Source organism: Rhizophagus irregularis, chromosome 17, assembly GCF_026210795.1.
Source record: "Rhizophagus irregularis chromosome 17, complete sequence".
In the NCBI taxonomy this organism is placed as follows: domain Eukaryota; kingdom Fungi; phylum Glomeromycota; class Glomeromycetes; order Glomerales; family Glomeraceae; genus Rhizophagus; species Rhizophagus irregularis.
The window spans coordinates 2,752,970-2,825,058 of NC_089445.1; the positions used below are offsets into that span (position 1 = coordinate 2,752,970).

General features: G+C 26.1%; 13 protein-coding genes across 13 annotated transcripts in view; 8 read left to right on the plus strand and 5 right to left on the minus strand.

The window, feature by feature from the left end:
• Window positions 1-11,903: 11,903 nt before the first annotated feature.
• OCT59_009325 (uncharacterized protein) lies at window positions 11,904-12,634 on the minus strand (the record flags this gene model as incomplete). Its single annotated transcript, XM_066133464.1, has 2 exons — window positions 11,904-12,490; window positions 12,580-12,634. The coding sequence occupies 2 exons, from the start codon at window positions 12,632-12,634 to the stop codon at window positions 11,904-11,906; spliced, it is 642 nt and encodes a 213-aa protein (XP_065999901.1).
• An 18,308-nt stretch (window positions 12,635-30,942) lies between these two features.
• On the minus strand, window positions 30,943-31,322 carry OCT59_009326 (uncharacterized protein; the record flags this gene model as incomplete). Its single annotated transcript, XM_025326940.1, has 2 exons — window positions 30,943-31,038; window positions 31,110-31,322. The coding sequence occupies 2 exons, from the start codon at window positions 31,320-31,322 to the stop codon at window positions 30,943-30,945; spliced, it is 309 nt and encodes a 102-aa protein (XP_025173674.1).
• Window positions 31,323-31,588: 266 nt separating this feature from the next.
• OCT59_009327 (uncharacterized protein) lies at window positions 31,589-31,922 on the minus strand (the record flags this gene model as incomplete). The annotated part of the gene is made up of 2 exons (XM_025326939.2): window positions 31,589-31,771; window positions 31,848-31,922. The coding sequence occupies 2 exons, from the start codon at window positions 31,920-31,922 to the stop codon at window positions 31,589-31,591; spliced, it is 258 nt and encodes an 85-aa protein (XP_025173673.2).
• Window positions 31,923-32,945: 1,023 nt separating this feature from the next.
• Window positions 32,946-33,922, plus strand: OCT59_009328 (uncharacterized protein; the record flags this gene model as incomplete). The annotated part of the gene is made up of 5 exons (XM_066133465.1): window positions 32,946-32,948; window positions 33,358-33,394; window positions 33,481-33,546; window positions 33,722-33,766; window positions 33,852-33,922. 5 exons carry the CDS (start codon window positions 32,946-32,948, stop codon window positions 33,920-33,922), a joined length of 222 nt encoding a protein of 73 aa, XP_065999902.1.
• Window positions 33,923-37,708: 3,786 nt separating this feature from the next.
• Window positions 37,709-38,242, minus strand: OCT59_009329 (uncharacterized protein; the record flags this gene model as incomplete). Its single annotated transcript, XM_025326938.1, has 2 exons — window positions 37,709-38,032; window positions 38,111-38,242. The coding sequence occupies 2 exons, from the start codon at window positions 38,240-38,242 to the stop codon at window positions 37,709-37,711; spliced, it is 456 nt and encodes a 151-aa protein (XP_025173672.1).
• Window positions 38,243-39,731: 1,489 nt separating this feature from the next.
• On the plus strand, window positions 39,732-40,019 carry OCT59_009330 (uncharacterized protein; the record flags this gene model as incomplete). The annotated part of the gene is made up of 1 exon (XM_066133466.1): window positions 39,732-40,019. One exon carries the CDS (start codon window positions 39,732-39,734, stop codon window positions 40,017-40,019), a length of 288 nt encoding a protein of 95 aa, XP_065999903.1.
• Window positions 40,020-41,570: 1,551 nt separating this feature from the next.
• Window positions 41,571-42,576, plus strand: OCT59_009331 (uncharacterized protein; the record flags this gene model as incomplete). Its single annotated transcript, XM_066133467.1, has 4 exons — window positions 41,571-41,627; window positions 41,694-41,822; window positions 42,006-42,425; window positions 42,502-42,576. The coding sequence occupies 4 exons, from the start codon at window positions 41,571-41,573 to the stop codon at window positions 42,574-42,576; spliced, it is 681 nt and encodes a 226-aa protein (XP_065999904.1).
• Window positions 42,577-44,949: 2,373 nt separating this feature from the next.
• On the plus strand, window positions 44,950-45,315 carry OCT59_009332 (uncharacterized protein; the record flags this gene model as incomplete). Its single annotated transcript, XM_066133468.1, has 1 exon — window positions 44,950-45,315. One exon carries the CDS (start codon window positions 44,950-44,952, stop codon window positions 45,313-45,315), a length of 366 nt encoding a protein of 121 aa, XP_065999905.1.
• Window positions 45,316-45,532: 217 nt separating this feature from the next.
• OCT59_009333 (uncharacterized protein) lies at window positions 45,533-45,934 on the plus strand (the record flags this gene model as incomplete). The annotated part of the gene is made up of 1 exon (XM_066133469.1): window positions 45,533-45,934. One exon carries the CDS (start codon window positions 45,533-45,535, stop codon window positions 45,932-45,934), a length of 402 nt encoding a protein of 133 aa, XP_065999906.1.
• A 1,331-nt stretch (window positions 45,935-47,265) lies between these two features.
• On the minus strand, window positions 47,266-48,763 carry OCT59_009334 (uncharacterized protein; the record flags this gene model as incomplete). Its single annotated transcript, XM_066133470.1, has 7 exons — window positions 47,266-47,475; window positions 47,546-47,725; window positions 47,800-47,970; window positions 48,034-48,218; window positions 48,288-48,440; window positions 48,551-48,606; window positions 48,744-48,763. The coding sequence occupies 7 exons, from the start codon at window positions 48,761-48,763 to the stop codon at window positions 47,266-47,268; spliced, it is 975 nt and encodes a 324-aa protein (XP_065999907.1).
• A 653-nt stretch (window positions 48,764-49,416) lies between these two features.
• On the plus strand, window positions 49,417-50,112 carry OCT59_009335 (uncharacterized protein; the record flags this gene model as incomplete). The annotated part of the gene is made up of 2 exons (XM_066133471.1): window positions 49,417-49,426; window positions 49,571-50,112. The coding sequence occupies 2 exons, from the start codon at window positions 49,417-49,419 to the stop codon at window positions 50,110-50,112; spliced, it is 552 nt and encodes a 183-aa protein (XP_065999908.1).
• An 18,000-nt stretch (window positions 50,113-68,112) lies between these two features.
• On the plus strand, window positions 68,113-70,851 carry OCT59_009336 (uncharacterized protein; the record flags this gene model as incomplete). The annotated part of the gene is made up of 10 exons (XM_066133472.1): window positions 68,113-68,189; window positions 68,267-68,301; window positions 68,478-68,612; window positions 68,896-68,993; window positions 69,072-69,308; window positions 69,386-69,446; window positions 69,579-69,775; window positions 69,880-70,086; window positions 70,369-70,515; window positions 70,615-70,851. 10 exons carry the CDS (start codon window positions 68,113-68,115, stop codon window positions 70,849-70,851), a joined length of 1,431 nt encoding a protein of 476 aa, XP_065999909.1.
• A 799-nt stretch (window positions 70,852-71,650) lies between these two features.
• The window catches only part of OCT59_009337 (uncharacterized protein), a gene marked incomplete at both ends in the record, with an annotated part of 1,674 nt that continues 1,235 nt past the window's right edge, over window positions 71,651-72,089 (plus strand). The window contains 2 exons of the mRNA XM_066133473.1: window positions 71,651-71,772; window positions 71,970-72,072. Of these exons, the coding sequence (XP_065999910.1) occupies window positions 71,651-71,772; window positions 71,970-72,072 (225 nt within the window). The remainder of the gene's footprint in view (window positions 71,773-71,969; window positions 72,073-72,089) is intronic.

The window sequence follows — 72,089 nt, forward strand, 5'->3', positions numbered from 1 at the left end:
AAGACCATGATGATGTTACATACTTTCTATTTTTAGACACTTGTAGTTAATATAATTCTAGCTAGAATTATTTTTTAATTTTACATTTCCTAAAATGAATAATGACATAGGGAGGGGAGGGGGATCAAAAATCCTAAAATTTAAATTACGTTATTTCTGGCCATCCCCTAACTAATACTTAAAAAAAAAAATTAGTTTTTTTTTAAAAAAATAAAGTTTTAAAAGAATAAAAATAAATTTTCAAAACTTACTAATTTAGAATAAAGAATCAAAACTATTATCTAAAAAAAAAAAAAAAAATAAAGTTTTGAAAAAGTGAAAATAAAACTTTTAAAACTTATTGATCCAAAGTAAAAAAAATAAAGCTGATATCTAAAAAAAAATAAGAAATATTAAAAAGATTATTTTTTAAAAAAAAGTTTTGGAAGAATAAAACTTTCAAAATTTACCAATCTAATGTAAAAGGTTAAAGCCAATATTTTAAAAAAAAAAATATTAGAAAAAATTAGTTTTTTAAAAAAAATAGGTTTGAAAGTTTAAGTTCAAAACTTAAAATTAACTAATTCAATAAAAAAAAAAATAAATAAGAAAAAGGAATGTACTATTTATCACCAGTGGTGATTATTACTTAGTATCATATGATTTTTAAATTTTGGTTAAAATTAAGTAATTTATATAAAAATTGTCTTTTTTAAAATGTTGTGTAATATTTTTTATGAGAAACAAAATTGCCTTTTTTGATTATATAATACTATTCAAGTTCTCAATAAGAAAAATTTGGCAAAAATTATAAAATTGACTAGAATTATAGGAAATAACAAATAAGGATGATAAATAGGATTTCTTATATTAAAAAAATTCTGTCTTTAGAATATATAGTAAAATGAAATAAGAAGAATATAACATAAAATAACAAAATATATAATTAAAAATTATGTAATATTAGCAATGATTATTTTTGACAATATGTAGCAATTTTATAAAAAAATATTAAAAAGATAAAAAAAAGTTTTAAAAAAATAAAACTTTTAAAACTTACCAATTCAAAGTAAAAAAAATAATCAAAAAATTAAAATAAAGTTTTAAAATAAAATTTTCAAACTTATCAATTCAAAAAACTGATATTTTTTTTTAAAAAAAAAAGAATAAATTTTTTTAAAGCTTCTGTTAAAAGTTAAAAAAAATTATTAAATTATAATTAACTAGCCTGATAAACTAATTCTTTATTTTAACTAATGATTAATAATTTTACCAATTTTTGGTAATATTTAATATTTTTTAATTAGTATTATAAAAAATTGATAAAATTTAAATATACAAATCAGAAATATATATATTAACTATAAATAATAATCTTATGAGCTGATTTGGCTTACATCACTAATAAATAAAAGTGATAAATGTGAATTTGATCGACATGTCAATATACAAAAATAGTGAAAATAGTGATAATATCAAATAATACATGATGACGTATATTTTGATTTCACTTTTAAGCCAATTGTCAAAGACTTTGCACATTTGCAAAACTTGATTTCTCAATGTCAAAACCTGTCAGAAATTGGTTTAGAATTGGTTTTTTTTAGAAGGAATTTATTTTTTTTTGAAATGGTAAGTGGTATTATCCCTTAAACTATATTGCGGGCAAATTTGTCCGTTTAATTTTGACCAGATCATCACATAATTTTGCAGCCAAATTGATCTACATTCTGGCCATAAATTATATGAGTTAGATATGCGGTTGATCATTAAAATTGGATAAGAAATTAACCTACAAAAATAGTATCAGAATTTTTATATAGTAAAATCTTAACTTTTCTTATTATATTTTTTTCTCTATTTGAATATTTATTATAACTTTTTATTTTATATATATGTTGTGCCTCAGATCGATTCTTGCCTCAGATCGAAGCTCACACACTTCAGATTGAAATTGTCACCGTACGCACATCATTTGAATCATGCAATAAAGTCTGTTATAAGTAAACTTTTTTTCTCATTAATTAAACCACTTTTTGTAACATATTCAAACTTGTGTGCCATAATGAGTTACACGTTTCCTGAAATTTCTATGTAAATCTGATTTATATTGAAGTTTATACTTGTGTTTTATCTGAAAAATCATTAAATTTTAAGTCATTTTCAAATGAAAAGATTTTTATGAGTATGATTCCAACTATTCTGAAATTTTAGGATTGTATACTTAAAATTATGATGAATAAGTTTACTTAGTACTTAAAAATACATTAAAGTTAGAAAATTTGATGTTTAATTATAGCTCATTTTATTAGCAATCGAGGTGTGTCAGGTGACAATCTCAATCTGAGATGCGTGACCTTTGATCTGAGGCAAGAATCGATCTAAGGCACAATATATATATATATATATATATATATATAGTAGAGCAGACTTTGAAGAAAAACTTGTTGGCATTATTTTTGTTATTAAAAATATACCATTTGCTTTTTTGATTTCTTGTGTCGTTATAGATGAAATCAAAGAGATAATTAAAGGATTAGAAATAACCTTTTTATCTCTTCATCTATAGTACGCTTATCATTATCATTGATTTCCTTCTTTTCTGATATTTGCCTGAAAGAACATTATTATAAATAAACTATTTACATCTTATATAAGATATCTTTACTTCTTATCCTCTTCTGCTAATCATTATAAAAATTTTGCATTATAATAAACAAAGTAGAGAAAAAAAAAATTAATTTTATGAGTATATAATTAAAATATATAATAAAATTTTCACTAAGTCCTATAAAAAAAAATTTTACTTAAAATATATTTAAAATATATTTAATTTTCTTTAAAATATACTTAATTTTCTTATTTTATACTTAAAATATACTGAAAATTGGATTTTTGTAAAATTTGAATTAAATTGTATTTAATATATACTTAAAATATATTTAATTTACATTTAAAATTTGCCTATTTCAGTATATTTTAAGGATATTTAAAATAAGAATATTTTAAGTATATTATTATATACTTAAATTATACTTAAATGATATTTAATTTTTGCCTATTTCAGTATATTTTAAGTATAATTAAGTATAAAATAAAATTTTAAGTTTATTTTAAGTATATTTTAGCAAAAATATTTTTTATAGGGAAGGTTCTATATAAAGTTAAAATCCTACTTTTAAACATCAAAAATCATATTAACAAAAGTTATTTCTCATACCAAATTCTACATATTCTATTAAGCTTTTATATAGCTACAATTAATTATCAATGAAATCGTTGAAGTTAAGTGCAAAGTTTTTTAAAATTTTGTGATTATCTTAAAATACAACTTTTAACCAATAGGTAATTTTTGATTTTCTAATATATAATTAATAAATGATAATAATTGCTACACAATATATAATTTAAACTATTTTGAAAAAAATTTTTATTAAAATTGCTTTATTTTTCATAAAATTAGATGAAAGCTGAAATTTTGGTAAAATTGCAGTCAAATTTACCCGCAATTGCTTATAGTTTAAGGGATAAAATTATTTAATATAAATATTAGAAAAGTTATTTGGTAAAATGGCAAAAAATAACTCTTATTATGTTAGGAAAAAAATGAAAATAATATATTTCCTATATATTTTTTAGATAGTATTGAAAAGTTCTAAAAAAAATCTTTTTATTATTGTAATTTTAATTCTTATTTATTTTATTACAGTGTAAGCAGCTGAATACCAAGCATGGATAAATAATATACCGAATAGATTAGATCACGTGATAAAAGTTACATGATAGAAGTCACATAATATCTAGGGGTTAGATAAATATACGGGGGGGATAACTCATAGGTTACACAGGCTGATCAATAAAAACCCGAACTGTCGTCACTATAAATTGGTTACACAAATGAATTTTCATATTAAATCGCGCAAAAATTTTACTTTTTTTTGATTTTTTCAACGCGTATAGATAGAGAAGCAGCCGATCTTAAAAGTTAAGGTTGTATATGTTAGCTCTATGTAAGTGTAGTTTTTTTATCAAAATTGAACCACTGGTTGCTTCGTTCTTAATTTTATATGTATTTGTTACTTTTATATTAGAAAGCTAGAATTATACATTTTTTTTTAGAGATTCCAATAAAAAGTTATAAAATATTTTTGCTTAAAACATTTAAAAATAGTGCTTTCTTCTTTTATTATGTATTATTTTCAAGTGTGTAATAATTTTTCATATAGTTTTGAGGTATTTCAAATAGCCGATCCTATTTTTTGAAAAATACAGAAAATAAACTAACGAAAAAAAATATGTAACGATAAACTTGAGCATTTCGTCATTTCTGAAAAATAGTTTTTATTTTGTGATGGGTTGATTATCGGCAGATCTTTCACTTTAAACATGGGGTATCATTACATTTTACTAGTAACACATAGTAATTTACATATGGTGACAGTTCTAGCGATCACTAATCAGCCTGTGTAACCTATGAGTTGTCCCCCCCATATATTTATCTAACCCCTAGGTAATATAGTGAAATGATAGTAAGTCACATGATAATAGGTCACGTGATATGATATTTATTGAAAGAAAAGAAAAGATAAAAGAAAAAATAAAAGAAAAAAATAAGAAATAAGAAAGATGAAAGAAAAGAATATTTTTAGGGTACCTTTATAATTTTAGGGTAGTAAAAATTAAATTTTAAAATGTATAAATATAGATGGAACTCAATAGAGATTCTGCAGTTCAGTGTAACTCAATAAAATATTAATTATTAAAAGTTATTTCAATATACTTATGGTTCACCTAAGTTTTAATTAATGTTCAATTCCTTAATAATAATCACGAAAAGAAATAAATATACACTTTCGTAATGAAAATTATTGAATTTATGAAGTTGAAATAAATATGTAGCGAGAGCTATCGAAGTTTGAAAATGTTAATAAAAAGGATGAAATATGGGAAAATTTAGAGAAGTTAAATTTTATTTTATATCTTTTGATGTTTTGTATTACTAACGTGATTTATTTTATGTGAATTAAGAATATTGTTGTTCGTTAATTAAATTTGTTTGTTTGTTCATTTATTTGTTTGTTCGTCCATGAAAATGCTGATTTGATATGGCAACTCTTTATATTGATGAAAGAGGAAATCAGGGAATCTCAACAGGTTTTATTGGATGTTTTGTATTATTTTATTTACTACCTTGATGAGATTATGTACCATATCTTTAAAGGGTTATACAGTCAACTCCCTCTATAGTCACTCCCGTTATAGTCACATTCTACTATATAGTCACACCAGTTGAATGTTCAAAACACTTTATTATTAAAAACTATCCTATATAGTCACAATCTATCTATAGTTACTATCACACCTATCCTCAAAAATCTTATATTAAAAAGAACCGTTTATAATCACAGTTATATAAAGAATATATTAAATAACTTGGCATCTAATAATCGTACATAGATGTATCATAGCTTGTTAGAATCGTCTCACTGAGATGAATTGAATGGTGGTAGTTTTATCCTTTTGCGATCACTGGCTGATGAGTTATTCAACAAAATGTTAAGCATCGGCATTATTATATTTCTTGATTTACATTTACTGCGCCATTTAACATTTTGCTAAATTTCTCGGTATCTAGTGATTGTAAAAAGACGATTAATAGCTCGTTGGAATCGCCTCATCAAGGTGAATCGAATGGTGGTAAGCTCATCTCTCTGTGATCAATATTGACGGAGTTACTACTTAAAAACCATTTAATATTTTTTAATTTCGGAAATTGATATAGTGATTGGATTTCAATGTATTTTATACCATTAGATTCGCCGCATTAAGACGAATCGAATGGTAGTAAGATTGTCTCTCTAGGATCAATATTGGCAGAGTTATTATACAAAAACCATTAATATTTTTTTAATTTCAGAAATTAATCTAGTGATTGGATTTCGACGTATTTTATACCATTAGAACCGTCTCATCAAGACGAATCGAATGACGGTAAGATCATCTCTCTACGATTAATATTGGTGGAGTTATGATACAATAAAGTTTTGATTATAATTTTGGCTAAAATTATGTTAATTTTTGGCCGGAATTATGATATACTAATATAAGAAATTTTTTATATAGTCACATCTCTTTATAATCACCAAATATGGACTGTCCCAAATGTGTGACTATAAAGTGAGTTGACTGTAGTTATAGATAAACATGCTGAGTTTAGATAATTTTAGTATTATAAGAAAGAGTCTTATGTATCCTCTTAAAATATTAAAAATTATTCAAATTAGATCATAAGAAGCTTAGATAATAATTTTTGAGTATATTATAACATTTATTTATAGTTTTTATAATTTCTCGATCTTCTATAATTAATTTTGAATAATTTTACTTTATAAAAATAGATATAATAGTTGTTTTCAAGTGGTTTATAAAATATTTCTATTTATTATGAAATTTGTGTGATTAAAATTATAAAATTTTTTCTCTTTGAATTCTTTTAACGAAATTTTTTTTTTTCGTATTTATTGATCACCACACACATGAAATTTGGGACTTTAGCTATGAAATGTGATAATGCCCACAGGTGACATAATTGAAATGAGACAAATCAGCTCATATTTCTAATTTGTAATAATTACTAGTAGCTTCTTATTTACATACAAATTGACAAATTTATTTTAACTGGAAAACGTTTAAATTAAAGCAAAGCCATATATATAATATGGCATATATTTCCATATATTTGTATTATTATACAATTATTTATTTGTTTATTTTTTTTAAAAAAATTTTTTATTAGGCTTTTTTTTTTATTTAAACCTTAAAATTTACAAATTATATAAACCTTTTTTCTTGCCCTTTTATTTATTTTATGAATAATATCATATTATTTTTTTTTGTATTAAATTTACATATTTCAAAAAGAATATTGTAAATATTTTTTTTTGTAAAAGTTTTTTTATTTAGTTTTTTTTCTTTTTATTAATATTAATAAATTAGTTATATTAAAACATTTTTCTATCTTTTTTGTTATTATATTTATTTTTTTGCTTATTGCTATATATACAGTCCCCTTTTGATATAACAAAACTTACGTCCCAGCCGATCAGAGCTTCATTATAAGCAAATTCGTTAATGCTATAACGAATTTTTTGGTATGAATATGTGGATCATGTGATTCACTTATCTGATCAATTTTTTTATACTGAAAAAATTTTTTTTATTTTTAATATACTATTTTATTTTTGTAGGAACGAACCTTTTGGCCACAGCTCCTAGGTGATTTCAAAGGTAGGTGGGATAGTGTAGTAGTAGTGTTTAGTAAATTAGTATAAAAACGTTTAGTTAACATTCTTCTTTTTTATTTTTTATAGGAACGAACTATTTGGCACGGCTTCTAGGCGATTTCAAAGGTGTTTTATTAATATTTAGTATAAAAACAATATGGGTAAAACATGTGGTAAATGTGTAGGGTAGATTTACTTAAGAAAATTTAATAAATAAAAATCTTCGTTTTACCAAAAAAAAAATTTGGTATAAAAAAAATTCGTTATAAAAAGGTTCATTTTGTATATGACAATTCATATACTTTACTTCATATTACATTATATAGTAAATAAATAGTAAACTTCGTTATATCAAGGTTTTTTTCATATTTAAAATTGGTACCACACAGATAATCTGTTATATTGTATTATTCGCTATATCAGGACCCCAGAAAATGCTTATATATGTGGTACCAAGGTGCTTAACCAACATAGAAAAGTTTTATGATGTAAGAATTTTATAATGCTTAATTTTAAGAAAATTTTATACTATGTAAGATAATTAAATTGCATATTTTTGGTATTATTTTAAAATACTAAGAGTTTTTAGTTGCTTATTTTTCATATTTATATAACTTTTTAAAATATTATATATTGAATTTAGAGTATTGCTAATCTTAACCGGGGGGATAATTCCTCCCCCCCTCAAAAATTTAAAAAAAATAAACTTTTTTTATGAAATATATAAAATAAATATAAGTGGATATTAATCGCATAAAAATTTGGCAATTTTTGGTTTTAAACAAAATTTTTATCATGAAAAATACAATTTAACTATAAAATCAAAATTATGTAATTTTCTCAAAAACCATCTGAACAACTACCCTTTTTAACTTAATAAAACCTTTTCTTTTCATAAATTTACATATAATCTTATTCTTAAATTACTATACAAGTCAATATTTTAATTAAAAATTGAAATAAAGGGAAAGGGAAGGAAAATTCCCCCAGGTTAAGTTTAGTAATTCTCTTGAATTTATAATTAATTTTTATTTTATTTTCACTAATGGTGAGTGTTAATTTTGTACTACATTTCACAATTTTATATAAATACATAAACAAAAATTTTTTTTAATGAAATTTCATTTTTTTTTCAATGTTTTATTAATTATCTGTCAATAGTATCTTTTTAATTTTTATTAAACTCAGTGTATTATTTTTAATATAAAATTACTATATTATACATGTTTATTTTGTTAAATAAAATTACTATAAATATGTTTTACTTTAAAATATAATTTCACTATTCACCACTTTGGTTATATCAAATTATTTTTTATGCTTAAGTAAGTTTGTTCAGCAAGTTAAATCTACTTGTATTTTAATTTTCATAAGGCTAAGTATGATATTTATATAGAAAAGCATATTTTTTTTAACGGTAATAACTTTTAAATTTTTCACTTTTTCGTTTATAACTTCAGAGCGTAATTACACCAATTCAGTCAAATGAAATCGACTTTCTAAATTAATTGAAAGTTGTTCAGCAAGGTCGAAACTACTTATATATTAATTTTCATGAGTGTGGGTATAATACTTATGGAGAAAAATGCATTTTCATAACGGAATTTTTCATTTCTCTGTTTACAACTTCAGAACGTAATTATACCTCTTTGATCAAATGAAATCGACTTTCTAAATTAATTGAAAATTGTTCAGCAAGGTCGAAACTACCTACATATTAATTTTTATGGGTGTAAGTATAATACTTATGGAGAAATTTACATTTTTTGTAATAGTATTAATTTTGAATTTTTCTTTTACTGTTTATTAACTTTATTAATTGAATATTGTTAATCTATTTGTATATTATGTTTTGTTTAGCTTCACAACATATTTAAAATTGGATTTAATAAAATATATTAATTAATAAATATATTTTATAAATTATATGTGTTATAATAAAAATTTAATTAGGTTAGAAGATTGATTTGCTTATTTTTATATAATTTTTAAGGTTAGATATCAACAATGCTTAGCGATCATAGTAAAAACCTATTCTTAGAACTACTAATAAAAAATATTTTTGGGACCTTACCTATATAAGTATTTTCTGGGATCCTGCTATATCGAGGTTCGCTATAGAGAGGGGTGACTGTAGTTGCGGACTAAACTAGTTTTTGAATTTGGCAAAACATCTAAACCTCAGTTTTAACAATTTTTTTATAAGAATTTATTATAGTTTCGCCATTACATATAATTTTTATAGTTAGGTTTTACTAATTTATTATTTATTTTTTAATATAGTTTTACCAAGTTTCGCATTTATTATGGAGTTTTGCCTGCAACTTTATTGCTATATATTTTTGATTTAACTGAAATTGGTCAAATTTATTTATAAAAATAATAAAATACTAAAAAACTTATATTATATGTTAATTAATAATGATCAGCCAATGAAATTTAAACACATAATAATTTACTATAAAATAAAATAATTATTTTTTGTATTCAAACTTCAAACATTTAAAAGTTCAAAAGAAAAATTTATTATTATGTCTTTTACAATTTTATAATAATTAGAAAATTTTACCAATCATTTAAAAATAGTAATAATTATTATTTAAATAAAAAATTATTCACAGATAAATATTACAAAGTTTATATACTGTAATTATGACAATTTTTTTTTTTTAAAAAAAAAGTCAAAATCTTAGTGTTTTGTAATTCAATAATTCTTCAATTTTGAAAGAAAAAATAAATCTTTTTCTAATTATACAGTCAGAACTCGATATAACGAACCCTCCGTTTAAGCTATCTTGGGTCGTTATATCGAATATTCGATAAATCAAATATTTCTATTATACCGATTGATATATTAAAAAGTATAAAACCGGTATATCTAAAAAAGTATATCAATATAAAGTCAAATTTTATCACCTTAAAATGTATTTATAATACCAATAGTTCAATACAATGTTATCATACAGAATCTTGTAAATAGATGCACCGAAATTGAGAATTGGTGGTCTGCTGCGTTGAATAATGCCGGCCGAGACTAAGTTAATTCCGGCTGGAATTAGTATGGTATCGGTTTATCGCGAATAAATAAGTATGACTGGTTTTATGATTAACTTCGTTATATGTAATATCGCGAAATTTATAATAAAGTCGGTATATAGTGATATAATTGATTATAGATGGTTTTGGTTTAAGAAAAAAGTTCGTTATGGGCCAAAATCGGTTTATCCCGAATCGTTATATCAAGTTATGACTGTAATTCAAAAATTACTCTAATACAAATACTTAACATATGGGCTGATTTGTCTACTCTGCATTTTTTTTTTTTTTTAACAAAGGAAAAATTTATTATAAAAGAAAAATATACAAAATTGAACTAATCTAGTTTAAATACAAGATTGAATAAAAACTAATAAAAAACTTGATGACTTAAGAATATGTGTTCAAAAGAACTATTTACCATTATGCCTGCTAAGGTTGCTTGCCGAAACTTAGGGGTTTAGGCAAGATGGCATTTCACCGAAAAGCAAAATTCTGCCAAAACTATATTAAAGTTATATTAAAAAACTGGCGAAACTTTGGAGAAAAGTGAAACTGCCGAAACTTATTATAAATGCTAAAACTGCCAAAACTCTGCTGAAACTATAATAAATCTATAGTAAAATTTTGACAAAACTAATCGTAGGATTTTGAAGAGGTTTAGACAAGCAACCTTAATGCCTGCCCAAATACTTTCACATGCATAAAACATCCTACCGGTATTCGTACATCCTTTGGTGACTAGCTTAAAGATATTTCTCTATAAAAAAAAATAAAAATAAAACATAAAACAATTCTAAAACCTAAAAAAATCTAGTATATCCTAAATTAATTTACGTAAAACATCTAAAATTTCTGCTAAGACCTTAAATCGTGATATTTTACGGGACTTATCTTTCTTCTGCATTTTATGCTTCTCAGATTTTGTCTCTTGTAGTTTCTTTTTAGAATTCTTAGAATTCTTTTGACTTTTATCAGTCTGTCGACTTCCTGAAGTTCTTTTCTGATCCTTGTTAGCATTATTGCCAAATGATCTTGTTCGTTGTATTGAAAGATCATGTCGATTTCAAAACAGGTGCTGTTACTCCCAATCATATTGATTATCTAATGCTGTACGCATATCAACCCACTTTTCAAAATAACCAATAAGCTTACGATCCCCTTTTGCTGTCTGTATAATTTTAAAGCTTTTTAAACCATTAATCGCAGTAAGGAATGAATGTGGGCGATGATCTTTCCATAAGGTTGCTACTGTCATTAAATCTGGAATTTTTTGAATTGTAGCTTGAAACTTCTCACGTTATTTTCTTTCTTTGAGTGTCCACCTTGCTGGAAACCACTGAACCAGTATCCCCTTAAATCTGTAGTCCAAACTGGATCATCATTACCTTCAAACTGGGTTAGACAAAAGGAAGTTAATTCTATCTTCAAACGAACTGTCTGGTATTTCTTTTATTGTTTCGTTTGTAACAAGATAGTCTTTTCCCACAGAGTTAACTGTTGCAGAATTTCTTCTGGTGTCAAGGATACTGGAATATCATAAACCAATATATTTCTAATCCGTGATGTACCATCATCATCTGGTTTATGACCTATAATAACTTGTTAAATAATATTTTTATTTGACTTCTTTTTTTTATTCAAAGATTTTGTCAAATTAGATGAATTGTCAACTGGTTGTTTTATAAGCTGCGGCTGAGGCATTACATCCAGTTCAGAAATAAGTTGTACTGTTGAGATTTCCATATCAATATGTTGATTAACATGTGATTGTGATCCAGAGGCATCCGCAATTGACCGATTTATAATTACATTTTGATCAACACCCAATTGATCATCATCATCATTAGTATTTCTCATTATTCCACTAGTACTTACATTTGTAAGCACATTAGAATCGGAATCTTCAGATTGGTATTTTTTCTTCTTATTTTTTTTAGCCTTCTTGCTCTTTTTAGTCTTTTCGTCATGCTTTCTCACTAAACGTAACATTTGCTTTCTTCCTTTGCTGCGCTCTTTTATTCCAGAGTATACTGCATTAAAACCCTGAGAAGCAGAATACATAGCAACATGTAAAAAAAAAGAAAAACTTTGAGGTGTTATTTTATAGTGAGCGGCTCTATTCTCCCAACTGAGTATTTCTTCATTTGATAGACCAAAATTTGCTTTTAAAATATTATTTTGAACTTCTACTTGAGGTCCAGAAAAAAAGAAGTAAAAAGACTTTCACAATATTGAAAATAATGTGTATATGTAAAATGTAAAAATCTATGTTCTTCACCAGTTCCATAAGGAAACCTATTTTCGGCTATTTGTATATTTCTACTATCTTCCATATTAATAAAAATGAGAGTAAAAAAAATTTTTATTTTTTACTGCGGAATTATTATGTTTTTAAAAAATTGAGGAAGAAGTTATGTTCCATTTTTATTTGTCTACTCTGCATTAAAAAGAGTTATTTCACAATTTTCGTTATTCAAAATTGTTTTGTAATACCAAAAAATCATCTGATTAATGATCACTTGACTAAATAATAAGTTGAACAAAAATTTACATTTGCGAAACTTAAATTATTAAATGTAAAAGAGGTGTGAAAAAACCCATTTCTCATATATATGGAATTTTTAACATATATTATTAAAAAGTAAGTATATTTTAATAAAATATAAAGTAAAATAAAAATTTATATAGTCTTAGTAGCTATAAATGTTTATAAAAGTATAATAAAAATATCATATAAAAGATGGTATCATAATCGATATTTTCAAACAATAAAAATAATTATTTTATGTCAGAATTTGTATTACCATCTTTAGACGCAAATATATCAAGATTTACTGATCCGTTTTCTATAATTTTAGGCTTGTTGGAAAGCCCTTGTTCTGGACTTTATAGGCGAAAAAAGAGCTTGCCGATCGAATCATTAGATCCAGAGATATTTACGTTTAAAGTTGAGGTACGAACTTTTTAACATGCTTAAATGCAAATATCTTGGGATCCACTGATCCGTTTTTTATAAATTTAGGCTCTTCAGAAAGCCCTTGATCTGGTCTATATGAGCGAAAAAAGAGCTTGTTGATTGGATCATTAGATCTGAAGATATTTACGTTTAAAGTTGAGATACAAATTTTTAATATATATAGTAAGTGCTAAGAATTATATTAATTTAAAAGAAATATTTACCAATTTAAAGTATAATAACATTAAATAAAAGTTTTTTAATACTCACCCCCAATTTACTGTATATTATATAGTAATAATAGTATTTTGTATAATAAAAATGTAACAAAATCAATATTTTAATTAAAGGTAGACAAATCAGCCCATATGATGCATTTATCTATAGTTATAAACATTTACATATAGGCTGATTTATTCACTCTTACTAATGTTTCAGCTTTCTTTTTTATAGGCTCACGACTTTCTAAATACTTCGTGAGCTTTATTTTGATGGTATATCTTTTAGGAGTTTGCTATTTATTGCCAGCAGTAATCATCACCGGTGTTACATGATTTTTTAATTTTAACCAGAATTAAATGATCGATATAGAAATTGCCTTTTTTGGAGGTTGTTTAAAGCGGGTCAAATCACATGACTTCAAAAAAAAATTGTTTTTATAAAATAAAACTTTTTACCATATATTCAACCATTCTAAACACACATTTTAAATGCATTTTTGCCTGCTCTGCAAGTTTATTTAGAGCGCAGAGTAGGGTTTTGAATGCTGTTTTTGATTTATTTGACTTTTTCAATTTTGTTATCCATTTTTGAATATGATCAGTAAAGTTTCGTTCATTCATATGTAAAGTCAAAAACAATATTCAAAATCCACTTTTTTTCCTTAAGTAAACTTGCAAAGCAGATAAAAATACGCTTATATTATGATTTTAAAGTTTTTATTAATCTTTCTTTATAAAAAATTATTCTAATTAAAATTACACTGAATTACGTGATTTGCCCCTGCTTTAGATGACCTCCTTTTTTGGAATATTGTGTAACTCATTTCCCTGATTTTTATGAGAAACAAAATTGTCTTTTTGGATTGTATAACATTATTCAAGTTTCCAAAAAAGGATATTTTGGCTGGAATTATAAAATTTGGCTGGAATTATGAGTGTGACGAATAAGGATGACAAATAGGATTTTTTATACTAAAAAAATTCAAATTCCTGGAATACATAGTAAAAACGGAAATAAGGAAGGTGTGACGTAGGGTGATAAATTATATATTATTAAAAATCACGTGACACCAGCGATTTATAGCAATTTTATATCTTTTATATTCTTCAAAAATATTTTTTTTATTAGTTTTTTTACGAATGTTAACTAATGTTCATTTTTATTTTTGCCAAGACACCAAAGATATGTATCTCAAACTTGATTTTAAAGGTAAATAACTTAAAAAAGAAGGAGTCTTTTTTTTAATAAATGTTCACCAACGTTTGTTTTTCTCTTCTTTATAAGTCTAGAATGCTGAAAAACTTTAATTTTGAAGGTAAATTTCAATTTTATTTTTATTTTTTATTTATTTTTTTGTTTATTTTAATAAAATGGGATCTTTGCAATAGAAAGGTATGAAACTCAAAAAAAATTAAAAATTGAATTAATATTAAATTTGCATTTATTTCAGTAAAAAAAACACAATTAGTATATAAAGTAAAATTAAATTTTTTTTTGAGTTTTGTACCTTACTATTGCAAAGACCCCAAATGTTATTAACATTTCAATTTTTTTTTAGGTTTTTGGCTCTTCTAAACTCTTCTGGATGGAATTTTAAAAGTATTTCTTCAAAATTTTTTTATTTTTTTTATTTTATTTTTGTAAAAGAACGTTTCTAACATTAATTATTTTTTTTTTGGATTTTTGGCTCTCTGGTTCCAGCTTGGATGGAATTTTCAACATGATTAGTTTCGTAACAAACTTTTTATTATGAAACTAATTTTATTTTATTTTATTTAAATGAAACATTACTAACATTTTGATTTTTTTTTCTTTTGTAAGTTTTCTGGTAGCCATTTAGATTGAATGGAATTTTTAAGATGAATACAGATACCTTTGAAATTCTTTAATTTTTTTTATATTTTTTTAAAAATTAAACAAAATGTTAGCTAACGTTTCAATTTTTTTATTTTTTGTGGATTTATGGCTTTCCAGGTGCCTTCTTAACAAAATTTCAAAGGTAAAACTTCAAAATTCTGTATTTTTTTTATTTTATTTAAATGAGACCTTAGTTAATATTTTATTTTTTTTGTAGATTTTTGGCTTACCAGATGCTTTTTAAATGAAATTCGAAGGTATTCCTTCAAATAAAATTATTTTTATTAATTTTATTTAGCGAACATTAACTAATATTCATTCTTTTTTTATTTTAAATTCCAGGTTTCCATTTTGCTGAAAATCTTTAGGATAGTAAACTGTAATGATGAAGAACTTTAAAGGTAAACACTTTGAAGTTTTTTTTTTGTTTTACTTTCTTTAACAAACATTATACTAATATTTATTTTTTTATTTTAAGTCCCAGACTCTTATTTTTAAGTATTTTGAAGGTACCAACTTCAAAATAATCCTTTTTGTTATTTTTAATAAACATTATATTAATGTTCATTTTTTTTTTATTTTAGGTTACAGTTTTCCATTATAAAAAACTTTAAAGTATTTAAGAATTTCATAGGTAAATACCGTATATAGCGGGCTACAGTATCCCGGGTATCTTGCAAAAATCGGGGTTGACTCTGTACCCCCAGGTACTAAACAAAGCCTAAAAATTCCATTTTTTGCGAATATCTCACATTCTACTGGTCCAATTTGAATGATCATTTTTATATTTTGAAGAGCTCAATAAGAGCTATCAAACAAAAAAACAATGGCTCAAATCTGATTACTGGATCACAAGATAATTGTAAAATATCCACCAGATACTATACAATTCTATGAAATTTTTCAAGGGGGTACTATGCATAGGGGGATACTATGGCCAGGACCCCGGATATCTCCAAAACAGGTCATAAGTCACACTTTCGGCAGATTGGCCCATTTTTCAGGGGCTCAAAAAATCGTTTTTTGTAAATATCTCGGCATCCAGTAGTCCAATTTTGATGAACTTTTTTTTAAATTGTAGAGCTAAATGAGGGCCACAAAATAAAAAAAAGTTCATTAAAATTGAATTACTGGATGCTGAGATATTTACAAAAAACGATTTTTTGAGTTTCAGCAAAAAGGGGTGTTTTTGGCCAAAAGTCCATTATGACCTTTATATTAGATATCCAGGGTCCTCTATGGCCCATGATATATGGTATTTTGAAATTCTATTTTTTAATGATCATTATACTAATGATCGTTTCTTTTATATCATAATGTTTATTAAAGCATTTACTAAATATTTATAAATAGCATTTATTAAATACAAGATATATTGAAAAAGTATCTATAAATGTTAAATTAAAGTATTAAAAAAATGCTTAAAAAATTAAATAATTAATAAATAATAAAATATTGTAGTATTTAAGTATTTTATTTTTTTATTACTTAATAAATACAAATTTTTAATACTTATCAAATACTTTTTTTTTTTTTTTTTTTTTTTTTGTTTAAAGTGTGTTCGGTCGAAATTTTATTAAGTTTAGTACAATTATACATAAAGATGAAAATCCCCCACTCCCGCAGTGCAATGAGAATGTCCAAGCACACTTAATACTTATCAAATACTGCCATTTGATAAATACAAAATTCCTATTTGGTTAAACTTCGTGATGTATGTTTAGATCCTGACTGCTGGATTATATATTTTGAAGCTAGTACTTGTTTCAAATTTATTTTTTCATTTGTAAATCACCGTTGTTTGTTAGAATTGAACCAACTGGAATAATATTCAAACAAGATCTCGCTTACTTATAAGATAGGTCACCCCCAGGCCTAAGGTAAAAATCATATATAAATTCTTTGCAGATCTTACTATAAAGGAAATTTTATATTACATTTTTATGATTTTTTTCCTTTTTAGCTAATTAACCAATAGAATTTAAGAAAAAGTAAGGTAAAAACTATTAGTAAAGGGCCAATTTTCTACAGTGACCTTTATTATAAGTAAGCGAAGTCCTATTCAAACTATTAACAACATATAAATTTGTAGTATAGAATAATTAGTGTAGTTTTAATTGATTTGTACATATAATTTGTAATGCTTTTATTAAATAAATTAATACATTAAAACAATAGCAAATAACTGAATTTGAATTGTTTTGTTTTGAAAAATTCTGAAGAAAAATTTTTAAAATTCTGTACAGATTTTTTAACATTTGCAGATCTGCGCAGATTTTAGTCATATTAAAAATTTTTTTCTGACATGTGTTGACAAGGTAGCAGATCTGTACAGAAATTTAGGCCAGAGATCTTTGCAGATATCTTTTATCAAAAGTTATTTTAACTAATGGGTGATCATTATAATATCAATACAATTAAAAAAACTACAGGTAGTTTCTGAAGATATGTATATTATGTTGGCATATTTGCAGATTTTTACCCTAAAAAATTTACCAATGTATCAAATCAAATCAAATCGTCAAATCAAATCAAATCATTAAATCAAATTAAATCGTTAAATCAAATTAAATCATTAAATCTAATCAAATTATTAAATCAAATTGAATCATCAAATCAAATTAAATTGAATTAAATCTTAAATTGAATCTCAAATTTTAAATCGAATCAAATTAAATTGATTTGAATCTCAAATTTATCAAACTTTGAATCAAATCAAATTGAATTTTGAATCAAATTTGAATTTGAACTAATTCAATCTGTGCAGAACACTAACTTATTATTAGATAAAATTAAATATTTTTACGCTATTCGCAATTAAAATTATTTGCCTTTAATAATTACTGCTATTATTAAAGAATATATAATAATTGAATAAGATCTTAATGTAAATAAAATGTAAGGAAATAACAAACATTAAGTATAAAGTTCATAAACTTATAAAAGTTTATCTTATTAGCAATTTTGGTTTAAAGTTAAATATTTTACATTTAAAAGAGTAAGAATATTAAATTAAAACTTATTGCATCTTCTAACAATTTATTAAGAGCATTATTTTTGCATACTTTAAGCAACTTAATTGCCAGTTCACCACTCAGTAGTACAAAATAATTGGCAATTTATAATTAATTTTGATAGATTTTTATATATTAAATACTATTACTCTGAAATAGTATTTGCATTATTTTAAAAATACATTATAACAACATAAATACTTCAAAAATTTGCTAAAAAAAGGTATTACATTACTTGGGTGTATTTTTCAAAACTAGTAAGATCAAGATATACCAAAAAAAAACTAAAAAAAAAAATAAAAGAAAATATTTTTTTTTGTTATTTTGTTAATTTGGTAAAAAAAATAATATATATATTTTTAAATAGTAAAAAAAAATCTCATAAAATTTGCAAAATTTATGTATAAAAAATCTCAACTTAACTAAAATAGGACTACAGACATCTCTTATAGAACTCACAACTAACTTTTTGCCAAAAAAGACCCATTTGCTCTTTTTTTATTTTCCATTTTTGTGATTATCTCAGTATCCAGTGATCTGATTCATGCAGATTTTTTTTTATTTTGTAGAGCTTGATGAGAGCTACAAAACAAAAAAAAGTTCATACAAATTAGACTGCTAGATGCTGAGATAATCGCAAAAAACTGATTTTTTTTTTTGTGAAATTTAGGTCAATCTGTGAAAAAATTGCCACTGAGTTGTATATGTAATGTCTAGGGTCCTACTAAAATATAAAGTGGAATAGTAACTTCCTTTAAAGTAAACTTGTTAAATTTTATATCAAACGATAAAAAATTTTTTTTGTGATTTATTTACGTTTAATATTATTAATTAGTAAGTCATCATTATATTTACATAATCTTGTAAGACAAAATTGACATTAAAATATGCCAACATAATTCATATAAAATCTGCGTTAAATCTACAAATTAATTTTGTACCATTAAATGATAGACTGGCAATTAAGAAACATGATAATTAATTCTAATTGATTTCATCTATAAAACAAATAGATATAATTGGTATTTATTTACACTATATGTTTATAATACTTACAAATATTAAAATATAGGTATGTACTTTCTATAAATAGTAAGAATAATGATACTGTTGCAGAAGCTTTAAAAAAATTTTGCAGCTATTATCACTAAACTGGTTTTATATTTTTTTATAAATTTTTTTAAAATTTAGTTTTTCATTTTTTTTATAGTATTTTTAATGATTTTTTAAAGAAAAATTTGCTTTTTTCATTATTTTTTATGAAAATTTTATTGTTTTTTTTATGTTTTTTTAAAAAAAATTTTTGATACTATGGCTTGTAGTTTGTAATAATTGGTTAAATCATATAACTATACTTCACTTTAAATGTTTTCTAAATATAGTAAGTCTACATATTCATCTGATTGATTATCATCACTATGATCTAATATGAAACTTATATTAGCTATGTTATCTATTAGTTAATTTTATTGTTCTAAAACTTTCTAAAAGATGATTCTAGTAAAATTTTACAGCCTTGTTAAAAGCAGACTCAGATTTGTTTATAGTTCTTTTTATAAGTTTATATACTAAAATATATATCATTTTTCTCATTATTATTCTATAAAGTTAAAAAGTCAAATATCTTTGGTTGTGATATATTTTTCATGAAAAACTGAGATATCAGTAGTTAATAAAATACCAAATAACCTTTTAAGACTTTTTATAGCAAAATTGTAGACTCTTTCTAAATGTATTGCTATATCTTCTATAGTTAAGCTTATCTTATATAATAATAAATATACAGTATATGACAGATAATGTTACACACTGACAAAAATAGAAACAACTGTGCCACCAATGTGGCTTATAACTAAACATCATCCCATTAGGAAAAATCACTATTAGGAAATGTAGATAAAACTAAATAACGATTAATTACATTTTAAAAATTAATTCGGTTATCAAAAAAAAAAAGCATCACATGATAAAGAATAAATAGTATATTATCCTTAAATAGTATTTGTTCAACTAGCTGAACATGATTTGTGTTGCCGTTATGAAAGTTGAAACGACTTACGCCTCGCTTAAACTATTATAATAAAATTACTAAAATTACTCAGAACGATTGCATAATTCGTAACACAAATCTGTTGATTTCCACATTAGTATAGATCTTTTGGCACTAAAAATTATATATATAGGGTTGAAAAGGGAAGGGGAAAAAAAATTTTTTTTTTTATCCTTTTTTTTAAATAAAAAATAAAAAAACAATGGGATATTATTGGTAGAGAGTATCAGCTCATCATATAATAATAACAATAATAAAAGGTTTAATTTACTCATTATATAAATAAATATAGGTTATTTTATTATAACCTTTCTGGAATATATATTTAGAACTCTATAATTTCTGCATTTCCAATTTTGCATAACATTAACTTACCATTGTTTTTACGGATAATTACTTTTTTCATTAACCTTTTTACGGATATTTGTACAAAACCTCACAGTATCCGATCTGCAAGTTTATCATTACGTTTTGTACTTCATTTACGCATTACTTCATTAATTATTATATAATCCGTCTTACAAACATTATAATCATTTCAATTTTCTTTAAATAAACAAAAGAATCATTTTTTTCATAATCTTTTTATTTTATTTTGTTTTCTTTTTAAAAAATTCTTTTGGCATATCGAAGTACACAAATTTTTTTTAAAAAAAAAAGAAAAAAAATTTTATGTCTACTACAAATATTACACCTACAGAATTAATTATTCAATATCCATGTTTATGGGATAATTGTCGTGATTCTTTTTTGTCTTTACCTGACTTAGGGGCACATATTGCTACTGTTCATTTGAATACTCTGTCATCATTTAATTGTAAATGGAGAACTTGTCATAATTATAATTTTCAAACGAAATATTCTTTAGTACAACATATATATTCTCATTTATCTTCTATACCTAATCATCTTCAAACTCGTGAAATGGTTCGTATCACTCCATATTATCCACATTATGTAAGTAATACAAGATTTTATTCGTTTTATCTACTTTTTTCAACCGCTTTAAATGTTTCTTACTCTTTATTATATTAGTATTATAACCAGGTTCCATCAGGTATTTATCCTCAAACGTATATACAGTCACCTTATAGGCCTTATACATATCAATATACACCAATCATTCAAAATTTTCAATCGCGATCTGTGAGTATAAATTTAATTTTATATGTATTTTCTTTCATGGTTTTTTTTAATTATTATTAATATAAACAGCCAGCGCACGCCATATTGGCTCTTGGAAATGATGAATTTATATCAAACAACAATAATATTGAGATAGGTCCTGTGATTTCATCAGTTAGTAAACAAACTCATTCTTTTATAATTATTATCGTAGTAAAAAAATTTTTTGATCGTTAACCTTTAATTTCCCCTCCTCTTTTTTTTTTGGTTTAGGGACAAAATTCATTACGATCTGTGGATCCTCAATCAGTAGTATTACGACAATATAAAATTCCACAGCAAATTGATTTGGTGACTCCATCTCAAATTGTAATTCAAGAAAAAGTCGTACCATCTCAAATTATTAACATCCAGGATGAATCTCCTATACAGTGTTTTTCACATTCAAATGCTTCATCAACGTCTACTCAAGTAATTAATTATATTTATAAAATTTTGTGTGTATAAATATATGGTTTTTTATTTATTTATTTAATTTTCATTAATTTTAACCTATAATTTGTTGTTTGTCTTACAGAAACAAGAACAAATTAATACAACTGATTTAAAGAAAGAATTAGAGGAACTTCGAGATCTTTTAAAAGAACAGACGCAAAAACTTAATGATAAGACACAAGAACTTGATAAAAATACTGAGGAGATGAAAAAAATGGCGGACGAAATTGATGAAAAATCAAGAGAGATTACAAAATTAAAAAGTACAATCTCTTTGAAAGATAGTGAAATGAGTATTATTAAAGAAAATCTTGAACTTCAAACGAGTATATCAAAGATTTTACAAGAACAAAATCGTATAGCTGATGATAAACTGAGAAGGATGTGGGTAGAAATGTTATGTAGAAAAGCTGATTTAGGCGAAAGTGTTTCAAATAGAAAAATGAACATTAATGATGAACCATCATCATTTACCTCAAGAAAAAGACCTAGAAGAGATAAAGATGAGGAAACGGAGAATTCTGATTTACATCCTATGGAGTTGCCTGCACCTCCACATGAAAACATTTCGGTAATTACTAAAGGAATATCATGTAGTTGGGATGGTTGTGAAAAAACATTTAGAACAAGGTTAGCACTTAAAGCACATATTGTTTCTTCTCATATGAATGAAGAAATTTTAAAAGTTCCTGTTATAAATCCTTAAATAATTATGCGGAAACAGATAATGGAATCTAGTACATGTATAATAACATTTTTGGCTTTTTCTTTTTGATTTGATTAATAGCATTTAACATTATCTGATATAATAAAAACTTTAAAGTAGCAAATATATAAGTAATAAATAGCATATTATATACAGAATAATTTTTTTATTATTTTATTTTTTTTAAAAAAAAAAAGCTTAATTTGGCATTAATTATTATAAGATTTATTTATTAATATATATATATATATATAGTATAATTTAATTTTCAATATAAATTCAATTATTAATTAGTCTTAATAAAATAAGAGAATAAGAAATGAATTTTACATTAATTTCTATATGCTGATTTTTTTTTCATTCAAATAATATAAATAAAAAAAATTTATACTTATAATAACATAATATAATTTTAACTTGGGTATTTACAAGTAAATTTATATAATCAAAAACATAAGAAATATTGTTAAAATAAATAAATCTATGTAAAATGAAATAATAACAAATATTTTTTTTTAAAAAAATTTTAAAATTTTTTAAAAAAAATAATTGGCATAAAATATAAATTTTTGAAAGGGTGATTTAATTTAGATTATTTAACTCAAAGAGCAAGTTAACAAAACTCATATAATATAATAATAATATAATAATATAATATAACTATATAACAAAATATAAATATAATAATATTATAACTGATAATATAATTGCATAATAAATAATGTATTATATAATAAAAGTAATGTAATATTTATAATAAAACTACTGTATTTATATTACAAAAAAATGCAAATTTTTATAAAAATTATTTTAAGTAAACTTATTATAAATAGTATTTTTACTACATCTTTTTTTATAAAAATAATTATTAACAAATATCTAATTCATAACTTAATAACTAGAATTTTAAATAATACTAATATAAAAAAAAAATGAAAAAATATTTTTTTTATAATATTTTACCAGTTAATATAATATTAGAAATATGTGTGATTTACTACTGTTAAATTCCTCTTATTGAAATAAATCTAAATCTAATAATATTATATTCAATTAGTAAATTACTTAAAAAATTTTTAAAAATCTTTTTATAATAATATTAAAATATAAAATATAATATAGGTGGACTTATAGCAAAAGGAAGGTTTGACCAAAAATTTTTTTTTTATTTTAATTATATATTATTTTATTTAACTTTTCAGAAAAAAAAAATTTGTTTATAATATATTAATAAAAAAATTTTTTATTAAGAATTTACAAATTTTATATTTTTTTATTATTACACTTAACAAATAATATAAATGTTTTAGAAAAAAAACTAATACTTTTAATGAATTCCTTTTAATTTTAAAAATTTTTAAAAATAATGGAATAAATTATAATTTATTAATTAACCAATAATATTAAAGTGCAATTTTTTTCAAAATCACATAATTATCCATCTGCCCATATAGTAATTGCATATAGATCATTTTATTAATTCTTTAATTTTCTTAATTTTTTTAATTTTTCAATTTTTTTAATTTAACATTTTTATATTTTTATTTTATTTTATTTCTTTATGATTTTTATTTTTAATTTTTATTATTATAAATAATGTAGGTAAATTAATAGTTAAATTTTATATTGTAATATTTAAATTATATTATTTTTAATTTTCAAAATAGTTTGATTTTATTAATAAGAAATTAACTATATTTTTTATGGGTTTTATTTTTTATCACCATGGCGATGCATCGCTAATGTCACGTGATTTTATAATTCTGGCCGGAATTAAAAGATCGTTAAAGAAATTTCCTTTTTTGGAAGTTTTGTGTAACAAAAACTTGAATTTTGCTAAAAAATAAAATTGCCTTTTTGGATTGTGTAACGTTGCCTAAAGCTCCAAAAAAGGATATTTTGGACAGCGTTATAAAATTTGGCCGAGATTAAGCATGTGATGTACAGGGAGTGACAAATAGTATTTTTTGCACTGAAAAAATTCTAAATCCCTAGAATAAATAATAAAAATGGAAAACTAGAGGATGTGATGCGGGTGACAAATTATTCGCATATGTAAAAAGTGCGTGATCTTTTTGTGACCATCGCTATGGTGATTTTTTATAAAATCCATTTTTTATTATAAATAAATCTAATTGTAACAGCCTAGGGTAGTCTTACCACACCACCCTCGATTACACAAATATTTGTTGGGGTGTGATGTCCGAGGTGTGTGACAAATAGAAATCAGGCTAGTAAAAAAAAACTAAGTCCCTCAGATAAATATAAAAAATGCGAATGCGGATATCACGTGATAATGTGACGCTAAATGTCACTGTGTAACTGAGGGTGGTGTGGTAAGATTTTTCAACAGCCTGTTACACATCTTATTTGTAACAACCCCCAATTTTATCCAATTAAAATTTAAGATCAGGCGTAATGTAAACAAAAACAAAAGATCAGTTGTGTAACTAAGACAAAAGAATTTTTTAAAAAATTTCAAGAAACTGCTTATAACTTAAAATTTTGTCTATGAAACTGTCTTAAATACATTAAGTAAAAGTTTTCCAAATTAAATTTTGCATATAAAAATTTTATTTGTAAAACACATATTAAATTTATTATTAAAAAAAAATAAAAAAAGGATGTTACAAATAAGATATGTAACAGGCTGTTACAAATACATTTTTTCTTTTATTATATATAAAAACCTATATTATTTTAATAAAATCTAATTTCTTTAATTAAATATTTTTTTTTTTTTTTTTAAATGTTGAATCATGTATCATTTTATTAGAATATATTTGAACTACATAATAATCACAACTATTCTGTAAATGATACTCCCAGCTTCTGGCCAGTCTGATCAAATATTAGATATTATGTTACAAATAAATTAAGAATAAAATTAAATAGTAAAAGTAAATCAAAATAAAATACTATAAACTAAAAATTAAACCAAAATAAAATATTATAGATTAAACATTAAACCAAAATACCATACTATAAACCAAAATTAAACTAAAAAGAAAAATAAAATTTATAAATAATATTATAAATAAGAATAAAATTAAATGAGAATAATAAAAAATTAAAATTATTTATTTTTTTTTTTTTTTTTTTATAAAAAATATTACTTCAATAATTTTTTACTTATGTATAATGTAACCTTATTAAACTTCTTCTTTATTGGAATCCAATCTTCACATATGTATTTCTTTATAAAGATATTCATTAATTTCTTTACCAAAGGAATTGACTTTTGTATTCAATTTGCTTTTCTTGTTTATATATCTTTTGCTTTATTTGAAAGTTGATTTAAGTTGTCCTTTATTTTGGATTTTAAAGTAATTTTATCTGTTCAAATAATGCTTTTTCTCTTTTCTCATAAAATAATTTGTTCACATCTTGATTTTCATATTAATTCTTTAAATGCTAAAATGAACTGTATTAAAATATTGGCCATAAGTATTTGTGCCTTAGTAAGAGATATCTTAAAATCTTTTTGTAATTTTGTTGTTAAGAAAGTTTCAACTTTCATTTCCAATGCCAAGTGTTAGAACTTTTGGAATTTTTCTGACCTTGCTGTAACTTCTAATGTATCTTGTAATACATTTCTAATAAAATCTTCACCTTAACATTTAATTTGCTTTTGTTTTAAATATATAATTATAGATTCTTTTGTTGTAATTTTCAAAATTTTTTGCTAAGTCAATTCATAGATTTGGCATTCAAATAAGTGATTCCAATTTTCCTTCTTGTTACAATTCATAATACATTTCATCTCCTTATAAAGCTTTGGCTTTCTTAATGCTAGAATGGATTCTAAAGGAAGAATTTTATGAAATAGTTTTGCTATAAAAGTTCACAAATAGTTAATTTGCATACTAGTGCAGTGAAACCCTTTGCAATAATGGAAAATAAGCCAAATAATTTTCCAGTCTATCTAATTAACATTTGCATAACATAATTCCTGATTATTTTTTAGTAATGACCATTCAGTAGCTTTATATGTAGCTAATATTTTCTTTAATTAAATATTATAATTATAGATACTCAAAAATTATATAACTAAAAAAATATTTAACTAAAAAATAAATAATATATTAAACAAATATAAATAAATATTTAGCTAAAAAAGAATATTTAATTGAAAAAAATGAAAAATGTAATAATTTATAGTTTTACAATTTATTTAGTAGGTAAATTTAAATCTGCATTTCTGTGTAATGCTTAAATCTTGCACTTTATCATATGATTTATGTTTAAAATTTAATTGGCTAATTTTGAATTAAAAGTCTACCAATCTAATTCACAATCTTATTTTTTTATAACATTAAAAAAATGGTTTATTAATAGTCTTAAAAATTATTTATTTAATTATTTATATTAGCAGATTATAAATCAATTTTACTTTTTAAAAAGAAAATAATTAGAAATAAAAGGATCAAAATAAATAAAGAAATAAATGAAAGTTAAATGAAAAAACAAAAAGAAATGAAAAGAAATGAAATTAAACAAAAGTGGTGAAGAAAAATAAAAATGAGAAATGAAACAAAAATTTTAGTTGCATAAAAAGAAATAAAAAAGAAACAGAAATTGAATGAAACAGATGGTAAAAATGAAGCAGATGATAATAATAAAAATGAAATAAATGATGATGATGAGAATAAAACAGATGATGATGATAAAAAAGAAATAGATAATGATAAAAATGGAAATAATGAAAATGAGAAAATAATAAGAACAAAATGAATAAAGGGAATAAAAGAATGAAGGAAACAAAATAGATGAAAAAAATGAAACAGATAAAGGAATAAAATAAATAAAAAGAATGAAAATAAATAGAAATTAAATGAAAAAAAAAATGAAGGAAAATGAAAAATAAATGAAAAACAAAAACAAATAAAAAGAAATAAAGAGAAATGAAAACAAATGAGAAAGAAATAAAGAAAAATAATAATAAATGAAAAAGGGTTAAAGAGAAATGAAATAATGAAAAAAAATAATGGAAAATAAAAACAAATAAAAAGAATAAAAGAAATGAAAAAAAGAGAAAAAAATAAAGAATTACAGATATCAGAAAATTTTCTGGGATGCAGATCTGCACAGATTTTTAAAAATTATTTCTGCACAAATCTTATATTCTGGCATGATATTGCAAAGAATTTTTATAATTTCTGTGCAGAATTTCAAGAAAATAAAGTTTTGCAACAATCTTCAAAAATTAAATCTGTGTATTAATTCAAAATAATTAGTATAAATAATATAATACTTCAAATTTAATTAATATCAATTAATTTACTTAATTTATTTAATTTAGATATATTTATAAGTAATACTATTTATTAGTAAATATACTAAAATTAAACCTAATTTATTCTTTTCTCTACTATTTGTTGTTAATGGTTTAGACATTATTTCAGTTGGTTCAATTCCAACAGACAACTATTTAAATTTGCATTTAAGAAGTACCCAAAAATTTGTAGATTTACAAAAAGTAAAAAAGTAAAAATGTTCAGTTAGTTAATAATGTTTTATTAAGAAAAAAAATAAAATTTTAAAGAATTTTAAAGAATACTTTCAAAATTCTCTTTAGATATTATCCAAGAAGTTGTAAACCTACAAAAAAAGAGAAAAAGTTAGTTTTGATTTAAAAAAAATAAATTTATTAAAGAAAATAAATAAATTTTAAAGAACTTTGAAGAATACCTTTAAAGTTCTCTTTAAATATTATGCAAGAAGTACCAAACCTACAAAAAGAAAATATGTTTGTAAAGTTTTATTAAAAAACAAAAAAATAATTAAAGTTTTAAAAAGAAAAACAAACTTTTTAAAACTTATTATTCCAAAGATCCCAACTGATATCTACAAAATAAAAGTAAAATAAAATTAAAAAAAATAAAGTTTTAAAGTGAAATAAAACTTTAAAATTCACTTATCCAAAGCTCAAGAACTGAAGCTAATCTCTATAAATAAATTCTTAAAAGAAACAGAACTTCAAAACTTATTTATTACATGGAGGTGAAAAATTTTTGTAATGATACTGGAAAAGATGAAGGTGGAGGTTCAGCTTTTATATCAGGTCTTTTAATCACATGATTTACTTTTTATTAGTTAATTTTAGGGTTTCGATCCAGATCTGGTCGATCTGGATTCAAATCCGGATTCCCTTGTTTTTTGGACATCTGGATCTTACTTTTTTGTAACGGATGAATCCGTTTTTATTAATTTGAGCCAGCATTATAAATTTGGCCAGAGCTAGCAAATTTTGCAGACAGTTAATCTTTGACGTTTAATATTAATTCCGGTCAAAATTATAATTTTGGTCAGAGTTAAGGTCAAATTTAGAATCCGGATTCAATCCAGATTCGTAAGAGAAGATCCGGATTCTATCCGAATTGCTTAAAAAATAGGATCGAAACCCTAGTTAATTTATTATATATATAATTATTATATTTTTTATTGTAATTATGTAATACATTTTACATAATAAACTATGCATTTATTGTAATACAAATTTGGCAAAATTTCAAATTTATTTCTTTTAAAATTTCATATTATATATTACTAAATTCAAAAAATTGAAGCATTAAAAGATTATTTTATATTACTACTTACTTATTCTTCATTTAATTGAATTGTACGAAAACTTGTACTGCTTCTTGCTATAGAACTCTTTAAAATATATCTTTTACTTTGTTAAAGTTTGTATTTACCAATGGAATAAATACATATTCTATTTTTATTTTGCTATTTATTTCTGGTTTCATTTTAACTTTTTACCAGTCTACTTTAAAGAATGTATATTTGCTTATATTCAAATATATATTTAAGAATTGGAGAATATTTGCCACATATATTACAATATAAGCGCTAGTATAATTCCTGTGAAATTGAAGAACAATAATGATTATACTCTTGAATTTTAAGTTTATCATAATATTATAAAGTATGAATTGAATTAACAAAATACTCCAGAACTCCATTTATTTATAATAAAGGTCATCGTAGAAAATTGGCCTTTTACTAGTAGTTTTACCTTACTTTTTTCTTAAATTCTATTGGTTAATTAGCTAAAAAGGAAAAAAATCATAACAATGTAACATAAAATTTCCTTTTATAGTAAGATTTGCAAAGAATTTTATATATGATTTTTACCTTAGGCCTGGGAGTGATTTATCTTATAAGTAAGCAGAGTTTTGGACTTCTGATTATCCTTTTTTTTATAATTGAAGAAAGAAATCCATTATTTTCGTTTAAAAGAATTGCTGCATCTGTCACTCTATATTTACATTTCTTTATGTTTAATAAATAATGACATATCTGCATATAGTTTTCTATCTATTTTCATAATATTAGGGATTTATTATTAAACAGATTTTTTTTCTGATTGATATGGAATCTTTGCAACAGAAAGGTATGAAATTCAAAAAAAATTTTAATTTTACTTTATATGCTAATTATGTTTTTTTTACTGAAATAAATGCAAATTTAATATTAATTTAATTTTTGATATTTTTTGAGTTTTGTACCTTTCTATTGTAAAGACTTTATATATTCAACTATAATAGGTTTTTTGTTTATATTATCCCTTTCTTATATATCATAAAGCCTTTTTTCTAAATATGGGAACTAGTTTAGCAAAACAAGGGATTTGGTCTCAAAAAAAAATTTTTAAGTTTATATGATAATTATATGTCAATTTCACTAAAAATTACAATTATAATAATCTCTTAAAAAAAATTTTTTTGGTCCCAACCCCTTGTTTTGCTAGACAGGTCTCCATATTTAAAATTTTTTTGTACTAATTCTTCATCCACTACATTTTTTTGACTATTTAGATGTGATCCAAATTCTCTTATAGGTAAAGTAATACCAACAAGCTTTGCAAATAAAAAAGTCATCTTCTTTCTATTGGATTATATCATCGGCAAATTTAAAAAGTGTAAAACAATGCATTGTTCAATGTCAAATTTAATATAGTGCTGATCAACATAAAATCACGTTGTTCTGCGAAGGCAACAAGGATCAATGCGATTAATTTTATAGATCAACGTGATAACAATACGCAGATCATGTGATGAACAATGCACAAATCATAAGTTGTTTAGGATCGGTACTTTATTTAATTAATGTATTTAATTTATGTGCTAAATACTAAATAATTTATTTTCGCCTTTGTAGATATTAAATTTCATTAGCAATATTTTTTATTCTATTGAAATCACCATTTATTAATTAATTATTTCTTTCGCACAACTTTCTTGATCAACTTCGCTATCATTATTTTGATCGTCTTGATCATCTTCAAATAATTCTTTGCCTTTAAGCTAAGATTTAATCCATATTAGATTACAAAGTTATTAATGTTAGATTATCTAATAATTACAATTATGCTTACCCAGTCTTGTATAATAGGATTGGAATCCCATTGATTCATTCTTTCTTGCACTTTTGAAGACGAAATTTCAATTTGATCATAAGTTGGATCTAAAAACATCCATGCTACAGTAATTCCAAATTTGATATTATCTTTATTTTTCAACTCTTCTTCAGTAAATACCTTTTGCAGGATAGATTCAATAGTATATGGTGAATCTGGATTATCATCCATTTTATGTCAAAGGTCGTGTCTTGCTTTAATAACTTTTTCTGATTTTTTCCAATTTCTAACTTCTTCGGGTCCAGCAAATTAATCAAGTTTACAAGAAAATAAATTTAAATATATATAAATTGCATCTTTTATTTTTCGGACATAAGAACTCTTGTGATTTCAAAAGTATTCTAGCATCTGTATAGTGATGTATTTTAAAAAGAATGTAAATCAATAGTAAGTACAAAATTCCAAAAAAAGAATCACGAATTTAAAAAAATAAATCTTTAATTAATTACAATCGAGTGTACTGCATTCCATAATTTAATCCATTCACTTGAATCATCAAGTTCCCGTATTTTATTAGGATAATGAGCCTGAATTTGAGATTTGAAGGTTTGCTCTAAATCCGTATCCAGTGGAGTTTTATTTACTTGAAACAGTCGATGACATGCTTTTGTCATTGGAACCTAACAAAATAATTAAATAATCAATAAATCATAAAAAATCACAAAAAATCATGTACTAATAATGTTAGATACTAACATTCCACCACATATTCTTCGTGTCTTTCCTTTTTAAACGTTGTTTTGGTTTATCATCTTGCTGTTGTTCAGTCATTGTGATTAATGATGATATTGAACTTAATATTTTTTGCAGCAGTTCATGTTTCTCAAATATTTCATCTTTTAAAGTTTCAATTATTACGCATTGCTTTTGTTACTCTTCAAGAACTTTTTCAAGGACAGATTGATTGAATTTGAGATTTAAGTAATAAAAGTAAAAGTATAATACATATAAAGTAAATAACAATGTGATTAGTAAGATCCGTTAAGTTATTGTGTCATAATAGTAATGTTAATTTTAAAGGAACGTACACTTTGCCAATGAATCGTCAAATTCTTCCAGCCCTATAAAAAATATGTATACGGTTTTTATACTGTATATACGTATTTTTGATACAGTTTGCATTTTTACATACGGCATATCAGTATAATGTATACTGTTCGCAAAATGTGCTTAGTAAAAAATACAATAAAGTATACGGTAAACATACTGTGTGATACGGTATATTAAATTCATACGTCTATAACGTATATCATTTCTACTGTATATCAGTATTTTGTATACGGTTCACAAAAATATTGTAAATAAAGGATACGGTATACGTATTATTCTACAGTATATTAAAATTCATACGTTTATAACGTATTTTCTACAGATATACACAGGTCAAATAAATAAAAATCAGATTTTTGCCCTTTTTAATATGGCTGTCTGATTTTTTGGCAATTTTAATATAATATTTCTGATTTTAATAAATATTTCTGATTTTAATATAATATTTCTGATTTTTAACATGAAATTGCCGATTTTTGGTTATTTGTAATAGGATTTTTCGATTTTAATATATAACATGTGATTATGTATTACGGTTTAATATTTATTTATTAACTTAGATTTTTTTTTTATTTCAGTTATAATTATTTTTTTGCCTTAAAAACTTTACTAAAATACTTTTTAAATACTTTATAAAATAGAATTAAAATATTTTTTTTCTTAAATATAAATACATTTAAATTAAATAACTCATAATTTAAAATATAAACAAATATTATATTTTTTTTACATATATTTCAAAGTATGGTTTGAGCATTTTGGCTGAAGTAAATCTTATTCTTTTAATTAAAAGTAGTTTAGTAAGTTTAAAACTGTTAAGATCATAAAAGTACAGTTAATATTTTTGGAATTATTTACATTTTTTATATTATACAGTAGTATTAAGTTACAAATTTTTTTACCTTCAGAGCGTATTTTGAGATCTTTAGCCAAAGTAAATCAACTTCTTATATTAATTGTAAGTTGTTCGGCAGGTTAAAATCTACTTGGATATTAATTTTCACGAAGGTACAGTTAATACTTGATGAGTTATTTACAATTTTCACAACAGTACTCATTCACGACTTTTATTTTTTTCATTTTGTCACTTCAGAGCGTATTTTGAGCACTTTATCCAAAGTAAACCAACTTCTTATATTAATTGAAAGTTGTTTAGCATGTCAAAATCTACTTGAATATTAATTTTCACGAAGGTACAGTTAATACTTGATGAGTTATTCACGATTTTCACAATGGTACTCATTTACGAATTTTATTTTTTTCCGTTTTGTCACTTCAGAGCGTATTTTGAGCACTTTAGTCAAAGTAAATCGACTTCTTTTATTAATTGAAAGTTGTTTAGCATGTCAATATCTACTTGAATATTAATTTTCACGAAGGTACAGTTAATACTTGATGAGTTATTCACGATTTTCACAATGGTACTCATTTACGAATTTTATTTTTTTCCGTTTTGTCACTTCAGAGCGTACTTTGAGCACTTTAGTCAAAGTAAATCGACTTCTTTTATTAATTGAAAGTTGTTCAGCAGGTCAAAATCTACTTGGATATTAATTTTTACGAAGGTACAGTTAATACTTGATGAGTTATTCACGATTTTCACAACGGTACTCATTTACGAATTTTATTTTTTCCATTTTGTTACTTCAGAGCGTATTTTAAGCACTTTAGCCAAAGTAAATCGACTTCTTTTATTAATTAAAAATTGTTCAGCAGCTTAGAATCTACTTGAATATTTATTTTAATGAAGGCACAGTTAATATTTGTGGAGTTATTAATTTTTTATAATTGTGCGTATTACATTAAATTACAAGTAAATTTATATTCTTAATGTATTTTGTTTAAAATTTAATTATTTAAGATTAGTTTTTTATTTAATATTGCTTAATAAAATATTTTTTAAATTTTAATTCAATATTACAATATAATTTTTTATAAAAATATATATTTCATAATGTATATACAATTTTTTTGTATAGTGAAAAAACTGAAAAATGTGGTTAAGAATTGGTAATACGGCTGTAAAAAGTCACAAATCGGACAAATATAGCTAAAATCAGCCAATTTTTATTTATTTGACGTGTGATAGAGTAAGTTTTTCTACACTTTAAAGCATCAAACAATACTAGTATCTGCTAATATGTACTACCCTAAAACTCACTGATGTAAAATCACAATTATTAAAAAATTCACAAGAATTTTTGTTAAGACTGTTTAATTTTTAAGTTCAAAGTCCGATTGATAATACTAAATTCAAAACTCAATTATAAATCATTTTTATAAATTATAATTTAAAAATTAAACAGTATTAAGGAAAATTCTCATGAATTTTTCTTAATACTACTTAATTCTAATTTAACTAATTTAGTATTAAGGTTTTAATTTAAAAATTAAGCAGTATCAAGGAAAATTCTTGCGAATTTTTCTTAATACTGCTTAATTCTAATTTAACTAATTTAGTATTAAGGTTTTAATTTAAAAATTAAGCAGTATCAAGGAAAATTCTTGCGAATTTTTCTTAATACTGCTTAATTCTAATTTAACTAATTTAGTATTAAGGCTTTAATTTAAAAATTAAGCAGTATCAAGGAAAATTCTTGCGAATTTTTCTTAATACTGCTTAATTCTAATTTAACTAATTTAGTATTAAGGCTTTAATTTAAAAATTAAGCAGTATCAAGGAAAATTCTTGCGAATTTTTCTTAATACTGCTTATTGTGCTTAATTCTAATTTAACTAATTTAGTATTAAAGCTTTAATTTAAAAATTAAGCAGTATCAAGGAAAATTCTTGCGAATTTTTCTTAATACTGCTTATATCTGCCAATTCGTGAAATTAGCCAAACATAAAGATTTGCACATTTTAACAAGAATTATGTTTCACAAGCTTAAATTGTATGTGTTACATAATCAGATGATCTAAATCTATCAAAAAATAAAAAAAAATTTTTTAACGTTTATTCAAAAATAACAATGGCAACTACTTTCTTTTTCAATTACTTTTCAATCACTTTTCAATCAGATTTTTGTTAGGTGACTTAGAAAAGTTTATAGGCATATATAGCAGGTTTTTTTTAATCAGTAAGTAAGAAAACAAATATTAATAATTTTTATTAATTAGAAAAATCTTTTTTCATTTATTTTTAACCTTATTCCCTTCTTTTTTTAGTAAAAATATATACAAAATAAAAATGTGAGTTATGATTTAGAGTTTTTGAGATGTTTTTTTTTGTTTTTTACTATACTAATTTTATTCTACTTGTTAATTACTTTTTAAAATTGATTTTATTAATTTATTCAATTTAAAACAGAAATGGCAAATAAAAACTTGTTAAGTAAAGTAAAAAGAGCCTAATAATACCTGTAAAGATCATCTTTTGGTAAGAATTATAATTTTAAAAATTTTTGTGTCAGAGTTTTATTCAATTAACAAAATCGTTAATATCTCAGCGTACATGTATGCTAAACACATATATTTATATTCATATGAAAGCCCAGAATCTACTCTACCTGAACAAAAAATGATTATTCAAATCGAATTACTAGATGTGAAGATATTAACGATCAAAGCCAAAGGTTAAAAATAAATATATTGAACGTAATTATTCAGCAACTTGTGATCCAATTCATGTGATATTTGGTTTATGGATAGCTCTTGATTACCTCTTTCTAATGAATATAAATTCATTCGTCTAGCACACATACACGTTAAGTTATTCAATATTTTGTCATGACAATTATATTTAAATTTTTTAATTTTAATGATATTAAAAAAATCGAAAAATAATATAATCAAATCAATTTTATTTATATCAGCGGTGTGAATCTATCATTTTCATGTAAATTGTATTAGCATTTTCTTAATAAAGTTAGTTTTTTGAATATAGAAACTTAATTCCATAAATCAGTCCATATGTTAATTCTAATTTAACTAATTTAGTAGTATTAAGCGCTTTAATTTAAAAATTAAGCAGTATCAAGGAAAATTCTTGCGAATTTTTCTTAATACTGCTTAATTCTAATTTAACTAATTTAATATTAAAGCTTTAATTTAAAAATTAAGCAGTATCAAAGAAAATTCTCACAAATTTTTCTTAATTCTAATTTAGCTAATTTAGTATTAAGGCTTTAATTTAAAAATTAAGCAGTATTAAGAAAAATTTTTACAAATTTTCTTATTAAAAAAAAGAACTTTTAAATTACTAATTAAACTTTAAAAACAATCTGTATGATTTAAATTTTAAAAAAAATACTTCTGCTTTTTAATTTTCGCATTTCTATATTTAACCAATTAAAATTCAGCTGATCGCCGATCACATGCATTAATAACACGTTATTGTTTATTTTTTGTTTATTTTTTCAAAAATATTCTTTTCTTTTCTTTTTTTTAGAAAAAAAAAGACAATAAAAATGAATACCAAAATTATTTTAACATATAATAATAAAAATTAAATAAAAAACTTATTTTGATAATATATAATATATATATTTGTACCAAACTACTAATTATACAAAAAGTGATATGCACGTATATCAATTAACAATTACTTTCACTAATATCTCTCTGGAATTGTAATGGCGAATTTTAACAATATTAATTAAACAACTATATGTACACCATTTTATGTTTTTATTTTTATATTAATATTATATGTTAACATATATTAATTATATTTTTTTTTTACTTTTATGTATTTTATTTAATTTTTTTAATATATTACTAACATTACTACTATCGTTTTATTACTTTTTTATATCTAACTAATATATTAATAATATTACTAACTTTTTATTATTTCTTTTTTATATTTAAAATAATGATAATATTACTAATTAAATTTCTTTTTTTTACTAACCTTTTATTATTCCTTTTTTATATTTAAAATAATGATAATATTACTAATTAAATTTCTTTTTTTTTGTTTATATTTTGCTAATATTATTTTTTTTACAAATAGTATATTATTTTATACTAGTTTTTTATTTATATTATTTATAAAAAAATATTTGTATATTTAATATTATTTAATAAAAATTTTATTGATTATAAATGCATTTTAAATTCTGTTTGCAAATATAAAATATACGATTTAATTGAATAATATATACTATTTATCAGTACAAAATATGCAGTTTAAACTGGAAAAAAGTACTGTTTATCAGTATAAAATATACGGTTTATCCTGGAAAAGTATACTGTTCGCAATATAAAATATAAAACAATATACTGTTTATTGGTATAAAACATACGGTTTTTCTACTGTTTACAAGTATAAAACATACGGGTGAAACTGGAAAAATATACTGTATGCAAACCGTATATATGATACGGTGTGCAGAATACCGAATATATACAGTATGTGAAAATACTGTAATTATACGGTAATAATACTATAAAGATACTGTTCGCAAAATACGAAAATACAGTATACTAACCGTATATATATTTTTTATAGGGCAGTCTTTTACGCTTAGTACCTTTTATTCAGTTGTAATTATATTAAATTATTATAGATAATGTAAAGAAAAATTATTACACTTACTCAACGTTTCAGGTAATGATGATGTGATCACTGCAGGGGATTTGCTTAATAATCTGGATGCAAATGATGCTGATGATGCTGAAGTCCTTGCAGGTTGTTGTTGAGGTGACTTGTTAAATGATTGATGTAAAGTCTCTTCGTCAGCAATTATTTGTACATAGGGAGTTAAATTTGAATTTGAAGGAGTGACGTGACGCTTGTTTTTCGTTAATGATGGCGTAAGAATTTGAGTAGTAGACACAATGTTCTTATTTTGTTTAGCTTTATTTGAAATTTTCTTCATTTGTTCCTTTTGTGTAAAATATACTAATAAATTATATACGCCTAAAAATTTATTAAAATTGTTAATGACTTATAAATAAATTACCGTAGAGCTTCTTTGATCAGGAATAGGAGTTGAAGTAGTATCTTTTGCCATCATGTCTCTAAGTGATAAAGAGGGTGGGGCAGATTGGGCAGTTATATTGTTACCTTTTCTTTTTCTGCGCTTAGAAGACATTGAATTAATATGAAAAGTATAAAGGAAAACAAACAATTAGTACGAAAAAAAAGAAAAAAAAATAGCTAAATATTTATGTTATTTATACTTTTTTTAGCTTTCATACCCATAAACTTTATACTTTTTAAGGAATTAATAGTATAATTTGTTTAAATGGATAAATTGACAGTACATAATTATTACACATTAAATTAAATGCCAAATACTGATATAATACTGATAAAAAAGTACTGTTAACTCGTCAAGCATACTAATTAATATAAATAATATATAAATAATTAGCTATCAATAACATTTACACCAAAAAAAATATTATTGAATATTTTACTATTTGAATATGTTTACCTGCCTGTATCAACATTGTGGTGTAACTTTTTCACGTCATGCTACTCTTTGTGAGCATACAAAATCACATAAAGGCCAGGCTTATTGGGAAATATTAACTGACACCTCAAGCAATTTTAACAATCTTAGAGAAAATAATATCACGGTAATTATATAACTTACGCCAATTGCTTTTTTTATATTGTAGATTATCATCGTAATAATCAGTGTAATTATTTGTGCGACACTAGGATCAATTTAATTTTATTGAATTTGAACAAGATGTAAATAACGAAAGTGATGAACAGATTGAAAATAACGATAATGAAGAACAAGGTGATAGTGATGAACAAGTTGAAAATAGCGATAGTGATAATAATGTAAATGATAATGATAACAGTTTTATGATGATGAGCCAATTGAAGGAGATATTAACGAACGAGTTGAACATATTCATAATTATAGTTTACATTTTTCCGAATAAACAAATCAATCAACATCAATTAATATAAGATCAACTCAAAACACTCCAAAATTTCCAGATGCTGCTTATACTGAATTTATGGAACTTGCATCAATACATAAATTTTCTGATTCAGCTGGAAATGATGTATTAAAATGGTTTCGCAAGTACCATCTTCAAGAAAATATTGTTTTACCAACAAATATGGCTCAGGGACGTGAATTTATCAATTCTATGAATATTGATCATTTGTTATACCTTAAAACAAAAGTTTTAACGTATGAAGATGAAGAATATTACCTTCATCATCAGCCTATCTTTGATGCTATCAAAGAACTTTTATCTAACTCTGATATCTTGAAAAATTGTCAATGGGACTTTTCTCCAGAATATATTATCAATGATAATGGACAAAATGAGCGTGTATATGGAGAACAATAGACTGGATTATGGTGGGAGAGTACTCAAAAAGCAGTTGGAATGGGATTAAAAAAGGTTTTATCAATAATATTATATTCGGATGCAACTACGTTAGATCACCTTGGTAAAAGTTCAGAACACCCTGTTTATTTATCTCTTAGAAATATTGCGAACTGACGTAGAAATAAGCGTGACGCTAAAGTCTTGTTAGGATTCTTACCTAAATTAAAACAACTACATAATCGCAAAAATAATAAAGATAATTTTGTGCTTGCTAAAAGAATGTTGTATCAACATTGTTTTGATATTATGACACAACCAATATATGAAAAACTAGAAAATAATGGCTTAGATATGATATTAGATAATCAAATAATTTGGGCTTTTCCCTTTCTATCTGAATTTATTGGTGATCTGCCAGAAGATGCAGCATTGACATTAACTTATGCCTCATCCAGGTGTAAGCGACCTTGTCATATTTGTACTGCAACAATTGATGAGTTAAACAATCCTAATTTGTCACGGTCACAAATAGAATTAAGAACCCCCAAAATATGCATTTTGTTTTAAATAATGATCTTTGTCATGAGTTTTCTATTTATCCAATGCAAAACATATTTTGGAAGTTCCGGTAAGAAGAATTTTTAAATTTGATAATTATTCAATTAATTAATCTTATAAATAATTTTTAATTTATATTTTGCAGTGAACTCAATATTTATAATGCAACGGTACCTGACCGTATGCATCATTGTGACTTGGGCTTATTTAATTATCTACCCGAGATTATATTAAACTATATTGTGGACAAGAAGGCATTGATGAATTTGACAGATGGCTGGCAGAAATACCACGCTTTCCTGAACTTAAACCTTTTAAAAATGGACTTGGTAATATTGCACACTTCACTGCATCAGAATTTCGAAGCATGATGAAGCAATTAATATTTGTTATTGATGGTTTAATTATTGCAAAACACAAACCAAGTTTAAGCCTGATACAGGCAAATAGAGCTCTGAACGGGTCGGGTAGGGTCGGGTAATTGACTTAACCTGACCCGAGGGGGAGTCACGAATTTGATGACCCAACCCGAATATCACGAGTCAGTTCGGGTACCCGACCCGACCCGTTGACCTGATATTTTGGATCAAAAAAAAACGTTTCGGCGTTTTTTATATATCAAATTATAAGAAAAAACTCTAAACGTTTTTTTTTACAATTATTTTGTGGAAAAGAACGTTTCGGCATTTTTCTTACATATTAGATTACGCCAAAACGTTTTTTATATCGGGTCGGGTCGGGTGCCGACCCAACCCGTTGATGTTTAAAAAAAAAACGTTTTTTTGATTCATTTAATGAAAAACGTCGGGTCGGCTTTTTTTCATTAAAAAAACGTTTTTTTTTGATTTATTTAATGAAATAACGTCGGGTTATACGTTTTTTCATTAAAAAAATGTTTTTTTTTATTCATTTAATGAAATAACGTCAGGTTCGGCATTTTTTCATTTAAAAAATGTTTTTTTTTATTCATTTAATGAAATAACGTCGGATTCGGCGTTTTTCATTAAAAAAACGTTTTTTTTATTCATTTAATGAAATAACGTCAGATTCAGCGTTTTTCATTAAAAAAACGTTTTTTTTCATTTATTTAATGAAATAACGTCGGGTTCGGCGTTTTTTCATTAAAAAACGTTTTTTTTTCATTTATTTAATGAAATAACATCGGTTTCGGCGTTTTTTCATTAAAAAACATTTTTTTTGATTTATTTAATGAAATAACGTCGGGTTCGGCATTTTTTCATTAAAAAAAGACGTTTATTATTATTAATATTTTTATGAACAAACGTCAAATTCGGGTCAAAAAAAACGGGTTGGCATTTTTTATATATAAAAAATGCTGAAACGTCTTTTATTGACCCAAAATATATCGGGTCAACGGGTCGGGTCAGGTACCCGACTTGTGACTGACCCAACCTGAGGTCTGGTCATTAAATTTGCTACCCGACCCGAATTTTTCGGGTCAACCCGTCGGGTCACCCGGGTTGACCTGACCTGTTCGGAGCTCTACAGGCAAAACAACATGATTTAAATCTTACAAATTTATTTGTATCTTGGAATAGAATGTATATTTTTAGCCGCAAAGAAACATTTACAGACTCAGAACTTAATAACTTTCAGGTAAATTTTTATAAAATATTTAACAAATTCTTATTATGAATATTAATTTTTTAATTTATAATCTAGGAGATGATTATCAATTGGGCAACAAAATTTATAAATCTATTTATTCCAATTGCAAGTACTGAAATGAAATACCCAAAGTTGCATAACTGGTGTTGTCACATTGTTGACATTATACGAACATATGGTGCAGTTAATAGTTTTACGACTGAGACCTATGAACTGCTACACAAATTTTGTGTTAAAATTCCATATAGAATGAGTAACCACTGAAATGCAACTACACAAATAATAAATACGGTAAATTTATATTTTTTTATTTGATATTCAACCAATAATATTTTTTTTTAATATTTAAATAATAAATATATTTAGGTACGACGTGACAGTATTCTCAATTATCTTCAAAGAATAGCAACATCATCATTTATTAAAAAACATCATCACCGAACCTCTATATTAGGTGGACTTGAGAGTAGCTTTACAATATCTAATTTTGACAGATTTATTAATGAATATAAAGCTGCAAATTTTTTAGTACCAGAAGTTGAAAGGGCATTTGACGTATTAATTGATTCATTAAACCAATATTTTGATCTTATCGAAGATATTACTGAGGATGACGTTGAAACGACACTTGTAAAATGGTATACTAACGCACTAATAGGAGGAATTGATATTGTACGAGCTAAAAGCAATTATTACAACACACCTGCTTTTAGTAATATTGCAGTTAATATGAATGAAGAAGAAGTTGAAACGTATAATACTTTTAAAGGAGCGTGTTTTGCTAAGGTAACTAAATTTAATTATTTAATATTTTTAATACTATTATTATTAAAACTAATAAAAATATTGTATTTATTAAAAGATCTTAATGTTATTTAGTCTAAAAATTCCTGGTCACGAAGAACAAGAATTAGCATTAGTACAACTAATGGTATGATTTTAAATATAATGATTCAAGTAGATTACTCAAATATGATTGTCCGCATATGAAGATTATTCAAATGTTTACGATTATAGCAGTTGATTCTATAATTGAACCAGTTCATGTTATCCTTCATTTTGAAAAATCCAACGAGTACTTTATAAATATGTTTATTTTTTAATATGTATAAAAAATAATATAAACTAGTTGTATTAGTAAAAAGCTAATTAACTTTATATTTTAATAAACTACTTATATTTTTATTTTACACTGGCTTTTTAAATGAAAAATAATACAATATAATAAAGTCCTGAAGTTGTTGAACAAGGTATTGTAATTGTAGTATTGAACGAGGTATCGATCGACATTTTAGTGGATTAATGTATTGTTTAATGTCAGCATTATGATCAACGTTCAATTTGTGATAATCATTACCATGTTCGACATGCTGAATTTTGCAGTTCATTTCACTGTGTTGAATTACGTTTTCATAATTTCCTGATGATGTACTTTGACTTAAAGCATAAATATGAACAGTTAAATAATCTAAGTTCAAGATATGAAAAAGATAAGTATATTGAATGACATTTTTTATATGCTTTAGATTTTCATCCAACTTACCATCAATGAAAAGAATTAAAATTGGTTTAACTTTATTTTCTTTTTTTAAAGTTGCAGTAATACTTTTTAAATCAATCATATAAGTTACTGATGATGTATTGATAAAGTACTCTGGTTTAATAAAAATAGAAAGCTGCCCAATACAAAGAGTATCACTTAAATTTATAATTGTTTTCAAAATTCAATTAGCAAATCTGAAATTCAAAATTATGATCGTAATTAATTACATAATTATATAATTAATTACATGTTATGAAATTAATTATATATTCTGAAATTTCAAAATTTGCATAATAGTGCAAAATTGTGAATATTTTAAAATCTAGTGATTAAATTTCAATTATCTTACTACCATTCAATTTATCTCATTAAGGTGAATCTAATATGTGTTTTATTTCTATAGCATCAATATTGATGGAGTAAAATTACTATAAACATTTAATGAATTTTGGTATTAGAACACGATCTAGTGATTGGATTTAAATGAATTTACCACCATTCGATTTGTCATGATAAGATGATTCTAATGGTCAGTAGTAAGATCATCTTTCTAGTATTGAAATTGACAGAGCTATTATACTATAAATATTTAAAAGTTATTAGTATTAGAGCTAAGGTTGCTTGCCAAAATTTATAATACTAAAATTATTGCTAAAAGTCCAAAATTTGACCAAAATTATTGGTATAATTCTGGCCATTTTTAGGACGTAATTCTGGCCAGAAAATGATCGACATTATAAATTTCCATTTTTGGAAATTTGTATAATCTTTGTAAAACCGATTTCACCAATTTTACTGGGAAACAAAATTTCCTTTTTTTGGAAATTGGTGTAATGTCATGTGATACAATGTCATAATTTCGGCCAAATTTTAATTTTGGCCAAAATTAAGACTGAGTTTTGGCCTAATTTTGGCATTTTTGGCATTTGATTTGATTGGCTGAAATCTTTTGGAATTTCCTTTTTAGTTTTGGCAGGTAACCTTAGATCATTAACACACATTAGAAACTGGTGAGGAATTATTTAATGAAATTTTTATTTTACTATAGCGAAATATCTACTAACATTTGATTTTTTTTTCTTTTTAAATGGTCATTTCTTTTGATTTCTTTAGACGTGTGGAAACTTGATAAGTGAAGGCTTATTTGAATTATTTATTTTAATGAAATGTTTATTAACGTTTCAATTATCGTCAGGCTGGATGTGTAGTCACTACGTTCTTCCATCTCAGCCTTACAGCCTCGCAGTACCTATTTGACCACTACGGGACTCTGTTAACCCCCATATCTGTCCCTATCTATCCCCATATCTGTCCTATAAATATATAACCAAAAAACTAGAAAATAATAGAAAAGGAAGCAAAAAAGGAGAGAATAAGAGGTGGGGGACAGATGGGACAAATGGGACAGATATTTCAGAAATATATGAAAGGACATTCCTCCAGAAAAAGTTTTATTTTTACCCCGAAATGTGTTCCATCGGTCCCGTCTGTCCCAAAAAATCTGTCCCATATTTCTTAGCCTCTAATCAGCTTTTCAAACTGATAACAGGTAGATTAACAGGTAGGTTAACAGGTAGCCCCTAGAAGGTCTGTAGAACCAGTAAGACTAACCCTGTCCTGTCCCCGTCAGAAAAAATAAGTAATTAAACAATGGGTAAACCATAAGTAATATATACTAAGGATACCTAACACGAAACATGCATATGATGAACTTGCACGCAGCCACTTATTTTGCCGAAGACCTTAGTCTCGATCTTGTAGACATCTATGGGATCTGTAAATAGATCCAAATGCAAGCTTCACCCCTTCAATGACCCTGATATAGTAGCAGAGATGGTCAGAAACCTTCCAATTAAAGAATTTGGAAAGCATCTCAAGATAAACAGACTCTGGTATAACTGTTGTAAAGCCAAGTTATGGAAGCAGCATGAGAAAGCAGAGAAGATATACGACAGGGCAGTAGAAAAGAAAGAAAAAGCGGGGGATGCTTTTGGTCGATCATTTGAGGGGAAGGGTATTGGAAATCATGAACTTGAATGGAAGGTATATCATAAGGCTTGTAAAGAGATAACGGAAGCTAGAAAAAAGCAAATTATGGTAAGACAAGCTCTTGGGCGGTTTGGATTTCACTAGATATATGTGGATTAAAAAAGAGGAAGGGAAGATTTAGAGCAGTCGTAAAGGTTTGTGGTTTATAGTTTTTTTTACCCTAGAAGATAACCAGGTATGATCACAAAACCGCAGGACTACAGGAGGATAACCAGGTAGGAGTGTAAATCTTTGGAAAAAATATTCGGCAATTGAAGATTAGGTAACTATAAATTAGTACTTGATTTGATAGAACAAAAAAATGACTGCTCAAACTAGCACTCAAGCTCAAGTTATTTCCAAGTTTGGTGAACAAAAAAAAGCCTTTAGTATCGATAAGCATAAACAGCTTATTGTCACTGCAAAGAGTATGAGCGATCTCAATCAAGCCAAGAGGTATCTTTATGGTTACTTTATCCTCTACTTCAACCCGCATGGAGTCTTCATGTGGCAGTCAGAAATCAAGAACCTTGAGCACATCCCTGATAAAAATATTAGTAAACTTATCCATCCAATTACCAAAGTCTTTTATACACAATCCGAACAAGGTCTTCCACAAAAGGTCGAATTTAATATCAACAAATGGTTTATGATTGAATATAGTACTGTATGTGTAGCTACCTGTGACCCTCAAAAATCCCTTATCTTTAAGCTAGATGGCTAACTTTATCTCAATATCTTTCCAGAATTCCTTTATATTTTGCGTCCAATATTCACCTTTGAGTTTATAACCCATCAGGCGGTTAAATTTATCTTCTCCCACGTTCAGGATATCTGGTGTTTGGGTGATTGGAATCTCACTGAGTATATCATCAAGTGGTTAGCCAGTGTATCTGCTGGAAGGAAGATGTACTCGATTCTTTATCTGAAATTTGGACAGGGTTGAGGTAAGAGTATTATAACAGATTTCATTCAATGTAGCGTCTTAGGTACTCAACTTGTTTATAAGACCAGTGATCCTCAGACAATTCTTGGAAGTTTCAATGGGCAGTTACAGGATAAGGTTCTTCTCCTCCTTGAAGAAATGCCCACAGAAAAAAGCCAGTGGAATAATCTGTATTGATCTTTGAAGGATAAGGTAACAGGTGACATAATGGAAATCCATAAAAAATACAAGACGCCAACACATTACAAGAACTTTATGTCTACCATCATCCTTACCAACAAAAATTGGAGAATGATGACAGACGTACAGTTTTCTTGGATGTATCACCATCCCGCAAGGAAGACCTGAAATATTTCAAAAACTTGGTAATGCAATGAAATATCCGGGTGTTAGTGAGGCATTCTATGCATACTTGAAATTCATTGCAGACGCTTATCTAGACTTCAATGGGAATCTACCACCTATGACAACATCTAAGCAGGATTACATCATATCGACTCTTCCATCCCTATTTCAATTCATAAAGGACACATACCTTGTAGTAAAAAATCATATAACTGATCTACCTGTACAAGAATTTTATAGGGTATATACTTCATACTGTGAAACTTATCACATTACACCTCTTTTAAAGATCAATGCCTTCAGAATCCTATCAAATGAGTTAAACATAAATAGTGATTGAATGTATATTGATAAGAAGCGCACTCAGATTTACAGTATATCCAGGGAGGATCTATACAAGAAGTTTCTCACCAAAAAATGGATCCATCATCAGTAAGTTTTTTAGTATTAGGATCCTTAAAGAATCCTAAAATCCATAACATAAGAAGGATCCTTAAAGAATCATCCTCTCCGCTGAAGGTTCCTTATTGAAAAAAAAATTAAGAAATCCCTAAAGGTTAAAAAGAATCTTTAGAGATATTATTTAAAATACCTTTAAGGATATTGTTTAAAAGAAACTTTAGGGACATTATTTAAGTAAACCTTAAGGATATTATTTAATTATTTAATTTTTTATTAATTATTTATTATTTCGAAATTTATACAATTTTTACTCCTAATTTAACTATCTAATTCTTGGTTACTATCATGATTATAATTATTTTCTAATTCTTGATTATCCCCAATTCTTGATTATCCTCCAATTCTTGATTATCCCCTAATTCTTGATTATCCTCCAATTCTTGATCATAATTACTCTCACTATCACCGCTATTGTTGCTACTAGTATTACTATCATTTTCTTTACATAGTTCCATAAGTCTAATTTGTTTAGTAGTATTTGCGGTTATCTCCTTTGAATTAGAAAGACAATCCTAAAAAAATTTATTAGTAAATATTTTTTAACTAACGAATTAAATAATTAATATAATACATATTGCATACCAAATAAATATAGCATTCGAATGCTTTTTTGGTTTTACGTGATTGTTTAAATGAACAAATATCATCAGCTGATGCAGTAGTATTTATATGAACTAGCCAATCTTCACCAAATATGTCAAATATGGCAGCACGGATATCTTTGGTTTTATCACAACGCCAACTTTTAATTATATCATTACACTAAAAATAGAAATTTTATATTAATAGTTATTATTTAGTATTACTATTAATAAAACAAACAAATCCATAATTACCAAAGGTTTAATTCGTCCTTCATAAATATGCATCCATTGAGGTCCATGCTTCTCAATGTATCCAGGTTTTTCTTGTTCAAGCATAGCCTCAAATGCTTTTTGAAATGCAATACCACCTGGATAAATCCCAAGAATGGGTAATTGAATTTTACAAGTTTTTGATGCTAAATTCTAAATACATAAAAATAAGTAGTCGATAAATTTAGTAAAAAAGCAATTACAAATTATACACACCTTCCAATAAGAGTTTTCAGGAATCATAAATTGGTCAACTTTTTCCAATAGTTCATTTAATTGTTCACGAGTTTTCTTATAAAATTCCTTTTGCTCGTTTTTAACATCATAAATTACTTGAAATATTTCTTTATTTTGAGTTAAACAGTTTTTTAAACCTTCCATAAGATGATAATAAGATGTGTCTATCATAAATCAAAATTAAAATGTATATTTTGATTACGCTTATGATAATGACAAATAACACATCTTACTATTAGTCTTGTTTGATATTTGTCCTACATTAATATCTGCAACTTCACGATCCATTTCAACTTGCATTGCAGTATTACATTGTTCTGTTTGATCTGCATCAACGATAACAATAGGTTCAAGCGTAATGGGATTTTTTTTCTTTCGCTTTGTGACTTTTTTTTTATAATAAATAAATATAAATTTGTTAGTTTTCACTTCTCACACTATATTATGAACTTATTATTGTCGTTTAATAAAATAATTCTATTATTAAAGATATTACCTTTAGAATTAGAACCCAACTTCAAAGCAATTTTGTCTGCTTCGCTAACTTTTCTCCTGGAATTATCAGTAGTTGCGTTAGATGTCTTCTGAGTTTCTTTTAAGACTTTTCAGGTAGGTGCTACAATAATAAATAGAAATATAAAAATTTAATTTCTAATATATTCAAATTATTTTATTGTTGAACGTATTACTTGCCTTTTTTCTTAGTCATAATGATGTCTTATATCACTGAAGAGCAAAATATTGAAAAGTTTTATTTTGTCTTTTTGAGATTTAGTGAATTGACACGAAAATAATTTACACGTTAAAGAAGTAAAAAAACCTTACTTGCCGTGATATATATAAAAAAAAATTCGAGAAAGAAATAGAATTAAAGTAAAAAAAAAAAAGTTTAAATAAGTTATTTTCTATCTCCACAAAATCAATGTAAATTAGACTATTATCCCTGAATACTTACTAATCAATTACATAGTAACAAACATAATGATTAATTAAAATCAGTAAGAAAACGATGATAACTGAAACTAATTAATTCATTTATCTTCGTCTATTGTAAATTTAACTTCTTTCCACATTTCCCTTATATATTTCATCCAAAAATATTTTTTGAAAGACAATATATGCCAGCGTCAAATATTTATGGTTTAGAAATTATTATATATTTGGATAATATTGGAAAAAATATAAGATTAGGTAATTATTTCTAAAAAGTATTAATGGTGGTTTGGTAGTACAACTGAACTAATATTTTTTGGATGATATAAGGTTCTCGGCAAACTAGTAAAGCAATAATTCTGGTTACTAATTAATAGGAAGGAGTAAGAAAGAGTGAATAAGAAAATTAAAGAAAGACAAAATACAAAAATGTATAAATGTAATTTCTGTGAGAAAGGTTTTTCACGAAGAGAGAGTCTTACACAACATTTTAATCAACTCCATCCGTACTTCCAACAGTCACGAACACTAAATTGGGTACAAGATCAATGATATGAGTACCAAAAACCACCTCGATCTTCAGACAATCTTGCTGAGGCTGAGGCAGATAATTTATTACCAATAGATGATCAAAATCTGTTACCATCGCAAATTTCAAGTTTTGGAAATGATGAAAGGATTGAAATCGATGATGATGATGATGAAAGGATTGAAGACGATGATGATAAAAGGATCGAAGATGTTGATAGTGATGATGGTGAAAAAATTGAAGACGATGATGATGAAAGGATCGAAGATGTTGATGGTGATGATGGTGAAAGGATCGAAGACGATGATGATGAAAGGATCGAAGATGTTGATGGTGATGATGGTGAAAGGATCGAAGACGATGATGATGAAAGGATCAAAGATGGTAATGGCAATAATGGTGAAAGGATCGATGAGGATGAAAGTATCGATGATGATGACGATTTTCACGATGGAAGTTATATTGCTGCACTTGATGATTTAAATGACAATAATAAACAAGAAACCGTTACATGGTCAAGTCAGACATATAAAAAATTTATAACAGCAATAATACAGTATCGTATTTCAGATGCAGCAAGTGATGCAATGTTATAAATAATAAAAAAGAATTGTATTGAACCACTACCTGCTTCTACACGAAAGGGACAATTGTATATGGATACAATGAATATTAAAGGTCTTCATCTAAAAACACAAGATCTCGTTGAATTTGAAGGAATAACTTATAAATTACATTATCGTCTTATTATTGATGCAATAAAAAGTCTCACATCTAATCAAGAATTATGTAAAGAATTTTTTCTTGATTATAAGGAAGAGTGGGAATCTTGTGATGTATGTATAAAATTTTAACAATAACTATTTTTATAATAAATAACTAATAATTGATATTTTATTTAATAAGGACAGAACTTTGATGCGAGTATATTCAGAACAAAATACTGCAGAATGGTGGCATGAAAGAGAGTCACCTTTTAGTAAAATTCTTGCAGTAATGTTATACATTGATGGTACTGCAACGACAGCTTCTGCTACTCTATCGCCACAAGAATTTCGTCTCTCTCATAAAGTCATAAAATTTGTAATTTAATAAAAAGTTTATTCTTTATTATGTAAGAATATGTTATTATAACACAGTTATTTATTAAATATAAAATAATATAATCATAAAATTTCGTCAGAACATTATAAAATAATTATGATAATTAAAATGATAGTTTTTATTAAAAAAATTAAAAGAGATTAAAAGAATCTGAAAGGAACTAAAAGAAACGGAAAAAGGAACTAAAAAAAAACAGAAAGGAACTTCCTAAGAAAAGGAACTGCTAATAGTGCTCCGAAAAAAATCTGATCTGATCAGATTTGATCTGAATCTGATCTGTCAGATTCAGATCAGATCAGATAAATTTAATCTGCAGTTCAGATTCAGATCAAAAAAAATTTGATCTGAACAAATCAGATTAGCTTCAGATCAAATCAGATCATATCAGATCAGATTCAGATTAGGCTTATTTAAAATCTGAATCTGATCAGATTGTATCTGTCAGATTTGATTCAGATCTCAGATTTGATTTTACTAATAATTTCAGCCGAATTCATAATGCCGGCTGGAATTAATTCATAATTTTAAACTCCAGCCAAAACGGATATATCGATCATTTCCTTTTTTTGGCGATAGCCGTTCTACAAAAATCGATTTTTATAGGAACCACTTTGGCATTTTATGTAACCTTAATTCCTTTTTAGGAAAATCCATAATTCCTGCCAGAGTTAAGTGCATAATTCTGGCCGAATTACATATTTACAAATTATAGCTTTAGAATTTATAACATATTTATTCAGATTCAAATCAGATTCAAATCAGATCAGATTTAATCAGTTTTGAATCAGATCAGATCAGATTTGAATCTGATTAAATCTGATCTGATTCAGATTAAATTTTAAACCGATCTGATTCAGATCAGATCAGATCGATCAGATTTAATTAATTTCAGATCAGATTGAATCTTAGTAAAATCTGATCTGATCTGATCTGTTAGGAGCACTAACTGCTAATACTAAGTTAAAAAGTTGGAGTTTATATAATAATTTACATGTTGATTCTTTGATCAACGTAAATAATAATAAATTAATTGTAACTTATTACATCATTATTACTATTAGGATGATCTTCATTTCTGATCCAAATTACTTTGGACTATTAATATTACACAAAATATAGACGATCCCTATAATTCCAAAATACTCTATTATTTAAATTAAAGTTAATTCTGGAATTATGGCACTACAAACTTTCCTCCCCCTTAAAATTTGTGTCCTCATAAATTTCCAAATTAAAATCTGTATCATAAGATCAAAATAAAACGCGTCCTATTGATTAATTATTCCTTCTACTAATTTTAGTAAATCACGACATTTATTTCATACTAACTCTAATCCATTATTCTACCCCTTAATTTTCCGCATATTACTAAAAATAAATCTCTAATTTTAACAAATCGCGATATTAATGTTTCACCAAATTAATTTGTTTTTAACTCCTTAAATTAATTAACGTGTAGTTCTTTGTTCTAAAAATAAATTTCTTTTTCTATAAATTTCCACGTGGGGTTTTCATCAAATCTTTTCATGATAAGTTTGTTTTGTTTAATTTTAACGCGTTCTTCAAGTCGCGTCTTTTTCTCTATATAAGACCCCGCTTTTTCCTTTTTTTTTCTTTTCTCATTCATTTATCGTTATAAAATATTTTCCTTTACCCTTTAAAATATATATACTCTTTCGTCATGACTTCTCGCCGCTCAGTTTCTTCAAATAAGAAATCTCAATTTTGTTATAAAGCTCTCAAGGCTTCTCGTAAAACTGAAATAGCTCGACTTAAGGGTGGTGTAAACAGTCAAATATCAAGCACGAAAAGATAATAAAATTCAATCACCAAATGTAATTGCCAAATATTAAGAACGAACAAATTAATTATGAATTGGCGTAGATGGATAAATAATTAGCCGAAAAGGATAAACATTTAAGAAGAGCAATGATCTACATGATGTAATATTTATCGGATGATTAACAAAGAACCAATAGAATAATTAGAGTCGATCAATTGCGGCTTAGCAATCTTTAACAATAAGAATAATTAGAAAGAATAATTATAAGCCACAAAAGGTAGATCATATAAAATGGAGGGATAGCGGACTAAAGAAACACGCATAACGAAAATTTCTAAAAAATTCATTCTTAAATTTTATTGTTTTGAAGATAAACTTCTGATTACAAAATTTACAATATATCTTAAATTTTACTTCCATAAATAATAATATAAAAAGATAGTATAAAGATGGAACATAAAAGATAGCATATTAAAAGATAGCGTATTTAAAATATAGATAGCATATTAGAAAGATAGTTCAAAGATAATATGTAAAAAGAACATAAAAGATAGTATATAGATAGAATAGAAAGTAGCATAAGATTTGTATAAATAGAGAGCGGAATTCAAAGTAATTCAATAGTTCTCATCTACAGAACTCAATAAAAATATAAGTTTCATTTAATTATTTGTTAGTGAAGTTTAATATTAATTAAAGGTAATAGGTTCGCCCTAAACTTTAATTAATGTTCGCTTAATTAATTTTAATTGAATAAAATGAAAATTTTAAGATGAATTAAATATACACTTTTGGAAAGTAATAATTCGTAGCGAGAGCTATCAAAGTTTGAAATTAAAGGTAAAAGTGGATATAATTTGGGGAAAATTTAGAGAAGTTAAATTTATTTTATATCGTTCGACGTTTTATATTACTAACGCTATTTATGTCGTGAACCAAGAATGTTGTTGTATGTTGTTCGTTGATTATGTTGTTTGATAATTATGCTGTTCGTTTATTTGTTCGTTCGTTCGATTATCTGTTCGTTCGACCATGAGAATGCCCGTTCGATGTGGCAACTCTGTAAATTGATGACAGAGGGAATTGGGGGATCTCAGTGGGTATCATACGCAAGGTCCTTAGGATGTCTCTTGAATGGGATTTAACTGTAGACGGGGTTTTTAAACTTAAGTTCCGGTTCTTGAATGGTTGATCTTTTGACCTGTAGACGGGGTTTCTATACTTCTAGGGCTAGTCTTGAATGCACTCTCCTGTAGAACTCCTTTGTACTATTGACTTTATTCACTTAGTTTTTAACTAATTGATGGTATAAATTTCTTCTTCTCTTTTTCCTTTCCTTCTAACAGAACAAACAGAATCTCTCCAACGAAAATTGGATAAAATGAAAGAGCGAAACGAATCTCTCTTCGAAAAGAATGTTCAATATTTGACTTCTGGTTGGAAGTTACAAGATCAAGTTGAGGAGATGGAGGAGAAGGTTAATGCTCTTGAACAAGAGCAAGATGATTTCAAGAATACCATTTCAGAACTTTGTTCTTCTAATCAAAATCTTGGTCGGCTGCTCCTCAGTCTCAAAGGTATATTATCTATTTTAATATTTAAGATTAAATTCCTAAAAATTATTATTTAGTAACTAAAATTTTTTTTTTTTTTTAGAAGAAAACCTCGCTTTAAAGAAGCTATTATAATTCTCTTCTTTTTCTTCTTGGGGTTTTTTTTTTTTTTAAAAAATTTCAATAAAATTTTATATTTTACTTTAATAATTGTGCTTTTACTTTTTATTTTGTAAATTAATTAAGATATTTATCTAAGTTCTCTTGTGAAATATCTCTTCAATAATTCTCCATTTGTAGGGTTTCTCAATATTTTTCCATTTAACTCTTTTAATTTATAAGATCCATTTAATAGTATTTCATGTATTAAGTATGATCCTGACCATTTATCGTCTAATTTATTTGATTTAGAATTTTGTTGTGCTGCGTTATATCTTAATACTTCGTCTCCTATTTTAAATTCTTTTTTCCTTTTACTTCTGCTATCGTGATATTCTTTCTGTTTCACCTGAGATCTTAAAATTTCTTCTTTTGCTATATTTCTTTGAAAAGGTAGTTCTTCTATAATCTCATTTAGTCTCTCTGTGATTTGGGTTTCTTCTTTAATGAAATTAGCTTCTCGTCCATATACTAAATAAAATGGTTTGGTTTTTGTTGAAGAGTGGGTTTTATTTCTATATGCAAATAATACTGATGGTATTTTATCATCCCATTGTTTATCTTCTTGTAGCTTAACTAATGATTCGCATAGTGTCTTATTGAATCTTTCTACTAATCCATTAGTTTGGGGATGATAACTCATTGATAAATTATGTTTTATTTCAAACTTTTTAGTTAATAATTCTACCATCTTATTGTCGAAATATTTGCCTCTATCACTAATTATTTTTCGTGGACAACCATGTCTACATATAATATCTTTGTAAAGAAATTTAACTACTTCCTCAGCTGTATCTCTTTTAGTCGCTCTTGCTTCTGGCCATTTGGTAAAATAATCCATTGCTACAATTATATATCGATTTCTCTTTTTAGTAGCAGGTAATGGTCCTACAAAATCAATTCCTATCTGATAAAATGGGGTTTTAATGCTGATTGGGCTTAATTCATTCTTCCCTTGGGGTTTATTTCTTCTTTGACATCTATCGCATGATCTAACATAATTTTCTATATCTTTCATCATTTTATTCCACCAATATCTTTCTCGTATTTTATCTTGTATTGCTTTTATTCCAAAATGTGCTGATAATTCATAATCGTGCATCATATATAATAGTCCTTCAATTTTATATTTTTGTATTACTTTAAGTAATTTACCTCCCTTTATTCTATAGAGTTGGGCTTCTTTTAATTCGAATTTGGGGTTTTCATAAATATTTTTAACAATTTTATTATATTCGTTAGTTTCCATTTTTTATTATTTTTAAAATTTCATTATAGACAATTTTCCAACTTTTGTTATCGTTCTGGATTTTTACTGCTTTATATTTCTTTTTGTTGTCATATATTGTTTGATTTTGTTTGAACATCTTAACCATTTCCATATATTCGTTTTCTTTGAGTGTATTACACAGGTCGAAAAGTGAAAAATCAGGCACCAATCGGTCACCAATCAGGTAGCTGATTGGTGACTGATTGGTGACTAATTGGTGCCTGATTGATGCCTGATTTTTCACTTTTCAACCTGTGTTATATGACGCTTTATGTCCTCCATTACTCTTTTTAGTTTCTCTTTCTATGTAATTTTTCCAACATACGTCATTTTCTAAAAATATAACTGTTGCATTATCAATTATATCTTTGTATTTGAAAATTTCTTGTTCCATTTTAAAATTTCCAAAAGGTCTTATTGTTCCTCTATCAAAACTACTTGTCTTTTGATAAAAATATTTGCAGTATGGGGATTTATTCACTATAATTATATCTTCGTCAGTATATGTTACTAATCTCTTATTAATTTGTTCAACTACTTCTTTTCGAAACATCCATTCATATTTAATGGTTGGGGTCTCAAATAATTTATTATCACCTCTCCTTCTTTTGAAAGTGTTAAAAATGATTTTAAGATTTTGGGCTTCAATTTTCCTAATTATATTTTCTACTATAGTAGTTTTTCCTACGCCATCTACTCCATCGATTATTATTAAAATGGGTTGGGTTTTTCTATTATTTCGTTTTAACAAAATTTCTTTGGTCCTTCCTCCTAACTTGAGTAACATCGCTTCATTATCTGTAAAATATTTGACTCAAAATTTGGGTTTTTAGTATATGAAATAAAATGCCATTCATCTTTTATTTTTACATATTTTTGTTTCATTTTGAAAATTTGAGTTTGGGTTTTATAAAAATTGGGCTTTATTTATAAAATTTTAATTAATATCTTAAGAGTTCCATGTTTTCCATGAAAGGATCTACATCTATGTCTGAACTAATTGTTATATTAAGATCTATTATTTGATTAAATAGCACGTTTCCAAAATTTATTTCTTGCTCTAATTCCTCTATCCTCTCTTTCAAATCATTATTTTTGTTGACATTTTGTTAACAAAATATTACCTCTCTTTTTTTAATACATTTACCCGTTTATTTCTTCTGTCATATTTATTTTTGAAATATTTCATCCACTCTTGAGCGTTCATCACCATATTTGCATTTTCATTGCACATTCTCGCTGTTTCGTTAAGTTGATATTGGGTTTCCTCTAATTGATTCCTTAATCCTTCATTCATTTGGTCCTTTATTGCAATTTCATTTTCTAGTTTTGCAATATGGTTTTGAAGTTCAATTATTCTGTTATCGGTGGGATTTACTTCTTGAATTATATCCATTATAGGAATGGGGTTTTCTAATAATTCTTCTTCTGGCCATATGAATTCTCCATTCAATTCCCATGGTTGTCTGATCTCTTTAGTCTATTCAATAGTATCATTAAAGGTTCTAATAGGTATAACTTGGGTTAATTCTTTATTTTCTATATGTTCAGATATCATATCTGTTATCTCTGGTGGTACTATAACATCCAAAGCTTTTTCAATCTTTTCTTTTGGATATTCAGAAAATATCCTTCCCTTGAACTCTTTATTAAGGTATTTTTGGATTTTTCCTGACATTTTATTGATTTTATCCTGTTGTTCACTCTTATCATCTTCATCTTCTGGATCATATCCAAATTTATATATCCAGATTTGTAATTTCTCTTGAATTAATTGGGATTGGGGTTTTCCTGATTTATCCTTGTTAATCATATTCATAATAGTTAACACTCCATTACATTCCTCTCCACATACTATAGCTATTGATGATCTTGACTCGAAGTCATCGGTTTGTAGTCGGCAAACTATACAAGTCTTTATACAGGAGGTGCTTCCTGTTCATTTTAATCTTTCTCTTTTCTCGTCACATTTGTCACAAATACCTAAATTATTGATACAATTGATGGGGCTTTCCTTTCTGTTACAATTTGTACATTTGATTTCAGTGTATTTTTGTTTCCCTTTTCCCTTATTTTGGGGCTTTGGTGGGTCTAACTCCATATCTTGCATTGGGTCTTTAGGTTCTGATATATTAAATTTGGGCTTTTTGTTACATTTGTCAGTATCTGGTGTAGGTGGTCTTTTGTTATTAACACTATTCTCGTGACATTCATTGCATCTTAATTTTCCTATTTTATAATTACTGTATGCCTCATAGAATACTACAGGTTTCTGGCAAGTGCAACAATGATTGCCTCCTTTAAATTGGGTTTCTGATCTTCGTCTTTTACATCTCCTTCCATCACATTTGCATAGGTATAACCTATTCCAATAGTATAACTTATCATTGCATACCTCCTTACTATGTCCCCAAGATCCACATCTTTCACATTTAGCTTTATTACAATTATGTGATGGGTGATAGGTTACTGTTGAATGTTTAAAGCATTCCATAGGCTCTTTATGCTTTTGCATGTTGCTTATCACAACCTTTAGTTCTCCATACTCTCTATCCAGGCTATAATGGTTGTTTTGACATCTTCCTGCACATCTTTTACACCTTTGACCTAAATCAGTCTTGATCCTAAAATTCTGAGGATTGGGCATGTTAAGAACTTCCTTTAGTTGTTCAACTGTTGAGTTCATTTTGAATTTGGATCTTAAATTTTGATTTTTAGATTTTGGGTTTTTAGTTTCTTTGAACAATTATTAGTTTATTATTAAAACTATGATTTGTATAATTTCTTTTTATCGTTCTGAATGTTGTCTTTTTATAATAATTTTCCTTCCCGCAGTTGAATGATCATCATTAATTTTACTGGTGCATCTTTTAGATGATCTTGGCGTATCTTTTAAATTATTGTTTACATCTTTAAACAAACAAATTCTCCTCATGATAATTTGTTTATATTATTAGAATAATATTAAAATTTGGGTTTCGATTGTTTTAATCTAATTTCTGATTTTCCATCTAGAAATTCTAGGAATCTTTTACGCCAAGAAGTGTTTCATTACTAATTTTATTTCCTTAATTATTCAACAAGATTTGGGCTTTTAATTTGTACATTACACTGAATTAATTAATCTTAATTATTGTTTATATTTTAACCTTGAAAGTGCGTCAGCATTACCAGAAATCATATTGTTGTAATTTCATTATCCATCTTGCGCGCCTTCCTTTTGGAATCTTTTCATTTACTAAACTTTTAAGGGCTGCATGATCTGTGATTATCTTAAATCTTTTATTTATCAGAAATTTATGGAAATATTCAACTCCATATACGATTGCCAAGCATTCTAAATCTGTTATTGAATAATTTCTTTCAGTTTTATTGGTGCTTCTGCTGGCATATACTATCACAACTTCCTTATCTTTATCATTTTTCTGAGCCAATATAGCGCCTAATCCATCTGCTGATGCATCTGTTATCAAAATAAATTCTTTTTCAAAATTTGGATGTGACAAAATTGGGCTTTCAGTTAGACATTGTTTTAACCATTCAAAGGTATCTTGTTGTTCATTTGTCCATTCATATGGGACATCTTTCTCTAATAATTTATATAATGGTTTAGTTCTCTTGGAGAAATCTTTAATAAATCTCCTATAATATGAACATAATCCTAAGAATGATCGTAATTCTGTTAAAGTTTGGGGTTCTTTTATTTTACTAATTGTTTCTACTTTCTTAGAATTGGGTTTTATTCCTTCTTTACCAATTTCATGACCTAAAAATTCAATTTGTTGTTCACAGAATCTACTCTTCTTTAACTTTACAACTAAATTATGTTCTCTTAATTTTTGTAATACTTTAGTCACATGTATGATATGATCTTCAAAATTTTTAGAGTGTATCATTATGTCATCAATGTAAACTTCAACAAAATCTCCAATAAAATCGTATAAAACATTATTCATTAACCTTTGAAAGGTAGCTGGGGCATTTTTAAGTCCAAATGGCATAACATTAAATTCAAATAATCCTAATGAACATACAAAAGCTGTTTTTTCTTTATCATCTTCGTTCATTTCTACTTGATGAAATCCTGCTGCTAAATCCATACTTGTGAACCATTTTGATGTTTCATATCGTTCTAGTAATTCATCAATTCTCGGTAAAAGATATGTGTCTGTTTTAGTAACTTTGTTAAGTGCTCTGTAATCAATACAAAATCTATAGGTACCACTTTTCTTATTTGCTAATGTTACTGGGGATGCCCAAGGACTATATGATGGTCTAATCCTTCCTACTCTCAATATTTTCTCTATTTCTTTCTTTATGAATTTCTTTTTCTCCAAAGTTTTTCTATAACCTTTTTGTAAAATTGGGGTTTGACCTTCATTTATTATTATACGATGTTTAACATTTGGTACTAAATTGGGTTTTTCCTTATCATATTCCATGATATCCATATATTCTATTACTAGTTCTTTTGTTATTCTCTCTTGGTTTTTATTTAAATTTCGTAATTTTAACTTTTCTAGCATCTTTTCTGTCTCTCCCTTTTCTGGGCCAAGACTCATTATTTTACTTCTTCTTCATCTTTGCTGATGTACTCTTCTTCTAAATCTTCAACTCTAAAAGTTTCAATTTCTTCATTATCTTCGTATGTGGGGTCTTCTTCATCATCAGTGTATTCATCTTGAATTGGGGTTTCAAATTTAACTCTATTACTTTTGATATATTCAATCGGTATGTATATTTCATGTCCTCGATCATTTAATGTTAAGGTATGGGTTTCAAAGTCTATATTAGCTTTCCAATCACTCATAAAATCATTGCCAATTATTAACATTCTGTCTTGTGAATTAATTACTTCAACTTCAATTTCTGTTATTATTTCATCAATTTCAATTTCTATGGTTGATTTTCCTAATGATGCTATTTTAGATCCATTTGCCATTATACATCTTACATTACTTGATCTTTCAATTTCGTTTCCTGTTTCTATTAATAATCCTTTTGATATGGCACATGTAGCTGCTCCAGTATTTACTATGGCCTTAATTTCGATTCCATTTATAAAAATTGGGGGTTTCATAGTTATTGTTACTTCTTTATTTTTATCATAATATTTTAATTCTTTTTCGTCCAAGTGTAGTCATTGTTGATTTGGTGTTTTAGGTACTCTTTGTCTTTGAAATGCTTTCTTAACTTCCATACTATATTTAGGTGCTGCTGCTACTAATTGTGCAAAATTAATATTGGGTTTTATATTTTCCAAATCGCTTACTATATCATAATCTTGTGCATCAGTTTCGAATCTACTAGGTTTAATTTGAAATTTTCCTTCCCCTTTTCTAACATATGGTCTTCTAACTCTCTCAGTCATCTCTATATCATTGTTTACTGGTTGTCTTTTAATAATTGGATCTCTATTAGGTAATGTTTTATTACCTACTAATAAGGTTGCTTGTCTAAACCTCTTCAAAATCCTACGATTAGTTTCATCAAAATTTTACTATAGATTTATTATAGTTTCGGCAGAGTTTCAGCAGTTTCGGCATTTATAATAAGTTTCGGCAGTTTCGCCTTTCTCCAAAGTTTTGCCAGTTTTTTAATATAACTTTAATATAGTTTCGGCAGAATTTTGCTTTTTGGCGAAACGCCATCTTGCCTAAACCCCTAGGTTTCGGCAAGCAACCTTACCTACTAATGGGTTGTTTCTTACTTGACTCCTAGTTGTCCTTTCTGCTGGGTAATATTCATTATCTTGATAATATAACTCATTTTGGGATTCTTTATCAAGATAAAAATATTGTTGATAATCATAATCAAAGTAATAGTATAATCCTGTTTCATCGTCATAATGATAGTCTTGATTATCATCTTTCATATCAATCACATTATATTGTCGAGTATTTTCTCTACAAAATCTGGCAGTATGTCCTAATTTACCACAATTATAGCAGTTAACTCTACTCCAATCTATTGGTGGTCTTTGTTGAAATTGGGGCCTATTCGTTTGACGTCTTGGTGGTCTAAATTGGGTTTTTGAGTGTTATTATTATTATTCATCTCATTTTTAATACTTAATATTTCTTTCTCTAATTTAGCAATTTTTAATTCTTCCAATTGTTTAGCCAAGTTATCTACTTCATTTGTAATATTATTATTATTAGCTATAACAGTTGGGGTTTTACTTGTTGAGCTTTCATTTATATTTAAATTGGGAATTCCCATTTCTTGTAACATCAAATTATTACCTGCTTCTATACTTTTTGCTCTAGTAATTGCATTAACTAAAGTATCTGGATTCCCTTCAAATGTCCTTCCAGCGACTATAGGATTTAACCTTTGTATAAAATAATTTACTCTAAATCTTTCATGTAAATCACCAGCTTCTGGTGCTACTCTTTTTAATAATTTACTAAATCTTGCCGCATATTCTCTCACTTTCTCTCCATCTTTTTGTTTAATAGATTGTAACTCCCTTGTCCATTGTTGTTGTCTGACAGGACTGGCATATTTACTTTTCATTTCATATGCTAAACTAGTATTATCGTTTGCATTATCAAAACCAGCTAGATTTCTTAAAGCAACTGTTCCTTCTAACCAGTCTGCTGCTTCTTCTCTTAAACATGGTTTTGCTCTTACTAATTTTGCTGCTTGATCATCAACATACCCGTTTCCTGCATATACATTATTGAAATCTCTGATCCAATCATTAGCATCTTGATCTCCTCCATAAAAGAGTGGTAATTCTGCTATTTTAGCAGCTCTGTGGATGGGGTTTATCATGTTTGTCAAAGTGGCATTAATTGTATTAGCTGGGGCTGTATTCAAGGCTACTCCTGGATCTATCCCTAGTAAGAGGGTGTTCATTACAGTTCTAATATTTTCTCTTATTTCATTCCTAGTAGCTGCCATTATTAGTGGTGGACTATTACTTCTAGTTGAATTTCCTGAAGTTGGGGTATTTGTTCTTGTATTATGTGTACTATTATTTTCTGTTGTATTATTACTTGAATTTTCTGATTCTTCAGAACTTGAGGGATTTAGTGAGGTTTTTATAACATTTTCATCTTCATCAGATGAAAATTCATCATGTGACTCCTCAATTTGGTGTTCACTTATCCATCTATCCAATATTGTTTTTAACACGTCATTACTTTCTCCTTCATTTTCAATATAAGTCTCTATAAACCCTTTTAAATATATTTGTGCTGGGTTGTATCCTAATGTGAATATTATTCTCATCAAGTCTTCTTTCTCTATTTGTATTCCTCTTTCTTGTAATATTTCAATTATTATATTATATTCGTCATTTTCTTCTTTCAAATTTGGGTTTTCTATCACAATTTCTCCTTTAAATCCATTAGTTGTTAGTAATTGGGTTTCTATAGCATTTGTGAGGTAATCACTCTTCCATGGTTGGTGATAATAAGTGTCCTTTTTGTGAAATTTTATGCTCTTTTGTAATTCTCTAATTTTATTCCTATTTACTCTAATTTTCTCTCCTAAATATAATATATCTCTAAATATTCTTAATGTCTCAACTTGATTGAATAAATCATATGCTGTAGTTTCTAAAGTTATCCAATTCCAAAATTCTGTAAATCTATGATTTAATTCTCTATCATCTATTATATAACCATATTTTTGTAGTTCACATATTTCCTGTAAAGTTTCATAGAGTTGGGCTTTATTATCTACGAAATAAATACTTCCTTCTTCATTATAATTATAACAATTTTGTTTAATTTCCCATATAATGTAAATTAAACCTTCTAGCTTATAGTGGGGTTTTCCTCTATAACTAATTGACCATATAAGATTTGTTGCTTCTCTTGTAATCTTATCTTTATTACTCTCTATTATTTCTCCAAAAGAAATTATTGTTTAGATGTATAACTATCTTCGTAAATTTGGGTCTCTATTCCACATAAAATTTCCCAGAATTTTAAAAATTCTTTTATTATATTCTCCTGTATTATTGCTATTGAATAACATCTTCTACACGCAAAGTTTAAAACTGGGTTTTCCACACGTGAAGTATGTTTTTATGTATTATGCAATGTCCTATGTTGTAACCAATGATCATATATATCTGACATCTTATTTTTTATAAAATTTTCAGAGTTGGGGTTTATGATATATTTATACTTTTAAATTATTTTGATATTTCTTTTTGGTTTTTAACTCTGTTTTTATATTAATTATTCTTTTAATTATACTCTCTTTTATGTCCATTAGAGTCTCGTAATCTCTTCTAATTTTTCTTTCATATTTTCTTAAATCTCTTTCTAATCTTATTTCTTTCTCAAAATCTTCTTCAGTTGGTTCAAGTTTTCTCCTAATTTCAATTATTTTGTCCTTGTAATAAAATATGGGCCTACGTAATGATTTTTCTTGATATAGACATTCGTGATATGCTTTTACTAAAAATTCTTTTTGTTGTTTGATATCCATAATTTAATTTGTTAAATTGGGGTTATATTCAATTCATTATATTAAGTTGGGGTTTTTATGGTATTTATAGCTTTTTAGTGATTTTCAAACATTTGTTCAGTCTGATTTAAACAATATTCTTCATACTCTTTATCAATTTCAATTTGATTATAGCATATGCAATGTATTTTATTACAACATGGGTATGGTATTGGTGACATTGCTCTCTCTTCTCTTTCAAAGTCATTATCACTTAAATTTTCGTTACTATCATTCTCTGATTCAGTTGGGGTTTCATCTTCACTATCCTCATAATCACTATCTAAGTCGATTTCATCATATTCTAATTGGGTATTACATTGTATGATTTTATAAGATATCTCTTCATTAAATTCTCTAATTCTTTTATCGATTTTTCCAAGACTTAATTCATAAGTTTGAATTTCATTTTCCATACATCTTTCTTTAAATTGTTCTATCCGACTTAAAGGTTTGGGCTTTTCTTGTAATTTTAACCATCTTTCTCTGATTCTATCAGCCATTTTACCTAATATTTTTATATCCTCCATTGTCATTCCATACATCTTGGTGAGGTAGTTTCGTTGAGCTTTAATCATATCTCTATCTTCATCTTTAAGTATAACTTGATTATGGTAGTTTCTAATTGTTATCATTTTATCTCAAATTATAACGATAATAAATTTTATCAAAAATTATTTTCAATATCTCACAAATAAGGATGATATATACTGCAAATGAGTATCTTGATATTATTATTTTTGTTAATAAGAGTATTTCTTCAATCATTTGAATGATCTTTCAGTTGGTAATTTTGGCATTCCTTTTATAGACAATTCGGATATTTTATCGGGTATCTTACTAAAATTTTTAGATAGCTCCCGCCATCATTTCTTTCTTTAAAGGTGGGTTTTATATCTCAGTTTCTTTGGGTTTCAAAGGTGGGCTTTATCTACGAATTTGGGCTTAAAGCTTGGGTTTTATTTATATTTTATTGTGCTTAGAAGTGGGTTTTCAACTCATAAATTGGGATCTTTATATGGATTTTACCATTCTTTTGGGATTTTAATACATCATTTTGTGCTTTAGAATTGGTCTTTAATCATCAGTCAACATTGGATTTAATATAGGGATTTTAAATTGGGATTTTTACTTTCGTTTAATACACAATTTTGGGGCTTAAAAATTGGATTTTATCACTCTCTTTATTAAATTTAGGTTTTTACGAAATAACTCTTTATTTCTCTATCCATTTAACGTATTCCAACTCATACTTACTCATAATTTAATCTATTTACCCATTCTTGTAGGTTCAGTTACGCATCTCCAGGATGCTTTCAGTAAGGAGAAGTTACACTCTCGTCAGAGTCTAATTATTCCCATTCCTATCTGAAGAGTTATACCTGCAAGAATAAAATCTAAATTATTAACATAGGTAACAATACTTAACCATGCGATACAGAGGCCTTGTCGGATATAACGCTTCATTCGTGGTTGCTTAGATTCCTAGTCGTTAATACATGTATGAAGACATGTCTAAAAATTTAAGTCCAGGTAATACTCTGTAAAGGGTTGGAGTGAGTTCTTTTCTTCTTTCTTCTTTTTACTGTCAAATAATTCCTAGGACCGCTATTTGGGTTTTCTCCTTGGTTCTAATAAATTTCCATTCCTTCCAAGAGGGTATTTACTATATGCCGATAGTAAAAGGCTATTTATTAGGTATTATTCAACAAGTTTTTCTATTGTATGTAGACAATAGAAGGTGATTCTCAGAGCATGCACTATTTGTAATGACAGCTTCTGCCACTCTGTCGCCACAAGAATTTCGTCTCTCTCATAAAGTCATAAAATTTGTAATTTAATAAAAAGTTTATTCTTTATTATGTAAGAATATGTTATTATAACACAGTTATTTATTAAATATAAAATAATATAATCATAAAATTCCGTCAGAACATTATAAAATAATTATAATAATTAAAATGATAGTTTTTATTAAAAGAATTAAAAGAGATTAAAAGAATCTGAAAGGAACTAAAAGAAACGAAAAAAAGAACTAAAAAGAAACGGAAAGGAATTTCCCAAGAAAAGGAACTGCTAATACTTAGTGCTCTACACGAGCCAAGCTGGCTCATGAGCTGGCTCAAGCTTTTTAAGCTGAGCCAAGCCAAGCCATGATTAAATTGGCTTGGTGGCTCACGAGCCAGCTTGAAAGAGCTCGAACTAGTTATTAGGCTCAACTTAAAAAGCTCGAGCCTGTAACAGACTTGGCTCAAAAAGCTCGAGCTGACTCACGAGCCAAACGAGCTATTATACAAAAAACGTTGCAAAACATTTTTATATAATAATGCATGCATAAATGAAACGTTTTCACAACTTTTTTTCATTGTTTATTAAAGAACATTGCAAAAACGTTTATTTAAGTTTTTACATGTAAAATTGAAAAAAAAAACGCCGGAACTAATGATTCCGGCGTTTTTACATGTAAAATTGAAAAAAAAACGCCGGAACTAATAGTTTCAGCATTTTTACATGTAAAATTGAAAAAAAAATGCCAGAACTAATGATTCCGGCGTTTTTATATGTAAAATTGAAAAAAAATGCCAGAACTAATAGTTTCGGCGTTTTACATGTAAAATCAAAAAAAAACCGCCGAAACTGATAATTCCGGCATTTTTACATGTAAAATCAAAAAAAAACCGCTAAAACTGATAATTCTGACGTTTTTACATGTAAAATCAAAAAAAATGCTGGAACTAATGATTCTGGCGGTTTTACATATAAAATTGAAAAAAAATGCCGAAACTAATAGTTTCGGCGGTTTTACATGTAAAATCAAAAAGAAAAATGCCAGAACTAATTATTCCAGCATTTTTACATGTACAATCGAAAAAAAAATGCCGAAACTATCTGTTTCGGCGTTTTTACATGTAAAATTAAAAGAAATACACTGAAACTATCAGTTTCGGCATTTTAATATATAAAACCAAAAAGAAATACGCCGGAACTAATTATTCTGGCGTTTTTACATGTAAAATCGAAAAAAACGCCAAAACTATCAGTTTCGGCATTTTTACATGTAAAACCAAAAGGAAATACGCCAGAACCAATTATTCCGGCACTTTTACATGTAAAATCAAAAAAATGCCAAAACTATCAGTTTCGGCGTTTTTACATGTAAAATCAAAAAAAAATGCCGAAACTATCAGTTTCGGCGTTTTTACATGTAAAACCAAAAGGAAATACGCTAGAACTAATTATTCCAGCGTTTTTACATGTAAAATCGAAAAAAAAACGCTGAAACTATCAGTTTCAGCGTTTTTACATGTAAAATCAAAAGGAAAAATGCTGAAACAAATAGTTTCGGCGTTTTATATAAATTAAAGTAAAAACATTGCGAAAACGTTTTTATGATAAAGCTCAAGCCAGCTCGAGCCCAGCTTGCTCAAGCCAGGATTTTTACGGTCAGTTTACCGAACTGAGCTCCCAGCCAAGATTTTTTGTGGCTCAGCTCATTTCAGGCTTGGCTTGGTGCAGATCTTCAAGCCGAGCCAAGCCAGACTGTAGCTCGGCTCGAGCCGGCTCATGTAGAGCACTACTAATACTAAGTTAAAAAGTTGGGGTTTATATAATAATTTACATGTTGATTTTTTGATCAACGTAAATAATAATAAATTAATTGTAACTTATTACATCATTATTACTATTAGGATGATCTTCATTTCCGATCCAAATTACTTCAGACTATTAATATTACACAAAATATAGACGATCCCTATAATTCCAAAATACTCCATTATTTAAATTAAAGTTAATTCTGGAATTATGGCACTACAGTACTACACTTGATACATATGGGCGACATTCTGAATACCCAGTATTTTTAACGCTTGCTAATATTTCTAATTGGTGCCAGAATTTGCCTGATGCAAAGGTTTTTGTTTGCTTTTTACCACAATTGAATACTAGAGATGGTAAACTTCGAGAATCTAAGAAATTTAAACAATACAAGCAAAATTTGAAACAATGTGCTCTGAAATATTTGCTAAATCCACTTCTTCGGAAAGAAGGCATCTACTTGGCAATAAATGGAAAAGTAGAACATTTTATTCTACATATATCTACTATATTAGCTGATATGTTAGAGGCACAAAGTATTTGCTGTACTTACAAATCATATTGTACAACATGTCCTTGCTACAAATGTCTTATACTGGGAGACTAATTAAATAATATGCATGTTAATGTAAATTCTATCATTTTACGAACCCATGAAAATATGAGTGCAGTTGTTTTATCACATGATGCCGCAAAATATTCCATTCATGAATATGAAAACTTTTTCTGGAAATTTAGGTAAAATATTAAATAATTAATTTATATTTGATTTAAAAAATAATCCTATCTAAATTAATATAATTTATTTACTTTAGAATGATGAATATTTATGATGTAGTGGCATTAGACCGTATGCATCTGCAAGAAATTGGTTTATTTCCATATATGCTTGACTTTACAAGAGAAATGATTATGTATTAATCTGGTAATCAAATTATTACCAAAATGGATGTTCAGTTAGCCACTATTACGCCATTTAGTGAATTAAGAATATTGCATAATGGATATCAACAAGGGGCAAAATAGTGGCAAAATTTACTGGAGTAGAAATGCGTGATGTTATGAAAATAATTATATTTGTACTAGATGAGCTTTATACAAATAATGATATAATTAGACATCGAAATGATACAGAAAATACGTTACATGAGTTCGTTGATTGTAAAAAATTAATTCAATGTTTTATAAAATTTGTTAAAATGTACATAAGACCGCACCAATTCAATTTTTCGTTTAACATAACCCCCTCCCCCTGTTTTTGGATTTTTTATGTAAAAAAAATACATGTAATTTAGGCCGGAATTATACAAATCTTTAAGTCTTGGCCGGAATTATCATCCAAAATTTTTGCTCACTCTTTTGGTCAAAATTTTGGCCAATATTAATGGTAATTTTGGTCATGTATTGTATTTTATGTATTATTTTTTGTCTTCCCCCCCCTTAGATTGGGGCCCCTATGTTATGTTAAACAAAGAATTGGCTTGGAGCAGCCTAACATTTAGAAAAGAAAAATTTAATGAAGATGAATTAAATGAGTTTAAGGTAATTCTTTAATTATCATTAAGTTGTAATTTAATTTATTTAATTTATTTAATCTCAGTTTCTCTTATATTGATATAGCAAGAAATTATTAGATGGTCAGATAATTTTGTCAAATTATTTAAGACATTTTCACGAAGTGAACTTCGCCTACCAAAATTTCACATATGGCGATATCATACTATTCAAACTATTAAACGTTATGGTGCAATTAATGGACTAACGACTGAGACTTATAAAACATTACATAAGAATTGGGTTAAAAACCCATATAGAATATCTAATAAAAAAAATGTTCTTGATCAAATCATTAAAACTGTAAGTTATAATAATTATTTTATATATTTTTATTTATTGTTTTTAATGTCAAAAAATAAAATGGTTTTTATATTTAGATTCGTCGGCAAATAATTATAACTAATGAATTAAAAAAACCAACTATGTTAAAGTTAGATTGTATGTGATCTTTATTATGAAAACTATCTATTAGTGAATTGGATAATCTTGAACAAAAATTAAAGCATGAAAAAGATATAGATAGTTTATGTATTGAAGGAATACAAAATTTAATTTTAATTTATTGTCTAGATGCATTTTTAGATGAAAAATCAAATATTTTAGAAAATGATAATATTAACTTAAAAATTTATGCATCTGGAATATTAACAAATGGCGAAATAGTATATGCAACTAGTAGATTTTATGGACGACCTAAATTTAGTGATATTGCAATTGCAATGGATGATGCTGATTATTTAACAGACAATGGAATATGTTATGGAAAAGTAAGTTATATTAAAATTTATATTTTTTTAATTTTATATTTTTACTTTTAACTGAAGTTTACTAATTACTATGATATTTGTCATTATAATTATTATAAATTTAGATTTTAATGTTAGCTGAAATTATATTATCTTCTTCAACTTTACCAATTGCACTAATACATTGGTATGATTATTATTCTAAACGATATCCTAAAAAGTATGAGTGTCCACACTTAAAATTTGTAAATAGTTATGATGTAGTTCCCTTTAATTCAATTGTAGGATTAGTACATATAGTAAAACGTTTTAATTATCAAAATGAATTTTTTGTAAATAAATTCTACTTTTAATAAATATTACTTTATTAATTACTATAACTCTATAAGTAAAATATATAATATTATTTAAAATTAATAATTAGTAATTAAAGATTTATTTAATAAAAGTTTTTTAAAAATCCTTAAGAATTCTTATAAATAATATTTCTAAAAATCCTTAAAGATAAAACATTTAAAAATCCTTAAGGAATCTATTATTTTATAGAATCCCTAAAGATCTTTAAAAATTATTAAAGAATCTTTAAAGATTTTATAAATTTAAAAATCTTTAAGGATTCTTTAATAATTTTAGGAATCTCTAAGGATCCTAATACTAAAAAACTTACTGATGATGAAACAGATAAAATCGATATAGAAGGAATTGATATAGATACTTCTGAAAAGCTTGCATCTGATCCAAATGCCTTGGAGAAGTTCTTGGTAAATATATATAATCCAGCTAATAAGTCACAAGTATAGGAGAAACCTGCTGAGAAAAAACCCGCATCTGTTATCAAAGAGTAATCAGTTGCCAAAAAGGCTCTTCCACCAGTACCACTCAAGCCCGATTGCTTAAAGGTAAAACCCGCACCTATCATCAATGAGGACCCTATTCCTGAGGAATCTCCAGCTCCCATAGAGTCAGACACTGATGAAATTATAGACAGTTTCTTAGACTGTTATCTATCTAATGAGAAATCTGACCAAGAAAATGAGCCGCCTGCTGAGGAACCTGCACTTGAAGCTGATGATGACTACGAGTCTACGACATCTTAGATGACTTGCTATCTGACTCAAATCCTATAACCACGAATCTAACTCATAAACAACAACTCGAATCTCCTGCATCTGTCACTAAATCTGATCTAGAACCAGTTCCCAAAGAATAACCTATCCCAGAACCTGACATAGAACCAGAAATTGACCAGGATCCCGAACTAAAGGAAGGTACTCAAGCACACCGGGCTTGGCAAGAAAGGCGCTGATGGGATTGTAAGCCATGGGTCAAGAATTCAAAGAACCAGGTCTTCAATGATCTCTATAATACAGGTAAGGAATTATGGGTTAAATACCAAGACACATTGGACGAGTATGATTGGAATATACTTGTGTTTGAAATAAAAGAATGTTCCACAGCACATGTTGAGGATGAGTACCAGTACTACCTTAGGGAAGTAGTAAACCATTTCAAGAACTGGATTGAATATAATGGGGATTTACCTAAAGCACCCAGTCGTAAAGAACTTGCAAATATAACAAGAACATACAAAGAGGATCATGATGCCGAGATTATCCCTACCCTCTCTGGTTATGAAACTATAAAGATGAACCGAAAGGATAAGGGTAAGGCATGAGAGATCCCAGAAGAGCATCCAAAGACTGATATGGAATGCCAGTGGGAAGCTGCTAATGGACTTGTAGACAAATTGGATATTAATGAGGCCTGTGATATGATTGACTCCATTTAATAAAATAAGTGTCCCGTAATTATCTTATATTTTTTGTCCTAAATTATTCTACACTTATTATAAAGAAAAGCTATATTACAATTGAATACAATGCATAGTTATACCAAATGGCCTATTCAAAAATTGCACGTGCTTTACCCACAAGACCAGATATCAAAGAATTACAGTATTCAGGCGCAAGATTTTCTAGAGGAGCAATAGCAAAACTTGGACAGCGACTCCAATCCCAGTATCCAATTCATAAATTTCAGATCCTGCTTCTTTATGAAAACTGGAAACCTGGTAGGTGAACATCAGGAAATGAATCGGCGAGCCTCTTTTCACTATTGGACCATTATGATGAAGTACGACTACCAGATGATGCAGACCCTGATTACTTTGAACGATTCATAATTTATATGAGAGATGCCTGAAGCATATCTATAGTACATTCTTTAAAATACTCGAGACTATAAAGAAGCCTGAATATATCAAAAAGGCATTAGGTCTCAATCGTAATGCTCCAGTTCCAGTTTCATATATGGATAAGGTTGAACAACTTGCATG